Source organism: Schistocerca piceifrons, chromosome 3 (genome assembly GCF_021461385.2).
Source record: "Schistocerca piceifrons isolate TAMUIC-IGC-003096 chromosome 3, iqSchPice1.1, whole genome shotgun sequence".
In the NCBI taxonomy this organism is placed as follows: Eukaryota; Metazoa; Arthropoda; class Insecta; order Orthoptera; family Acrididae; genus Schistocerca; species Schistocerca piceifrons.
In genome coordinates, this window is record NC_060140.1 from 914,812,328 (window position 1) to 914,884,416 (window position 72,089).

Genomic DNA, 72,089 nt, shown 5'->3' on the forward strand with positions numbered 1-72,089 from the left:
TTTTTGTCACTTCCTTAATGAACGCCTTTATGCAGGTGCCTGTAATCCCAAATAAAGACAAATTTTCTCCAATTTCCTTGTAGTGTCTTCCGTAGTCAACCCCCGAGCTAGGGTGTTCATATCATGAGTTGATCCCCTCCTCTTTCACTCTTAGAGCCGGTATATTCTCTGGTCATCGGAATGTTCTTCTCAGAAAAACTATGCATCTATAGTTTTACTGAATGTGGCGTCTTGCCTTGCCCTCCTCGCGACGTTGGTTTCCTGCTATTCTCGGTGGTACTGATGACAACTTTAAAAAAAGGAAAAAAATATATAATTGATGTTCTTTGTACCTCTATTCCCCTTCCCTATGCTTTCCTCGATCCCTGGAGGAGTGGTGCGGCTGGGACTTGGTGGCCAGGCCTTGGGTTGAGACCCTGCCCCACTTTGCCGACACTTCTACTTTTGGCACCAGAAAGGCTCCTTAAAAAAGATAAAAAAGAATATAAAATAAAAAAATTAAAAAGACATAGTGTCTTTGAATAGCAGTCAAAATGTCCTCGGTCCCAGGTTAGAATACCCCATTGCTTAAATTTTGAATAATAATCAACACTCGCGGCCGAAGACTTCGGGCAAATGAAATCACACTCTGCCAACGGCCCTGTCAGAGTGGGCGAGGAGCGCACATCGGCTCAGGGAACTCTCTTGCCATTGGGGTGCAAAAAATGGCTCTGAGCACTATGGGACTTAACTTCTAAGGTCATCAGTCCCCTAGAACTTAGAACTACTTAAACCTAACTAACCTAAGGACATCACAAACATCCATGCCCGAGGCAGGATTCGAACCTGCGACCGTAGCGGTCGCGCGGTTCCAGACTGTAGCGCCTTTAACCGCTTTGCCACCACGGCCGGCCATTGGGGTGCAAAACTGCCCCTAAAGCCGGAAGAGTCAGCAGTGATTAACGGCATGAGAATGCAGAAGGGAACGGAACTCAATGCATTAAAGACACATAATGTGAGTCCAAAGGACATGCGGCTTGTAACTGAAAAAGTGTCATGATGATCTGTCCATTGGCAAAAGATTCAGAAATAGCTCCCATTCGGATCATCGGGAGGGGCTGCCAACGGGGGCATGAGAAAAAGACCGAATAACCAACTAGTCGGTGTGTGGAATGTTAGAAGCTTGAACGTGATAACGTGGTAAGGAAGCTAGAAAATCTGAAAATTGGGATGTAAAGGCTCAATCTAGATCTAGTGCGGGTGAGTGAAATGCATAGAAGACGAGGATTTATGGTCAAATGAGTTGCCTTTGGGGGCAGTTTTCCACCCCAAGGACTAGAGAGTGCCCTGAACAACTGTCTCGCCTCCCACTTTTTGACAAGGCCGTCGGGTGACTTCTTACGCCGGAAGTCTTCGGCCGCCAGTGCTGATTACTATTCAAAATTTAAGCAGTAAAGGGTTTCGAACCCGTGACTGACGACGTATTGACTACTAATTAAAGATGGTACTGCCCCTTTTTTTAAGACACTATTTTTTGGAAGCCCGAGAGAAGGGTCGGGGGCAAAGAGGGCTCGGTTCGCCTTTCGAGGCCTGGCCTCAATTTCCGCTTCCCGCCCTCAATTTGTTTGACAAACGAGGAACGCATGCGTGCAGCAATGTGAACTCGACTGTTGTCTCAACCGTCCTCCAAAATGACAACAGTCGAATTCACAGAACTGCACGCATGCGTTCCTCGTTTGTCAAACATTCACACACACCATCGCACCGTAGCCAGCTTGTTGAATCATTCGATAATCATTCTTCACACAAAAATGTCTGGAACATTTGCAGCAGTGGGTGAAAGGTAGCATCAACATGTAACTTCTGAAAATTTTCTCGGCGTATTTCTTCTTCTAATAACTTTAGGGAGTGCAGGCGGATCCCGTCGACATTCTGCCACGATAAATCGGCCCCGAGGCGTCCGGCCATCTTCAGGTGCGTAAACAACTAGACTTCAGATGAGTAGACAACTACTCACCTGAAAATGGCCGGACGCCACTGGTCCGAGATACCGTGGCAGAATGTCGACGGGATACGGCTGCAGACCCCAAAATTACTAGATGGAAAAAGCAGTCAGCATCTCCACAATTTTCCAGCTCTGAGTGAGCCAAACGTCAGTGAGTGGGTCGTGTTCGAACAGCATCCCTGAAGCAACGTGTTGATCCTTTTCCTTGCCGGATTAAAGCCATTATTAACGTCTGCAGGTTCTGTTTGCACGGGATGAGCATAGTGTCTCTTGGAGATGACTAGGTGAAGGATTGATACGTTGTCTCTGGCGAGCCACAGTAAACCGTGAGACAGCCACCGGTTTGAATGTGTGGTGCCAGGAACCGGTTTCTGGCCGGACTGCACAGAGGCAAATGCACCGTACAGACTTCATCAGGCAACGCACAACTTGAGTCACAATGCCTTCCCATTACTTTTTCCCACTCATTTGATACAAGTCGGCCGCTGTCGCCGAGCGGTACTAGGTGCTTCAGTCCGGAACCACGCGGCTGCTACGGTCGCAGGTTCGAATCCTGCCTCGGACATGGATGTGTGTGATGCCCTTAGGCTAGTTAGGTTTACGTAGTTCTACGTCTAGGGAACTGATGACCTCAGATGTTAAGTCCCATAGTGCTTACAGCCATTTCAACCTTTCGACACTTTTTTTATTTTACAGATATACACTACTGGCCATTAAAATTGCTACACCACGAAGATAACATACTACAGACGCGAAATTCAACCGACAGGAAGAAGATGCTGTGATATGAAAATGATTAGCTTTTCAGAGCATTCACACGAGGTTGGCGCCGGTGGCGACACCTACAACGTGCTGACATGAGGAAAGTTTCCAACCGATTTCTCATACACAAACAGCAGTTGACCGGCGTTGTCTGGTGAAAAGTTGTTGTGATGCATCGTGTATGGAGGAGAAATGCGTAACATCACGTTTCCGACTTTGATAAAGGTCTGATCGTAGCCTATCGCGACTGCGGTTTATCGTATCGCGATATTGCTGCTCGCGTTGGTCGAGATCCAATGACTGTTAACAGAATATGGAATCGGTGGGTTCAGGAGGGTAATACGGAACGCCGTGCTGGATCCCAAGGCCTCGTATCACTAGCAGTCGAGATGACAGGCATCTTATCCGCATGGCTGGAACGGATCGTGCAGCCACGTCTCGATCCCTGAGTGAACAGATGGGGACGTTTGCAAGACAACAACCATCTGCACGAACAGTTCGACGACGTTTGCAGCAGCATGGACTATCAGCTCGGAGTCCATGGCTACGGTTACTCTTCACGCTGCATCACAGACAGGAGCGCATGCGATGGTGTACTCAACAACGAACCTGGGTGCACGAGTGGCAAAACGTCATTTTTTCGGATGAATCCAGGTTCTGTTTACAGCATCATGATGGTCGCATCCGTGTTTGGAGACATCGCTGTGAACGCACATTGGAAGCGTGTATTGGTCATCGCCATACTGCCGTATCACCGGTATGATGGTATGGTGTGCCATGGGTTACACGTCTCGGTCACCTCTTGTTCGCATTGACGGCACTTTGAACAGTGGATGTTACATTTCAGATGTGTTACTGCCCGTGGCTCCACCCTTCATTCGATCCCTGCGGAACCCTACATTTCAGAAGGATAATGCACGACCGCATGTTGCAGGTCCTATACGGGCCTTTCTGGATACAGAAAATGTTCGACTGCTGCCCTGGCCAGCACATTCTCCATATCTCTCACCAACTGAAAAAGTCTGGTCAATGGTGGCCGAGCAACTGGTTCGTCACAATACACCAGTCACTCTTCTTGATGAACTGTGGTATCGTGTTGAAGCTGCATGGGCAGCTGTACCTGTACACGCCATCCGAGCTGTGTTTGACTTAATGCCCAGGCGTATCAAGGCCGTTATTACGGCCAGAGATGGTTGTTCCGGGTACTGATTTCTCAGGGTTTATGCACCTAAATTGCGTGAAAATGTAATCACATGTCAGTTACAGTATAATATATTTTTCCAATGAATACCCGTTTATGATCTGCATTTCTTCTTGGTGTAGCCATTTTAATGGGCAGTTGTGTATTTCTGTTTTAGGAAAACGTTGTTTGCATAACTTACAGGAGTGTATGCCCACTTGCAATTCAAAATCGAACACAAGACGGCCACAAAGGAAAGTAGCATGAGATGGGATGCTACGTAAAGCGTGCGCGAACCATACTTATGCACGACCGCCCAACTGTGTTTACAACTTTGGTTCAAAAATGGTTCAAATGGCTCTGAGCAGTAACTGCTGAGGTCTTTAGTCCCCTAGAACTTAGAACTAGTTAAACCTAACTAACCCAAGGACACCACACACATCCATGCCCGAGGCAGGATTCGAACCTGCGACCGTAGCGGTCTCGCGGTTCCAGACTGCAGCGCCAGAACCGCGCGGCCTCTTCGGCCGGCGTTTACAACTTTCTCAGACTCTAAGGAGCTGGGTCCAGGGACTGAGAATCTCGCTCCGTGCGTGTGTTTAGCAGGAATGAGGCCCTGTGATCCTGCCGGCCTCACAAGAGTCTTCAAGGCCTATCGCGCCACAAATCTGGAGCGAAAGGATGGTAGAGTCTCCAGATGGGTACAAGTCGCTTGCAGGATACTATAGAGCAGTGTTTTTCTGCCTTTTTGAATACGCGACCCCTTTCCAAGGAAAAATATTCTGGCGACCCCCAGAACCATAGTAAAAGTGTGTCAGCGATTTGAGAGGCAACGTATTTTTTTTTCATTCTATTGATACAGTACTGATCGAAAAATCAAGTACAGTGTGATAAGAGGTCGCAGTGTTCTGCGGACAGAGATATAAATGTATTCTTTGCCGCGGTAGAGGCGAAGGGGAGTGCTGAGAATGGGACAACGGGGCCATAGTCACGCGTTTTCGGTCACTACAATCAGTTGTCCGAGTACGCTAGCAAGTACAGACTTGATTACTGACTTCGCGCTTCGCTCTGAGAGAGCGTAAAATGAACAAGTTTCTTTTCTCCTGCGACCGCGGGCAACAGTTGCCCGGGATCAGACACTCGGATTCTCTGCGATTCGTCAGAGATGATTCCAGATGTAGTATGTTCTAGATTTCATGCCACGTAAATACGTTTATGAGCCAAAGTATTAAGACCATCTGCTTTAGAGTGTGTTAGTTCATCTCTGGGACGCAGTACAGTAGATTTGGTGGACAACGTGGATTTGACAAGTGCACCAGATGTCTTCGCACAGATCAGGCAAAACCGTAAATTATGGGGCTGTGGTTTGCGGGCGTGGAGCTGCTGCCGGATAATTACATGTCGATTTCCAAAGCGGGTTTTTGGTATTTAAGATGCATACTAAATTTTTTGCCATATCTGTTAAATATGTCTCAAGTACTACGGCCCTAACGGCACATTTTATTTTAAACATGCGACGATGAAACTTAATATCTATGTGGTTGTCCAGGCCTTGGTTACTCTCGCTTCGAGCTCTTCTGCCACAATTTCTCCTTCTGGTTTCAGAAGAAAGGCAGTCTCTCCTCTTCTGCTTGATCGGTTTTTTTCTGTATCCTAACATATTTTTTAACTTCAATTTGTCCGAGATAAGTATCGTTTAGAAGTAACATGTGTCGCTTAATGTGAAGAAGTCTTCCAGTTGCTCTTTTTTTATTCATCTACATTGATACTCCGCAAGCCACCCAACGGTGTGTGGCACACCATTGCTATTCCAGGTAAAGATTTTAAGGTCTCTGGTTCTGCTTCTGTTGATTGGTCCTTACGTTTTTAGCGCCGTCCGATATTCCTCAAGATTTTTTAATAGACTGGATGTATTGTGTTCTTGCAATTGCCACATGTTGTGGGTTATGCTTTTCTCAGTTTGCATTCCTGTGTTAAGTGGTGCCATAACACATCAGTATGGTAACCAACAGTAGTTACTTCTATGTTTCCACTGCTAGCAATTCTTACTCTGGTTAGCTAGTTAGTTACATGTTCCACACGTCATTTGTAAGATTCTTCTTCTATCGAAATGATATGAAACGTGCAACGGCACAAGTATGCGTCACACAGTGTAGAAATTGTTCTATTTCATTTAGAGGAAGTTGTTTCGTTATTCTCTGTCACAACTTAAAAGAATACGATCTGTAGCAGGGCAGTTGAACAACCTGTATAAAGCAGGCAGTGAGGTCACAGTGTACTGAGGGCGCATATGCCATCTAACCCGCAACAGGGTAAAGTAAGGCAGCTCGCCTCTATAGTGCTGCCACCAGTCTACGAAGTACACAAGCAATAATAATCTGTAATTGTGTTTTAAATGTATAGCTGTAAATAATGTTTTTTTAGTATTAATCTCTGTATAAAGTCGATCTTAGTTTTAAAAGTATTATGAACCTTCATAATTAACGCTATGACGGATTATGGCTTTAGTCTTAAGTTAAAATCCAAAGGAACTTACCCACGGAAGGGTAAGGCGGGAGAAACGTTGCGACAACAATTTCCAGAACAGTTGTTTTTGTGAGGCGGAAATGTTGTGAAGTAGCGTGTGGTGCGACGCCCACGTACTGTAGTGTGTGGTCATTGAAGGAGCACAATCATTGTTAAAAGGCCTCGGGATGTTATTATAATATTGCTATACATACTTCTACAGTATTAAGCAGCTATTTGTCAACCAAGCAGAAGTGGCGATGTTACTACGAGGGCCAGTGGGAAGTCGTTGTTTGCTGTAATGGAGGCAAATATTATGTGGCAGCACTACACACTGTACTAGTAAAATATTATGATGGGAATTACGGCTTGGAAGCCATTGTGTAAAAGCTACTAAACCCTTCATTGGTTGCAAAATCTCGTCGAGGCTGCAGTACGTTGCTCAACACCACAAAAGGACTGAAGTATTTATTTCTGTGATGAAGTTTAGTATATTCTATTTTATATAGTGACGAGGTATCGTAAAGGTCATGATTCGTCGTTCTCTTGTACAAGTTGTTTACAAGCAACAACCTTTATCACAGTGTTGTTATTTCAGTAGTTGTTTTCTTTGTCCTTTCACATACTGTGATGCTAAATCAGTAACATTTTCAAATCGTAAGCTGGTTATACATAGGCCTATATTAAGTGCTTAAAATTATTATTGCCATAGTAAGCAAAGTATAGATTTAAGTGTCATGAAGTCGTTTCGGAAAGTATTTGTATGGAGAGTAGCCATTTATGGAAGTGAAACGTGGACGAGAAATAGTTTAGACAAAAAGAGAATAGAAGCTTTCGAAATGTGATGCTACAGAAGAATGCTGAAGATTAGATGGTTAGATCACATAACTGATGAGGAGGTATCGAAGGAATTGGGGAGAAGAAAAATTTGTGGCACAACTTGACTAGAAGAAGGGATCGCTTGGTAGGATATGTTCTGAAGCATCAAGGGATCACCAGTTTAGCTTTGGAGGGCAGCGTGGAGGGTAAAAATCGTAGAGGGAGACCAAGAGATGAATACACTAAGCAGATTCAGAAGGATGTAGGTTGCAGTAGGCACTGGGAGACGAAGAAGTTTGCACAGGATAGAGTAGCATGGAGAGTTGCATCAAACCAGTCTCTGGACTGAAGACCACCACAACAACAACAACGGTAAGCAAAGCATCAGATCCTGTACAAAGTACCAGCTATTTTATTACATTGACAAGCATAATAAAGAAGAAGACAACAAAAGGTATTGTGCAACTTTTCATTACTACAAAAAGATTATTACTGTGCTACTCAGAACATCCCCCCATGAACCATGGACCTTGCCGTTGGTGGGGAGGCTTGCGTGCCTCAGCGATACAGATGGCCGTACCGTAGGTGCAACCACAACGGAGGGGTATCTGTTGAGAGGCCAGACAAACATGTGGTTCCTGAAGAGGGGCAGCAGCCTTTTCAGTAGTTGCAGGGGCAACAGTCTGGATGATTGACTGATCTGGCCTTGTAACATTAACCAAAACGGCCTTGCTGTGCTGGTACTGCGAACGGCTGAAAGCGAGGGGAAACTACAGCCGTAATTTTTCCCGAGGACATGCAGCTTTACTGTATGATTAAATGATGATGGCGTCCTCTTGGGTAAAATATTCCGGAGGTAAAATCGTCCCCCATTCTACGGATCGGAGCGTGGAATGTCAGATCCCTTAATCGGGCAGGTAAGTTAGAAAATTTAAAAAGGGAAATGGACAGGTTAAAGTTAGATACAGTGGGAATTAGTGAAGTTCGGTGGCAGGAGGAACAAGACTTATAAATACAAAATCAAATAGGGGTAATGCAGGAGTAGGTTTAATAATGAATAAAAAAATAGGAGTGCGGGTTAGCTACTACAACCAGCATAGTGAACGCATTATTGTGGCCGAGATAGACACAAAGCCCATGCCTACTACAGTAGTACAAGTTTATATGCCAACTAGCTCAGCAGATGATGAAGATATAGATGAATTGTAAGACGAGATAAAAGTAATCATTCAGGTAGTGAAGGGAGACGAAAATTTAATAGTCATGGGTGACTGGAATTCGTCAGTAGGAAAAGGGAGAGAAGGAAACTTAGTAGGTGAATATGGATTGGGGGGAAGGAATGAGAGAGGAAGCCGCCTTGTAGAATTTTGCACAGAGCATAACTTAATCATAGCTAACACTTGGTTCAAGAATCATAAAAGAAGGTTCTATACCTGGAAGAATCCTGGAGGTACTAAAAGGTATCAGATAGATTACATATTGGTAAGACAGAGATTTAGGAACGAAGTTTTAAATTGTAAGACATTTCCTGGGGCAGATGTGGATTCTGACCACAATATGTTGGTTATGAACTGCAGATTGAAACTGACGAAACTGCAAAAAGGTGGGAATTTAAGGAGATGGGATCTGGATAAACTGAAAGAACCAGAGGTTGTAGAGAGTTTCAGGGAGAGCATAAGGGAACAATTGACAGGAATGGGGGAAAGAAATACAGTAGAAGAAGAATGGGTAGCTCTGAGGGATGAAGTAGTGAAGGCAGTAGACGATCAAGTAGGTAAAAAGACGAGGGCTAATAGAAATCCTTGGGTAACAGAAGAAATATTGAATTTAATTGATGAAAGGAGAAAATATAAAAATGCTGTAAATGAAGCAGTCAAAAAGGAATATAAACGTCTCAAAAATGATATCGACAGGAAGTGCAAAATGGCTAAGCAGGGATGGCTAGAGGACAAATGTAAGGATGTAGAGGCTTGTTTCACTAGGGGTAAGATAGATACTGCCTACAGGAAAATTAAAGAGACCTTTGGAGGGAAGAGAACCACTTGTATGAATATCAAGAGCTCAGATGGCAACCCAGTTCTAAGCAAAGAAGGGAAGGCAGAAAGGTGGAAGGAGTATATAGAGGGTTTATACAAGGGCGATGTACTTGAGGACAATATTATGGAAATCGAAGAGGATGTAGATGAAGACGAAATGGGAGATAAGATACTGCGTGAAGAGTTTGACAGAGCACTGAAAGACCTGAGTCGAAACAAGGCCCCGGCAGTAGACAACATTCCATTAGAACTACTGATGTCCTCGGGAGAGCCAGTCATGACAAAACTCTACCATCTGGTGAGCATGATGTATGAGACAGGCGAAATACTCTCAGACTTCAAGAAGAATATAATAATTCCAATCCCAAAGAAAGCAGGTGTTGAGAGATGTGAAAATTACTTAACTATCAGTTTAATAAGTCACAGTTGCAAAATACTAACGCGAATTCTTTACAGACGAATGGAAAAACTGGTAGAAGCCGACCTCGGGGAAGATCAGTTTGGATTCCGTAGAAATGTTGGAACACGTGAGGCAATACTGACCTTACGACTTATCTTAGAAGAAAGATTAAGAAAAGGCAAACCTACGTTTCTAGCATTTGTAGACTTAGAGAAAGCTTTTGACAATGTTAACTGGAATACTCTCCAATTCTGAAGGTGGCAGGGGTAAAATACAGGGAGCGAAAGGCTATTTACAACTTGTACAGAAACCAGATGGCAGTTATAAGACTCGAGGAGCATGAAAGGGAAGCAGTGGTTGGGAAACGAGTGAGACAGGGTTGTAGCCTTTCCCCGATGTTATTCAATCTGTATATTGAGCTAGAAGTAAAGGAAACAAAAGAAATATTCGGAGTAGGTATTAAAATTCATGGAGAAGAAGTAAAAACTTTGAGGTTCGCCGATGACATTGTAATTCTGTCAGAGACAGCAAAGGACTTGGAAGAGCAGTTGAACGGAATGGACAGTGTCTTGAAAGGAGGATATAAGATGAACATCAACAAAAGCAAAACGAGGATAATGGAATGTAGTCAAATTAAGTCGGGTGATGCTGAGGGAATTAGATTAGGAAATGAGACACTTAAAGTAGTAAAGGAGTTTTGCTATTTAGGGAGTAAAATAACCGATGATGGTCGAAGCAGAGAGGATATAAAATGTAGACTGGCAATGGCAAGGAAAGCGTTTCTCAAGAAGAGAAACTTGTTAACATCGAGTATAGATTTAAGTGTCAGGAAGTCGTTTCTGAAAGTATTTGTATGGAGTGTAGCCATGTATGGAAGTGAAACATGGACGATAACTAGTTTGGACAAGAAGAGAATAGAAGCTTTCGAAATGTGGTGCTACAGAAGAATTGATTGGTTGGTTAGTTGATTTTTGGGGGGGGGGGGGGGGGGCAAACAGTGAGGTTATCGGTCACATCAGATTATGGAAGGAAGTCGGCCATGCTCTTTCAAAGGAACCTTCCCGGCGTTTGCCTGAAGTGGTTTAGGGAAATCACGGAAAACCCAAACTGGGATGGCCGGACGCGGGTTTGAACCGTCGCCCACCCGAATGCGAATCCAGTCTCATAGTAGTGTGTTACGTTGTATCCTCTCACGACCGCCTTCCAGTATCTCATTGTTTACCTTTGTGTCTTGTGGTGCTGGCTTTCGCGGGTTTTACCATAAATCCCGCTGTTTATGGAGTGCAATGTGCTTTCTCGAAGTGGTGCCGCCTGGCGCACATTTCCGCGTCCTGAGGCCTGCAGCGACCGAAGACGGGGGTCTTTCATCGCGTGGCGTGCAGTAGAGCGAATCTCGCCAGCAGTACCGGCCACCCTTAGCAGTCGTGGTAATCAGTTTTCCTCCTTGTACGGCTGAGGCGTGAAGTCACGTATGTATTCGTACATGTTGTTACGAAACCTTCACCATCGCGCAGTCATGAGCAGCATGATATTCCAAAGCGGAAGTGCTTTTGCACAGCTGTCAGATGGAGGTTATTCACTGGTTAAGTGTGAAGGCATCAACGAGTGTCGTTACGTTCTATCAGTTGTGGTTTAGAAACTGTGTTCTGTTGTACGGACTGACAAGGTGACGTCTACGTGGTTTCAGAGTGGGTCTAGAGTGGTCCATTGATAGTGACCGGACCAAATATCTCACGGAATAAGCGTCAAACGAAAAAACTACAAAGAACGAAAGTTGTCTGGCTTGAAGGGGGAAAGCAGATGCCGCTATGGTTGGCCCGCTAGATGGCGCTGTCATAGGTCAAACTGATATCAACTGCGTTTTTTAAAAATAGGAACCCCCATTTTTATTACATATTTTTGTAGTACGTAAGGAAATATTAATGTTTTAGTTGGACTACTTTTTTCGCTTTGTGTCATATGGCGCTTTAATAGTCACAAACATATGGCTCACAATTTTAGACGAACAGTTGGTAACAGGTAGGTTTTTTTAATTAAAATACAGAACGTAGGTACGTTTGAACATTTTATTTCGGTTGTTCCAATGTGATACATGTACCTCTATGAACTTATCATTTCCGAGAACGCATGCTTTTGCAGCGTGATTACCTGTAAATACCAAATTAATGCAATAAATGCTCAAAATGATGTCCATCAACCTCAATGCATTTGGCAATACGTGTAACAACATTCCTCTCAACGCCTTCCGTAATGTTCGCACATGCATTGACAATGCACTGACGCAAGTTGTCAGGCGTTGTCGGTGGATCACGATAGCAAATATACTTTAACTTTCCCCACAGAAAGAAACCCGGGAACATCAGATCCGGTGAACGTGCTTCGACGACCAATCCACCTGTCATGAAATCTGCTATTCAATACCCCTTCAACCGCACGAAGCTATGTGCCAGACATCCATCATGTTCGAAGTACATCGCCATTCTGTCACGCAGTGAAACATCTTGTAGTAACGTCGGTAGAAAATTACCTAGGAAATCAGCATACATTGCACCATTTAGACTGCCATCGATAAAATGGGGCCCAATTATCCTTCCTCCCATAATGCCGCACCATACATTAACCCGCCAAGGTCGCTGATGTTCCACTTGTCGCAGCCATCGTGGAATTTCCGTTGCCCAATAGTGCATATTATGCTGGTTTACGTTACCGCTGTTGGTGAATGACGCTTCGTCGCTAAATAGAACGAGTGCAAAAAATCTGTCATCGTCCCGTAATTTCTCTTGTGCCCACTGGTAGAACTGTACACGACGTTCAAAGTCGTCGCCATGCTATTCCTGGTGCATAGAAATATGGTACGGGTGCAATCGATGTTGATGTAGCATTCTCAACACCGACGTTCTTGAGATTCCCGATTCTCGCGCAATTTGTCTGCTACTGATGTGCGGATTAGCCGCGACAGCAGCTGAAACTCCTACTTGGGCATCATCATTTGTTGCAGGTCGTGGTTGACCTTTCACATGCGGCTGAACACTTCCTGTTTCCTTAAATAACGTAACAATCCGGCGAACGGTCCGGACATTTGGATGATGTCGTCCAGGATACCGAGCAGCATACATAGCACATGCCCGTTGGGCATTTTGATCACAATATCCATACATCAACACGATATCGACCTTTTCCGCAATTGGTAAACGGTCCATTTTAACACGGGTAATGTATTACGAAGCAAATACTGCACGTACTGGCGGAATGTTACATGATACCACGTACTTATACGTTTGTGACTATTACAGCTCCATATATTACAAAGCGAAAAAAGTGGTCCAACTAAAATATTCATATTTCTTTACGTACTACACGAATATGTAATAAAAAATGGGGGTTCCTATTTAAAAAAAATAACGTAGTTGATATCTATTTGAACTATGGCGGCGCCATCTGGCGGGCCAACCATAGCGCTATCTGGCTTCCCCCTTCAAGCTAGACGAGTTTCGTTCTTTGTAGTTTTTTTCTTTTGACGCTTATTTCGTGAGATATTTGGCCAGGCCACTGTCAATGGACCACCCTGTATATATATATATATATATATATATATATATATATATATATATATATATATATATATATATTGTGTGTGTGTGTGTGAGAGAGAGAGAGAGAGAGAGAGAGGGAGTTTGTCTGTTCCTACTCAATTTGTACCACGTTTTCGGGAACCGTCGTTGGCTCCCTTGTGAGTGTTTCAGTATGACGTGAGGTTGGTAGTAGGGACATATGTATTGTCTCTTGTAGGTGAACTACGTGAAGCATTTGTTATTACTATCTGTCGGTTTAAGGCTTTGCACCAGTATGCATGTGTGTCCCTGGAGGGTCTAGGCTCCACGTCTAGGGAAATAAGTTTTGGCCTGCTTTGTGAGGTTTCCACAGAAACGCGCGGTTGCTAATGGGACATTCTGCGTCAGAAATGTATGGGGGATCAGTGATTAATAGTTTATTTGCCTGATGCTTTGTGCTGTCAGCTGTGTACTGATTTCCTTTAAGTTGTGGAATCTGGCGAGGAAATCAATACAAGACATCGGTCAGTCATTGCATCATTCGCATACTAAGTTAACGGAGGTCATTAGAGATAAAACGATTGGTCAGTCTCGCTTCTTCTTCTGTCTAGAGCAGGGTAGTCTATCGTTTTTCCCTACCACCCACTTTTGTGTCTCTGTTAGAGCTAAAAATTTCTAACCGCCCACCGGTTTAACAGTAACAGTGATTTATGAAGTAAGAAAGTTACGTTACTTTATAAATTTATAAAGCAGGTTGCAGGAACTTAAAGTGTGTAATAATAAATACTTACCAAATGCTTCATGACCAAATTTTATGTAAACCTTTTGAAAAGGAAAGTCCATTGGACCTGACGGGATACCAATTCGATTCTACACAGAGTACGCGAAAGAACTTGCCCCCCTTCTAACAGCCGTGTACCGCAAGTCTCTAGAGGAACGGAGGGTTCCAAATGATTGGAAAAGAGCACAGATAGTCCCAGTCTTCAAGAAGGGTCATCGAGCAGATGCGCAAAACTATAGACCTATATCTCTTACGTCGATCTCTTGTAGAATTGTAGAACATGTTTTTTGCTCGCGTATCATGTCATTTCTGGAAACCCAGAATCTACTATGTAGGAATCAACATGGATTCCGGAAACAGCGATCGTGTGAGACCCAACTCGCCTTATTTGTTCATGAGACCCAGAAAATATTAGATACAGGCTCCCAGGTAGATGCTATTTTTCTTGACTTCCGGAAGGCGTTCGATACAGTTCCGCACTGTCGCCTGATAAACAAAGTAAGAGCCTACGGAATATCAGACCAGCTGTGTGGCTGGATTGAAGAGTTTTTAGCAAACAGAACGCAGCATGTTGTTATCAATAGAGAGACGTCTACAGACGTTAAAGTAACCTCTGGCGTTCCACAGGGGAGTATTATGGGACCATTTTCACAATATATATAAATGACCTAGTAGATAGAGTCGGAAGCTCCATGCGGCTTTTCGCAGATGATGCTGTAGTTTACAGAGAAGTTGCAGCATTAGAAAATTGTAGCGAAATGCAGGAAGCTCTGCAGCGGATAGGCACTTGGTGCAGGGAGTGGCAACTGAGCCTTAACATAGACAAATGTAATGTATTGCGAATACATAGAAAGAAGGATCCTTTATTGTATGATTATATGATAGCGGAACAAACACTGGTAGCAGTTACTTCTGTAAAATATCTGGGAGTATGCGCGCGGAACGATTTGAAGTGGAATGATCATATAAAATTAATTGTTGGTAAGGCGGGTACCAGGTTGAGATTCATTGGGAGAGTGCTTAGAAAATGTAGTCCATCAACAAAGGAGGTGGCTTACAAAACACTCGTTCGACCTATACTTGAGTATTGCTCATCAGTGTGGGATCCGTACCAGATCGGTTTGACGGAGGAGATAGAGAAGATCCAAAGAAGAGCGGCGCGTTTCGTCACAGGGTTATTTGGTAACCGTGATAGCGTTACGGAGATGTTTAATAAACTCAAGTGGCAGACTCTGCAAGAGAGGCGCTCTGCATCGCGGTGTAGCTTGCTCGCCAGTTTCGAGAGGGTGCTTTTCTGGATGAGGTATCGAATATATTGCTTCCCCCTACTTATACCTCCCGAGGAGATCACGAATGTAAAATTAGAGAGATTAGAGCGCGCACGGAGGCTTTCAGACAGTCGTTCTTCCCGCGAACCATACGCGACTGGAACAGGAAAGGGAGGTAATGACAGTGGCACGTAAAGTGCCCTCCGCCACACACCGTTGGGTGGCTTGCGGAGTATCAATGTAGATGTAGATGTAGAAAATCTTTTAGAACTCCTGCTGCCTACCGCCCAGCGTGAAAGCAGGAATGCCAACTAGTGGGCGGTACGGACGAGGTTGACTGGCGCCAATCTGGAGGCTTCAACCATTCTTGTTGAAACTCGTGGTCGTAGCTGAGACCTGCTGCACAACTGTGGGTTAAAGTGTCAGTCGGCCCCTTGTGTCTATGCAGCATCGCCCAAGGAAGTGTGATGTGCGGGAGCTATGGGCGAACGAGCTTTGAGTTGGCTATGAATTGTCGTTAATTCTATTCGCCAGATACTATGAAATACTCTTAATCTTGTTGTTTGTGATTCTTAAATGAGTTTTTACTGTCCGTGTGTGTGCGTATTTACTCTAAGTTTTTTCTTTATCCTGATCTCTGCCTGACATGAGTACTATCTTCGTGTCTCTGGACAACAGGGTGGAGAAAATAGAAGTTACCTGGGGAGCGGAGTTCCATGGTACAAAATAACGCAGCATAAGGAAGGAAATACAGAAATAACCTGCTTATAGCAGGTGTTGCTCGTCTTCCAGTAATGTCAACAGACAGTGTATGGTGGAAAGGTCGTGTGTCATCAGATGGTTGGTCGTTGTTGTTGCATGTTTAGCGAAGGAAGGCAGAGTGTGGAAGATGAAGGTAGAACTGAGCTTCCTTCCACATCCAAGAATGGAAACTACATTGCTAGACTGCAGGACATGGTGTTAGCGAACAGGTATATAACGGTATCAGATGTGCCGTTCACACTGCGTTTTGACTGTTTTCAGGCCCACCACGTGCTCAATGATGTATTGGGTTACCGAAAAGTGTCTGCAAGATAGGTACTGAGAAACCTGGCCTGGATCACAAAAGTACAGGGAAGGGAATCAGCCTCGTTCACTTGACGCAGTAGTCGTGAAAGGGAAATGATTCCTGTTCAGAAACATCACAAGCGATGGGATATGGGGTCATCGTTTTACGCCAGAATTCAAAATCGTTTTAATAATGTGGAAACATCCCAGATGATCGGTGGGGAAAAAATTCAGAGTGTAATACTCCACAGCAAAGGTTATGCCCACATTGTTTTGGGACGCGAAAGAAGTGATTCCACTTGCTTTCCTACAGCAAGGGGCCATCAATACAGCACGCTACTGAGACATTGTCAGCAAATACAGGTCCGTCATTCGACGAAAGAGACCAGGGCTCTTAGGTGTAAGTGCTGTGCTCTTTGAATACAACACAAAACCACACACAACAAGGCTCACACAGGATCAGATTCATCGCTTCGGATGGGAGAGATGGAGCACCGATCTGGCCCCATCAGACATTCGCGTGTTCCTTGCACTGAAAGCCGCAATTTACAAACCAGTGCTGAGGTGGAGCAGACTGTGCGACGATTCCTTAGCCATAGGGCACTGTGTTTTACCAGTTTACTGAGTTTGTTTTAAATGTTAAGAAATGTAAAGTTTTGTTCTTCCAAAACGAATACAACATCAGTGAGTCACAACTGGAATGAATCAATTCAGATAAAAAACCTGGGTGAAACGGTTTGTTGGGACGTGAAATACACTACTGGCCATTAAAATTGCTACACTACGAAGATGATGTGCTGCAGACTCGAAATTTACCCGACAGGAAGAAGATGCTGTGATATGCAAATGATTAGCTTTTCAGAGCATTCACACAAGGTTGGCGCCAGTGGCGACACCTACAACGTACTGACATGAGGAAAGTTTCCAACCGATTTCTCATACACAAACAGCAGTTGACCGGCGTTGCCTGGTGAAACGTTGTTGTGATACCTCGTGTAAGGAGGAGAAACGCGTACCATCACGTATCCGACTTTGATGAATATCGGATTGTAGCCTATCGCGATTGCGATTTATCGTATCGCGACATTGCTGCTCGCGTTTGTCGAGATCCAGTACCTGTTAGCAGAATATGGAATCGGTGGGTTCAGGAGGGTAATACGGAACGCCGTGCTGGATCCCAACGGCCTCATATCACTAGCGATCGAGATGACAGGCATCTTATCCGCATGGCTGTAATGGATCGTGCAGCCACTTCTCGATCCCTGAGTCAACAGATGTCGACATTTGCAAGACAACAACCATCTGCGCGAAGAGTTCGACGACGTTTGCAGCAGCATGGACTATCAGCTCGGAGACCGTAGCTGCGGTTACCCTTGACGCTGCATCGCAGACAGGAGCGCCTGCAATGGTGTACTCAACGACGAACCTGGGTGCACGACTGGCAAAACATCATTTTTAGGGATGAATCCAGGTTCTGTTTACAGCATCATGATGGTAGCATCCGTGTTTGGAGACATCGCGGTGTATCACCCGGCGTGATGGTATGGTGTGCCATTGGTTGCACGTCTCGGTCACTTCTTGTTCGCATTGACGGCACTTTGAACAGTGGACGTTATATTTCAGATGTGTTACGACCCGTGGCTCTACCCTTTATTTGATCCCTGCGAAACCCTACATTTCAGCAGGATAATGCACGACCGCATGTTCCAGGTCCTGTACGGGCGTTGCAGGTCATGGCCAGCACATTCTCTAGATCTCTCACCAATTGAAAACGTCTGGTCAATGGTGGCCGAGCAACTGGCTCGTCACAATACGGCAGTCACTACTCTTGAAGAACTATGGTATCGTGTTAAAGCTGCATGGGCAGCTGTACCTGTTCACGCTATCCAATCTCTGTCTGACTCAATGCCCAAGCGTATCAAGGCCGTTATTACGGCCAGAGGTGGTTGTTCTGGGTACTGATTTCTCAGGATCTATGCACCCAAATTGCGTGAAAATGTAATCACATGTCAGTTCTAGTCCAATGAATACCCGTTTATCATCTGCATTTCTTGTTTGTGTAGCAATTTTAATGGCCAGTAGTGTGGAATGATCCACTCAGTCTACAAATGAGACTGCGTAAAAGTCACCTGTGCGTCCAATGTTAGAACACTGCTCAAGCTTGTGGGACGCATTCCAAAAAGGTTCAAATGGCTCTGAGCACTATGGGACTCAACTGCTGAGGTCATTAGTCCCCTAGAACTTAGAACTAGTTAAACCTAACTAACCTAAGGACATCACAAACACCCATGCCCGAGGCAGGATTCGAACCTGCGACCGTAGCGGTCTTGCGGTTCCAGACTGCAGCGCCTTTAACCGCACGGCCACTTCGGCCGGCATTCCAAAAAGGATTAACGAGTGTAGTGAGCATTGTGTACGGAGAACAGCGGCATGAATTGTCATAGGTTGATTTTTTGTGCTCACCCTAAAAGCAATGAAACTCGATCCAGGAGATTTATTGCTGGATTTTGATGTCGTTTCGCTGTTCACGTGGGTTCCTCTCCACGAGACATTGTTCTACTGGAACGATGTTTTGAACCTCGCCTGTTAATCTTGTTCCGCTACTGGTTAACAATAACGCATTTCTTGCATGACCGAAACTACTATGAACAAGTTGACGGAGCGCTGTGTGCCTTCAGATTTCACGGAAATTATGTGCAGCGTAAGAGTCGAGCAGGAAAATAAGTATACACTGTTCGAGCACAACTTAATAGAAAATCACATGCATGATTTAAAAAATACGTCTCCCGTCTGCTCAGCTAACGGTTTTCGCGTCAGCGTTATTACTGAGGCAATCGACACAGTAATGTCGACGAATCTGATTTTTCTGAATAAGGATATTGCCCTCAACACACTTGACAACCAACGTTTCAAGCAACACGATTCCTTTTAATTTTTTTTTAGCCATCAGTCAGCTGACTGCGCCACCACTAATTCCTCGCATGTGCCTCTTCAGCACAAAACTACTCTCTTTTCTAAATTACATTCAGCAGATGGACTTTCACTAAGGTTATCAATGCCATGAGCGAATCTTTGATTGATCCCGTCACCATGCATTTAATTCCACTCTTGAATCTTTCTTGTATTTTCATCATTGCTTCTTTGATGTGTAGATTAAACAATAGGGAAGAAAAACTACATCCCTGTCGTACACCCATTTTAATCCAAGCACGTAGTTTTTGGTTTTCCAATCATCTTGTTCCTGGTTAGTTCTTGTACACATTGTATATGACCCGTCTTTCCCTATAACTTACCCCTATATTCCTCAGAATTTCGAACGTGTTTCACCATATGACACGGACGAACGCTTTTTCCAGGTCGGAAAATCCTATGAACGTTTCGTGATTGTTATTTAATCTAGATTCCATTATCAATCACAACGTCAGAACAGCGTTTTCGGTGCTTTTATTTTCCCTAAAGCCAAACTAATCGTCACATAGCAGATCCTCAATTTTATTTTTCATTCTTCTGTATACTATTCTCATCAGCAACGGCGATCTACAACGACAGTATTACGCTGATATTCTTCGCTATCGCTTCCAAGGCGCGTATGACACACTTAACGAGCGGGCCATCAAATGCGGCTCGAATACGCCGTTGTTACTGGTCACCCGTGGTAACATCCCAGCCGAATTACGGGCGATCACCATCAAAAGGCAGTCCTGTCGCCTGGTTGCTCCTGGCTCGGTATCTTGGCGTCACCATCGATCGCCGACTCTCTTGCAGCTGGTAGGTCCAGGGAGTAAAGAAGAAAGCCAGAAACAGAGTCAGCAAATTGTACTCTTTACCGAATCCTGAAGCGCTGCTCCGCCCTGTTGGGGAATACTCCGCCGTCGTCAGGGGTCAGGCTGCCAACAGGCACACACGAATAGAGTCACAACATTCTTTCCTTCCGCCTCCTTAGCTGAAATCTGGCGGCACGGTAGCTCAGCGTGTTCGGTCTGAGGGCCCATTGTCCTCTGAAATAAAAAAAATGAGTAAGGGAATCAATCATCACCTTGAATGGCTGTCATGTGACGTCCGCCCAGACCAAACGAAACGAAGAAGTGCTGCTGGCTCAGGATAGGTACCCTGGCGGGTCGGAGATGTTATACGCACGGAGACTGGAACTTGTGTTGCCCATCATCGACACACAAGTCGCCCAGTTTGGCGTCAACTGAAAAGGCTTGCAAATCGGCGGCCAGACGTCCCCAGCTGGGGGCTGCCAGCAATCAATCAATGCCATTTGATCATTTCATTTCAGTTCCTACCTTTCCAGAACCCGCACTACGCCACGCACTGCGCCGATCACGCGACGTACCCTTCACGACACTGCAGAACTTCCGAGGCTTCGGGATCGGTTCCGAGAGAAAGCCCTCTCCTTCTATGAGAAGACCGGAAGATCAAATAATAGCAAAATTATGATGCTGCCTTCCCCCCTCTTTCCCCCTTTTCCCTTTCTCTCAGATACTTTCTGCCATGGAGCTTGTTGTTTATATAGACGTTCTTAGTGTTGCTCGATGACTTTTGCTACTTACTAATTGTGTCTTTCTAGTGGCTTTACATTTCGTATGTTATTGTCTGCTCCTGTTAGTAGCCTTTAAGCTATGCTTTTCTAGTTTGTTATGTGATTTTCGATGACTTATCACCACTATTGACCACATACAGTTTTTCTAATTGTTACTTCCTCTTTTCCTGTTTCTTTGTGTTTTTGGTCCCAGGCGGCGCCTTTCGCCCAGGGTTTCTCTATTTGTCCTAACCTCTGCATAATTTAAGGCTGTAAGCTTTGTCTATGTTATTCCCTTCTGCACTATAGGATATTCGACTTGTTGCAAGCTGTCTCCTATAGCCTACTGTACTCAGGTGCCACATAAAATGTTATAAATTGTTACATTTATGTAAGCCTGTTGTATCTGTACAGACACCACTGCCAAACATTGCAATTTCTATATAATCTTTTTGGTGATGTTAGTACGATTGCATGATCCATTCAGAACATAACCTTATTGTTAGATACGTTCTTCGTTGATTTTCTTTCTTACTCTTTACTTTGTAACCAAATGAATTCTCCCTTCTTCACTTATGAAGTATCTGTAATACCATCTTGTGTAAATGGAACAGGACTCTGTCTGGTTGAAGATTTGAAGAAAATAGATACCTACAGCCGTGATTTTATTAAATAATTTTGTTGATGTACCATTTTCGGTGTCTCATTGACACCATTTTCAGGCGCCTACACACAGAATTACGTAAGTCATCTATTCAATATACGAATCCAACTGATTTCCGTGTACTTCTAAAAACGTCTCGGTAGACACAGAGCTTTAACATCTGTGGCCGTTGCATGTAGTGGTCCCATTAATAGCAGAAACTACTAGATGACTTACTTAGTCTCGTGTGTTGGGTCCCGAAGATGCTACCAGTGAGGCACTGAAACTGGTAGATTAATAAAATTATCTATTTTCTTCAAGTTCAGTTCTTTATTTACGGTTCACCCTCCTCCCCCCCTCCATACTTCCTCCCTCCCCATTCCGTACTCCTACTTTTAGTTGCATACCACATTATTTTAGCAACATTGTATGACCAATGTCTTTGGTAGCGGTTTTACTTTTATTTGTGTTGGTGTGATGCATCCTATATACAAACATTTTACGATTTCCGTGTACAGTATTTTAATACATATGTCTCTTGCGTTTAACCCCACAAAGAGTTCCCATGAGTGCCAGCAGTTGCCCATTTCGTTATCTTCGACGCTATCTCATGCCCTGTGCAGTGTGCAATACAGTAACGTTTTGGAATGCGTGACGTTCTCATGGCTACATTCTTCTGCTCCCTTAACCAGTATGTGTCTTTCATGCTCTCTGTTGTCGTATTTATTTGTTTGGCTCTTCGCCATTGTACTGGCTGCCCCGGGGATAACAATATTTATTCATATGCAATTACGAACAGTGCAATGAATCAAGGCATTTATGATTCTTGAAAGGCGTACGTAAAAAGTACAGAAAAACATTCAGCTTTCAACGTAATTGTATTTTAAAAAATATGGATTTATTATGTATATTATCCTTTTGTTCTATATTAGAAATATTAATAACTGTGAAACAGTCGAATGATTTTATGTTCATGGCTGGTCCCGGCGGAGGTTCGAGTCATCCCTCGGGCATGGGTGTGTGTGTTTGTCCTTAGGATAATTTAGGTTAAGTAGTGTGTAACCTTAGGGACTGATGACCTTAGCAGTTAAGCCCCATAAGATTTCACACACATTTGAACGTTTTTGATTTTATGTAATCATTTACTCTGGAGTTCATCTTGGATGAGGGTGCACGTGAGAGACATTGTAAGTGTACTTAACTTTGCATTGTGGTTAAATATATGTGTTCATGTATCCTTAGCATCTCTACGCTTTTCGAAACTAACGACGTTCTTTTTCAGAGTGTCGGAACTCGCAATACAGCGCGAGCCTATGACTGATTGTTTTCGGCCATTTGCACGGCCACAACTTCATATTTGAATATTTCCAGCATTAAACGGCACAGAACCGCAAAAATATCTTACACAGTTTGCATTTTAATTACATAATTTAACTTCAGTGTGATTTCATTTTATTTGCAAAGATTAATAGCGGTTTTCTTTAAATTCTTGTGGTTGCAGCATAATGGCTATCTATTACCTCAGCTATGTAAATTCACAGAAATTAACTTGCTCCGAGATGATCAGTGATAAATGTGCCACACAATAATATTTCTCTACGCGAACACATGATATTAAAGCACTATTAATTTAAATGAAACTGCAATGCAAAATGAACCTGAGATATTTTGTTAACATACGAGCTAGTATTATGCTTCACACCGATCTTTGTTTGTTTCGTATTGCTGGCATTAAACCCACAGATAATATTTCCATAGAAAAAGGCTGTGTAATTTTCCCGTTATGAGGTATGTTGCCACTGTAGTGTGTTTGGTGTCAATTGACGTGTAACTATATGTATATGTGCCTACAAACCATACAGTTAACGAACTGAACATATACACACAATTAAAGCACACTATTTGACGTACGGAACAGAACACAACAACATACATATTAAAAACCTCGCACTATTTTCACCGTGCTACTCTTGCGTGTGTTTTTTGTTTTTTTTTTTTGTTTTTACCTTTTAAGATTTTCTGATGACGGATGTAATCGAAACGCGTCAATAAACCAATAACCTCACATCCAACGATTTGTAAACAAAATTTTTATTCAACGTCCATATCAGTGCTGTTTCTCCATTTTAAGGCTAGGCAGGAAATGGCAGCGCAGCGTCGTGAAGAGATGACCACACCTCCTTGCTACATAGTCAGCATTGCTGATTTTACCGACGTGCCACCTTGAAAACAATCAACTGTTGGGACCAAATGTCCCACAGAAAACTGGGAGTTAATGTATGGAGTTGGTGTGAACTCGACCCCTCTGGGAGGATCAAGTCAACTGTGTTCACATCATACAGGCAACCAGCAAAGCTGGAATTTCGGTAGAATGTGGAGAGAGCGAGTAGCTTTTCCGAAAATTAGCGCTCACATTGAGGCAAGAGACGCGTAAAGAATTTATTGCCATATCAATAGAGTTGTAATTACCGGGTGCTTATTAGTGTTATTATCCTATGGCAGTGAAACTTGATCGATTCGCTAATGTGTTAATGCGGAACCTATTTAACCGGAAAACGTTAGTTCCGACATTGGCCACCTGGTGCAAATCTGGCGCTTTAGACTGTTTGTACGACGATATGACATTGACACTGTCACTCGAAAGCCATAACATGAGTGAAGCGTATGGGTATCAAGAAGAGAGATCGCGCGTTGCCAGTGAAACTGTTTTATCTGAACGACAGCGGTTAGAGTGATGTACTGAAAGAGCGTCGCCGAATGAAATGGCTCTGAGCACTATGGGACTTGACATCTATGGTCATCAGTCCCCTAGAACTTAGAACTACTTAAACCTAACTAACCTAAGGACATCACACAACACCCAGTCATCACGAGGCAGAGAAAACCCCTGACCCCGCCGGGAATCGAACCGGGAACCCGGGCGTGGAAAGCGAGAACGCTACCGCACGACCACGAGCTGCGGACGCCGAATGAAATGTCTGAGCAGAGGCACGATGTCATTAAATATCTTAAAGAAGATTATAATGAAATTCGAAAACAAGGGTGAGCTTGGTGTGGAACTGGAGAGAGGACAGCATCCTATTCCGGCGGAAGTCATTGACGGGGTTGCTGTAGCTTTTACAGACAATGCAGGAGTGCTAGTTTTTGCGCAGCCTCATGAGAGTTGTCCATTCTGCAGTCAACCTTTCGGAAAGCTTTGCAGTGTTCATTTCTCTAGTACACATACAAGATCTAGATATTACAGCACCTGAAACCTCATGATCCGCAGCAGCGTTCTGAATTTGCTCTTCGGTTTCTGGCACTGATCGAAGATGGTAGCAAGTGACCGGGCAATATTCTGTGGAGTGACGAGGGACATTTTGCAGTACAAGATACAGTGAGTACAAAGAATTGCCAAATTTGCGGTGCCTTTGGACCTCACGAGGGGCACGAAGAGCTATTCCACTCGACTTATGTGACTGGGTGGTGTGGATTCACAAGCACCTTTAATATCGCTCCGTCCTTCTTTGAAGTGAATACACCCTGAGGGCCTGTCAGGTATACCACTGAAGTCTGGACATTGTCGAGACAGCAGGCGATACCTGCTTTGAAAGAGCACAACTGTGTGTAGACAATTGCTTTCGTGCAAGATGGGGTAGCACCTCATGTCCGTCATCTGCTTAATTCAGCCTTGCATGAACGTGTTATCACTTGAGGTTTTCAGGTGCATGGCCTTCAATATCGAATCCGCGTGACTTCAGTGACTGGCGATATCTAAATGAACGCGTTTACCAGAAACAAGTTCGGTCTCTGCCTGATCTGAAGGCCAGTGTACAGGAACACATTGCTCACATTGCACCGCAGCAGCATCTCATCGACGTATCGGCTGCTCATATTGAACAAATTGTGTAAACGACGATTAATCATAAAATCAACATTATGCCTTGCTCACTCGTTTGACAATTTCTGGTCCCGTTCCTAATCCATTACATACAATTCTTTACGTCTTTCTTGCATTCACAGCGCCAGATTAGCACCTGGTGACCAAAATTGGAACTCCTGAGTAAATCGGTTCCCATTACGGCATTAGCATGACGAACAAGTTTCGCTGTCATGCGAAGAAAGTGAGCCCAAACTGGACCTCTGTCAGCACCTGCACTTTAATTATAACTATTCGGTACATAAATAAGATATCTAGGCAGAATAGTTGTAAAATAGCTATTCTTCTTTTGCGCAACGGAGAGCACACGCAGTGGAACTAACCCTTCGCGGCCGCGCGGGAGGCGCTTCTAGCGGCCAAGTGCCTGGTTAACCGTGACACTGTCCGCACTCCACGGTCGCGTCTTCCGCTGGCGGGCGCTGTTGTGGCCGCCTTCACCCACAGTGGTGCTGTCGGAAACTGAATAGCGGGACGTCTAGAGGGGATCCTGCGCGGTTCGTCGCGGTGAAGGCAAAGTGCGAGGGGGTGTGGCGGGGCGACGTGGGTCCGCGGTGACAGGCGTGGCAGCCCCGAGGAAGGCCGTGGGCGCACGGGCACTGCGGGCCTTTCACGGCGCGCCGCCGACTATAAAAGCTGTGACCGCGCTGTCACGGTACAGTTCATAGCAGCCGCAACCCAACTCCTGCCATGAAGGTCCTGCTGGTGAGTAACGGTAGCCAGCCGCTCTGGCCGGCTGCGGGTCTCCGTGGAAAATGCTGACTGGAACCGTGAAATTAACCACTTAATTCTTGTGCCCTAAGACTTCGGCACTGTCGAGAGATATACCCGTCAGAAACCATTCGTTACTCTTTACCTTCATTGTTGTTGTTGTTGTGGTCTTCAGTCCTGAGACTGGTTTGACGCAGCTCTCCATGCTACTCTATCCTGTGCAAGCTTCTTCATCTCCCAGTACTTACTGCAACCTACATCCTTCTGAATCTGCTTAGTGTATTCATCTCTTGGTCTCCCTATACGATTTTTACCCTCCACGCTGCCCTCCACTGCTAAATTTGTGATCACTTGATGCCTCAGAACATGCCCTACCAACCGGTCCTTTCTTCTTGTCAAATTATCCCACAAACTCCTCTTCTCCCCTATTCTATTCAATACCTCCTCATTAGTTACGTGATGTACCCATCTAATCTTCAGCATTCTTCTGTAGCACCACATTTCGAAAGCTTCTATTCTCTTCCTGTCCAAACTAGTTATCGTCCATGTTTCACTTCCATACATGGCTACACTCCATACAAATACTTTCAGATACGACTTCCTGACACTTGAATCTATACTCGATGTTAACAAATTCCTCCTCTTCAGAAACGCTTTCCTTGCTATAGCCAGTCTACATTTTATATCCTCTCTACTTCGACCATCATCAGTTATTTTGCTCCGCAAATAGCAAAACTCGTTTACTACTTTAAGCGTCTCATTTCCTAATCTAATTCCCTCACCATCACCCAACTTAACTCGACTACATTCCATGATCCTCGTTTTGCTTTTTTGATATTCATCTTATATCCTCCTTTCAAGATACTGTCCATTCCGTTCAACTGCTCTTCCAAGTCCTTTGCTGTCTCTGACAGAATTACAATGTTATCGGCGAACCTCAAAGTTTTTATTTCTTCTCCATGGATTTTAATATCTACTCCGAATTTTTCTTTTGTTTCCTTTACTGCTTGCTCAATATACAGATTGAATAACATTGGGGAGAGGCTACAACCCTGTCTCACTTCCTTCCCAACCACTGCTTCCCTATCATGACCCTCGACTCTTATAACTGCCATCTGGTTTCTGTACAAATTGTAAATAGCCTTTCGCTCCCTGTATTTTACCTCTGCCACCTTTAGAATTTGAAAGAGAGTATTCCAGTCAACATTGTCAAAAGCTTTCTCTAAGTCTACAAATGCTAGAAACGTATGTTTGCCTTTCCATAATCTTTCTTCTAAGATAAGACGTAAGGTCAGGATTGCCTCACGTGTTTCATTACTAAACATCATTACTGACGTTATTGTTGTAGCCCTCAGTCCGAGGACTGATTTGAAGGAGCTCTCTATGCTACTCAATACTGTAGAAGCCTCTTCGTCTCCAGATAACTGCTGGAACCTACATGCTTGTTAATCTGCTTAAGGTTATGTTAAGCGGGGAACTAGAAACGACAGAGAGGCTCCGTCCCCGCCGCAGCCGCAGTGGTATGCAACTCTACGACGACTACCGCAGTCCACTTCACCCCTCCGCCGCCCCACACCAAACCCAGGGTTATTGTGCAGTTCGGCCCCCGATGGACCCCCCCGCCCCCCAGGGAACGTCTCACACCAGACGAGTGTAGCCCCTACGTCTGCGTGGTAGAGTAATGGTGGTGTACGCGTACGTGGAGAACTTGTTTGCGCAGCAATCGCCGACATAGTGTAGCTGAAGCGGAGTAAGGGGAACCAGCCCGCATTTGCCGAGGCAGATGGAAAACCACCTAAAAACCATCCACAGACTGGCCGGCTCACCGGACCTCGAAACAAGTCCGCCGGGCGGATTCGTGCCGGGGACAGGTGCTCCTTCCCGCCCGGAAACTGCTTAGGGTACTCACATATTGGTCTGCCGCTACGATTTTTATCCCCCACGTTTCTCTCCAACACTAGCCTGGTGATCTCTTGATGCCTCATAATGTGTCCTATCAACCGATTCCTTCTTTTTGTCAAGTTGTGCTATAAATTTCTTGTCTCCCCATTTATGTTCAGTACCCCTCTAATCTCCAGCATTCTTCTGTAGAACCACATTTCAAAAGCCTCTTTTCTCTTCTTGTCTAAACTGTTTATCGTCCGTGCTCCAGTTACATACGTGGCTACACTCCATACAGAGCCCTACAGAACATACTTCCTAACAATTAAATCTATATTCGACGTTAACAAATTTCTCCTCTTCAGAAACGCTTTTCTTGCCATTTCCATTCTTCTACATCTACATATATACTCCGCTAGCCACCAAACGGTGTATGGCAGAGGGCACAATTCGCGTCAAAGTCGTATTTCCCCCCCTCTGTTCCACTCGCGGATCGCGCGATGGAAAACGACTGTCTGAACGCCTCAGTGCGAGCTCTAATTTCCCTTATATTTGAATGGTAATCACTGCGCAATTTTAAAGTTGGTGGTAATAATATATGCTGTACATCCTCGGTGAAGGTCGGATTTCGAAATTTAGTGAGCAGAAATTTAGTGAGCAGCCCATTCCGTTTAGCGCGCCGTCTATCTGCGATTGTGTCCCACTTCAAACGTTCTATGAGATTTGTAACGCTCTCGTGATGGCTAAATGTACCAGTCATTTTATATCTTCTCTACTTCGGCCATAGTGAGTTATTTTGCTGTCCAAATAGCGAAGCTCATCGACTAATGTCAGTGTTTCATTTCCGAATCACATGCTTTAATTCGGCTACATTCCATTATCCCCCTTTTGATTTCGTTGATATTCGTTTTATATCTTCCTTTCAAGACACCGTCCCTTTCGTCCAGCTGCTTTTTCAAGTCCTCTGCTGCTTCTGACAGAGTTACAATATCATCGGAAAACCTCAGAGTTCTTATCTCTTCTCCCTGAGCTTTAATTCCTACTTCAATTTTTTCTCTTGTTTTATTTACCGCTTGCTCATTCTACTGCTCGAATAGCATCGGGGATAGGCTTCAACACTGTCAGACTTGTTGCTCAAGCACTGCTTCCCACTAATATCCTTCGATTGTTGTAAGTGCCTTCTGGTTTCTGTACAAGTTGCAAATAGCATTTCCGTCCCTTGTTGCCATTAGAGATAAGCACTTTTTTCTTTTCTTCCCACAACTTTGCGGGTATATATCGCGTACACTGTGCGCGTATCGGTCACTCTAGTCTGAGGCTGTGTACTCTTTCTTCCACTGTAGGCCGTCTTTCAACTGCATCACGGCCAGTGATGCCGACAGGCGTTCAGTTGGAGTCTGTGGAGTCTGGGGTTGCAGTGTGGACGCGAAATGCACTCTCGCGTTAAAAGGTATTAAAGTGGATTTAGAGCAGTTAACAGGGAACAGCTGTGACGATGTCGCGAGTAATTTACACAGACTGTTTGTTACATTGGGAATTTTATAACGCGACGAATGGGCTTACTGATAACGGACATAAATCTATGAGATCTGCCTGGATAGGCGAGAGCTGTAACAGGTTCATATCGAGGACAAGGCCAGGCGAGCTGGACCCGGATCGAATCCGCCTCACTGGATAACGACGAGGTCCAGTGAGCCAGGCTGGATAAGGTTTTTTAGGTGGTTTCACACAACCAGCTAGGTAATCAGAGGGCTTTAAAACCTCGGTTCACCTCAGACACAAACACTTATAAAACGTTATCGCAACCATGAGATGTATCATAGACGTACACAGATGGGCAAAACAGATTCGTTTCCCGGAGGGAGTTGTGGTGTCAGGTGGGTTGCCCAGCAACCAAATACAACTAACACAGCCAAAAGTAATCTCTGATAATTATGATGTGGTTGAGTCGAGAAAAGTCAAAAAGGAGTAAGAAAGACATATGGGCTTCCATGTATGAGAGGTAAAATTGTGGTTTCAGTAGAGTGTTCATTCAATACTTTCACAATCATTAACAGTGCTCATAATGATGACTTTAACCGTGGAGGTAGTTGTTAGAGCACACAGTCATTGTTAGAAGAGAATAGGTCCAACGGAAGTGAGTCCTTTACTAAGTAAACAGTTCAGCAACAGGCCTCTGCCACAGCAAGACACGGCTACAAATTCACGGTCACTGGGCATCAATAGCTGTGTTTCGGCCACTTACCGTAGTCCTGTTAATACTCGTGTTTTGACACTGTACGCTTTCAAAAAGCCGGGGGTCTGCAGTATAGCGAAAACCGTAGCGTGTGAAAAGCAAAGAATGGAGGATTACGAATACTACACACTCCGACCGAGTTGGAAACGAATTATGTGCGGCAAAAAAAAAAAAAAAAAAAAATTGCAAGTGACATAAGGTATTCGGCACTCCGTGTCACTGACGAGTTGCTACGCTGATAATAAAAAATTAGAGAAATAAGGAAACTACCGAGTCGGCAAAAAAGTGCGTGAAACAGGACAGGCGAGTAATGAAACGTTTCCGTAACTTCGAGTCCGCTGAGGGTGACGAACTGGAGGAAGACGAATAGTACCGACATCACCCGAGTCAGTGTGCTGAGAAAACGGGCAGTAACGAAACGGTATTCCGAGTCTCGTTGCATATCGTTAGTCATTAATGAATACTTACAATACGTAACACCCGTAATTAGGACGTTCATCTGGTACGCCTCTCAGATACGTGAACTGGTTGTTTGGAACCCATGACAGAGTACGGAGAACGATGCTGTTGTTCACTGTAGAGAGCAATATCTATATACAGTGTCCACCCTAACTACACATTTTCCGCGATAGACTGTTTTGTTCCTAAATTATATTTTATGTATTTCAACCGAACATTTCACACCGCAGACGAGTGACCATTGTGACAAGATGAACTAACATTTTAATATTCCAGATCGAGGTTCTGGCCCGTACTTTCGACTGTTGTGGCTGCTTCCAGTTGAGTCATCCCAGAACGATCCGCCACGCGACTCGAAGCTATTACCTTCAGTCATCTTTTTCGACCAATTCAGACTCTGTATAAGTTCTGCATACTTTCGAAAAAGACTGCTGTTCAGCTCCTGGCCTTAGCAGTCAGCTTTTATGTGTCTGAAAGCCTCCTTACAGTTTAAGTTCTACTGTTACGAGAGACAGTCCATGAAAGAACTCATAGTAATAAGACATTCACCGCCTTATGCGTTCTCACAGAGCTGGTCGTTCAGTAACGTGAGCTGGAAACATCCTGTAGAGTTTGAAATATTAGGAAATTAGTATGGGTAGGGATAAACTGTCGCTTAAGCCATGAAGGCATACAGCTTTTAACCGGATGTTTCATAATGAGTATTTGCTTAGGAGATTTAAATTGCAGGGAAATTTGCATAGCACCTCAAAAATAAGTTACGGCAGTAATCTTTGAACAATTGCAAGGTGGAACATTTTGAGAACCCCGACGTCAGCTCGGGAAGTGAATGTTGAAGAATGTTGAGTTAGTACGAAGTTATAAGCAGGCACACAGGGCACTTGCAGTCTTTCTTAGACTGCACCCTCGGTGTTTGCAGCAGAAAGAGGAACAGGAAGTAGTAGTGTAGGTCGTACTTTACTTCGTACTGTCGATGTGGGGAATGAAAGAGCAAATGTACTAATAGATACAATCCTTAGAAGGAGCAGTATGCCTCGAAATTTCTAGAGAATGCCACAATGAGATTTTAAGCTAATACTTACTGTTTAATGATTCTTACATCTGCAGTGACATGAGAAATCTTCAGTAATAAATTAACATAAAGCGGTTCTGTAGTTGGAAGAACGGCTTAACAATCATTTTTTCCATAATTGTACTTCGGTGGTGTATTTTGTACATGTAAAGGATAAAAATAGCATCATCAAGAGGGATGGAATAGTGTCTTACTTTTTGAGATAAGTAACTTCTATCTTGATAAAGGGTGAATTCTGGCATTCTGTACAGTCCAAAGCAATGCAGTGATCGTTCTGTCCGTATCAGTAAACAGTTATTTTTTCTGTCTGTATTCTGTTGGAGACGTTTGTCGAATCGCTACAGATGCATCAGCAAAATGTAGAGTCTGTCCAGCCAATTAATACTGAAACGGACATAAACTACTCCAAAATCGAAGGGAATTGGGCAGGAACGCCGCGGGGGTAGGCGTCTTGTCACGGTTCGTGCGGCTCTCCCCGTGGGAGGTTCGAGTCCTCCCTCGGGTTTGGGTGTGTGTGTTGTCCTTAGCGTAAGTTAGTTTAAGTTAGATTAAGTAGTACGTAAACCTAGGGACCGATAACCTGAGCAGTTTGACTTCATAGTCCTTACCACAAATTTCCAAATTTGGGCAGGAACGGAACAACAGTCTTGCTCTGAGGTGACAGAAGTTATTGATTGAAGTGAATGTGCTGTCCTTACAATTCGTTTCGCTCATAATAGTGGTTTCTTACATAGGACTGTGATCAACAGCCAAGCTTGAAATGCTAAAGAAGGTACATCGTGCTACATCGGTAACTGCGCGATTTGCAGGTCTTCCTCGTCGCCGCCGTGGCAGTGGCCGTGGCCAGGCCCGGCTACCTGGGCGCCGCCCACGGCGTGGTCGCCGCCGCCCCAGCTGTGGTAGCCGCGCCCCACGCCGTCGTCGCCGCCCACGCCGTGCACCCTGGCTACGCCGCCTACGGCCCGGCGCACATCGCCGTCGGCCCCGGCGGCTACGTGCTGGACACCCCTGAGGTGGCCGCCACCAGGGCCGCCCACCTGACCGCCGTCGCCCAGACGCAGGCCCGCGACGCCCACATCAACGGCGCCGCCGCCCACGCCGCCGCCGCCGCCCACGCCGTCGTCGCCGCCCCCGTGCTGGCCGGCGCTCACGGCCTGCTCGCTGGCCACGGACTTGCCTACGGCCACGGAATCCACGGAATCCACGGTTAGACCACGCAGCTGATGACAGTCGCCACATCACTGGACGCCGCATCACACCTCACGCCCATACCTGCTCACCTCATGTACAATCACCTTTATTTTGTTTGAATGAACACGATCTTTATTTATAAATAAACACGTATTACTGCAGTTAGTGTTGACGAAGTTATTGATCCTTCCTCCTTTAATTTCACACTTACATCAGTGCTCCACTACTTAATCTCAGAGCTTTACATACTGGAGGTACCGCACCAATCGTCCTACAACTAAAATATTGATCAAGAGTGAGTGCCATTCAATTACGACACAGAGTAATTGAAAAGAAGAGCAATTACGCAGTTACACTCTAGTTTCAGCTCTAACTGGACATTACTGTTGACATAAGCAGCCTAAATACACTAGACATACTTTGTCTTTTATTTGAACATATATGTCCCAAGTATTATATATATATATATATACTGGGAGTACTTATTCATACACAAGAAACCGTGGTGATTTACTGCGTTGCTGCTACATTGCACTACAATAAAGGCCATCATCATTAGTGCTATACTTGTCCAGTCCTCTGGAATATTTTCCGCCCTAAAATTTATGAGCGGTTGAAATCTTGTTTCGCAGGATAGAGCAGATCATCTTATGGTTGCGGAGGAGACCGTAATTGGTTACTGCCAGTTGCACAAAACACAAATCTTTAATTTCCTAAGAAGCACTTAATTACACATTGCCTTAAAAGGATGAAAATAAAGCAATATGGCTGAAGGCCTAGTTAAGAAAACTTGAGATACCTCCTGGGCTGAAGGCCCAAAACCACACCAAAAACAAGAACGGCTGAAGGCCTGAACACAAGTTATAAAAAATTGCTTTAAAGAATACACGCGGCTGAAGGCCTCACTTAAAAAAATATTTCACGTTAATACTCGGCGGAAGGCCACACACAAGACATTGAACAACTGAGAGCTTAGGGCCTGGATAGCAAGAATTTCAGATAGAGCAATTTAAAAAAAAAAATCATTTTAAACAAATGAATCTTGAAATTTTAATTTAAGAGGGCTGAAGGCCTAATTTTATAATTAAAAGAAACTAAATTAATAGACAGTTTAAGGCCTCGCACAGTACTTCAGACTAAAATGAAACTCAGAATCTAAAACCAACAGAACAGTGGTGCTCAGAAGTGTTCCAAGGGTAATCCTGAGGAGGTAACTCTAACGTAAGGTGAGGTGAGGTGAGACAGGCAGCCAAAAGTAAGATTAAATAATCGGATGGCAACCCGACCCAGCGACGGCTGAAGGACTGACCAACAACCTAATCAACTCCCTTCCGCCTGACCAACGGCACGACAACAGAAAGTATCAGCCGAGGAAGAAGATAGCAGCCGCATTACGTCTTCAAAATTGGCGTCTAAAAACAGCCAAGGCACAATAACCACTCTAAGAAAAAAATATGAACAAAAAACTAAAAGGCTATCGAACTACAGGCTGTGCCGGACAGCATCAACACGGCGACGAAAACCACACTACCAGAAAACTATGCTAACGACCCGGGCAGGTAACGGGGCGTTAACGGCCACAAGGCAGAAGATACCGCTGGGGCAGTTCACTGATAAGTAACAACGAATTTAGTAGTTAAAGACCATACAGGAAGATGGCTGCAAAATTTCGCCAACTCCAACACACCATACGTTGCTGCCAGCTGTAATGGCCCAGGAAGCAACAACCAGGATTGAACGAAGAGATGTCACAGCAGTTGAGGTATCATAAATGGTTAACTCATCACTCAACTTCAGTGTCCAGTTTCGGTGGGCAACGAACTTTGTAGCTCTCGCAGCTAGCGCCTCACAATCCGACCGCATGTGCACGCCGCCAGCGGTCCCGGCCTGACCCCGTACCAGGGGACTTCCTCGCTGCTCTGTCCCAACCGACAGACTGCCGCACACACACGGAAATATAGCGGTCACACCAAAGTTGGTACAGCAGTACTAGTATCGATAAGCGCTGTTGCAGCCACTGACGGAGGCAAGTCAGCAACTCGTTATGGTAGTAACTCAGGGAGAAATAAGACGCCACTGGATTGTGACAAAATGCCAAATAACAAATGGGTTGAACGCGAGCCGGCCACGGCTCAGCGGTACCACACAGTGTATGAACTGTAAGTTCGCTGATTACCTAATAGGGCTTCAGGGAACAGATGAAGCAAGCCCAGCCCCACATAGGCGGCCACGTGGTAAGGAGTAGTGCGGGCAGCCAGCCTCGCCTGTCTCACACAGTGCAGGCAGCTTAATACAGGCTCCGTGGTTCCGCAAAAGCAGAAGCTGTGCACAGAGATAAAAGTGACTTGAAATCGTATTATCTATTGGCTTGTTTAATACAGGTCATAACCGAAAACAATTACACACACTTACCACAACAAAAGAAAACAATATTTAACAGAGTGAAGAACAGAACAGTAAGACAGTGGATAACAATGGTTACCTGATACAGTGCTGTCGGAAGATAATCTTGGTTGCAACCAAAAGCAAGTAACTACTACCTGGAGCCTTTCGACCTTTATATCAGTTCAGGAATAGGGAATCAATACGCCAATTTCCAGTCAACTCGCCGTACATAATTTGAATTAGTACCAGATGGTGGAGCCGGCCGGAGTGGCCGTGCGGTTCTGGGCGCTGCAGTCTGGAGCCGAGCGACCGCTGCGGTCGCAGGTTCGAATCCTGCCTCGGGCATGGATGTGTGTGATGTCCTTAGGTTAGTTAGGTTTAATTAGTTCTAAGTTCTAGGCGACTGATGACCTCAGAAGTTAAGTCCTATGGTGCTCAGAGCCACTTGAACCACCAGATGGTGGTCGCTCCTGAGCTAGTATTGTTCTCCTTTAGTTGTTTTAAGTTCGACAGCACGAATGCTGTCAAAAACAATCTTGTTGGAGCAACACTTCACCTTATCCAGTGCACTAAAGTTAACTAAAAGTGTTTCCTCGATTGCCTATTGACACACCATTAATTTTGTACTTACAAAAGCGCAATAATCCCGACTGTTCAGTGGATAGAGCCTTATGTAAAACACTTCTGTTCTGACATCTCTTCGTTTCACCTTAATGAGGCATAAGGTTGAGTATTTACTATTGGCTCATGTCTTTGGGGAAGAAAGTGTAGTTCTATTTGGCGATGGTAGACATATTTGGTACAGTCGACGATATTCTTTATCTATGTACATCTCATGATAGTTTAACATCTTTTGTGCTATCATCAGGGGAATTAACTCATTTTCTTGAACGTAAGAGGAAAGTGACGGTTTGCTTCATGACCTGATATTAACGATAGCATTACTTAGCTGTTGATCCAAGAAAATAATATCTCCAGTTTTAAAGCATGTTATCCAAGGCTTCGCTTTTAGGTCCGCTTGTTTCAGCTCTGTCTCTTCCACTATTTCTTCATATTTTTGTATGGTTCTTTTATCCGTATTCTGTGTTTCGGTCATGTATTATTGTTCCTACATTATAAATCGATTACGTGCTCTCATGTACTGCAGTCAATTGTAATGTCAATTTATGCGTATTTACTTTGCAAAGCCGGCCAGTTTGGCCGAGCGGTTCTAGGCGCTTCAGTCTGGAACCGCGCGACCGCTACGGTCGGAGGTTCGAATCCTGCCTCGGGCATGGATGTGTGTGATGTCCTTAGGTTAGTTAGGTTTAGGTAGTTCTTAAGTTCTTGGGGACTGATGACCTCAGATGTTGAGTCCCATAGTGCTCAGAGCCATTTGAACCATTTTTTTACTTTGCAAAAATGTGGTTGTATGACTGACTTTACAAAAATGCTTGCTGCAAAACTGTGTGTAATTAAAATGGGTTCAATGGAAAATCCTATAAAGAAACAGAGGTGAAAGGAAGACAGCATGACAGAATACAGAGGAATAATTATTAATACAGATTTCGAAATAAATGTAAAAAAATAGTAGTTACTGTGTACTGGAAAATTTTGCAAAGAGCGTTTTACGTAATTGTGAATATCTGTGCTGCAGATAGAACGCTCTAGCTGGAGAAAACAGAAAAAAAATAACGCTGAGACTGTATGTAATGCGTGAGAAAATGTCTTACAGTGACATAACTGGTGAACAGTGAAAGACGTACCAACAGCTTTCCAGAGAGAAATTTATGTCAAGCGACTGCAAAATGCATGGTGATTTTAATTTGACAAGGATCATCATTTTAATCACACTCCCTAACTATACAGGTGTTACCAAGGTTGACAAAGTAATGAGACTGCTTGCTTTGCGAAGGAACCACCTGTCGTGGCGTATTGTTGCGTCTATTAACAACTCAGGGGCAATGGGCTAAAAACTCAACACTGATCCTGCATCTTTCTTCACTTCCGAAGTCGTTCGCAAGCCGGAGTCGTTTACATCCAAACATGTCTTCACTTCCGAAGTCGTTCGCAAGCCGGAGTCGTTTACATCCAAACATGTCTGGATTCTTTTCTTGTTGTGTTTAATACATTTCGCATATCGCTGACCTCAAATTTCGGCGAATCTCTGCCATTCATTTCTTTTAGCTGCAACGTCAACACATTAATATTGTAAAATGTTCTTCCGCTGCCACCGAGTTAATCGATTTCTGAGAATATATTCACAGCGTAACGACGCAGTGAATACAACACAATCTCTCAATGACGCGTCGCAATATAAACTGATGACCCTAAAATATTGTGACCATTTGCTCGGTAGCACGTTGGTCCACCTACGGAGCACAATAGGCAGCGCTTGGTAGGTTTCTGGAGTTATGTAGCACCAGGTGCCTCCGCACAGGTCACACCAGTACTTCGTGAGGGTTGACATGGCACCTGGCACCTCCCATATGTATTTCATCAGGTGAAGATCAGGTGATCCCATATGTATTTCATCAGGTGAAGATCAGGTGAAATTGGTGGCAAAGACACAAATGTGAATTCACCACTGTAACACGATTTTCGCCTTGTGACACGTAAGTGTATCCTGCTGTAAGAAGTCACCGCCATCGGGGAAGTTAACAAGCTTTATGGGACGCTGGTGACTCGCAATTAGGCTCACGCAGTCCACGCATGCAATGGTACGTTTGATTCTATTGCATGTCGGATGGAAACCCACGTCAATGTCCACATAGCACAGTATTACAGCCGTTCACCTGGATAAAGGAGTAACTGGACACGACCATCGATTGGTGTAAGCTGGAACTTCATTAATCCATCAATGGAATATGTCCCTATAGTGATCCTGTGCCCAACGCTACAGTAATAGACGAGGTAGTTGCGTCAACGTGAAGAAACGCAGGGGACGTCCGCTGAGGAGCCCCATGTTCCACAACGTGCGCTGAACGATGCTTTCGGAAACATCTGTGTCTCCACCAGTACTGTACTTTATTGTCAAATCTGCCGCAGATCGCCGTTTATTCTGCTCTGCAGAGCGGGCGAGCCTCCAACTCCTGCGTGGCGTGGTTGTCCAGCACCGACGCCTACTCCTTCTTTGTTTTTAGCGTCCATCAATGAGGTTCCATAGATTCTAACAGTTACATGCGAGCAGTCAACCAGCTTCCCCATTTGCAAGATGCTCATTAGCAGGCTCCGGACCGTAACAGACTGCCCTCTAAGGCACATACGTCAGTGGCTTTCCCCATTTGCGGCCCGTATCGTGGCTCCTGTAATACCATTACAGTACACTTGTTCGCCCACTGCGTGAATATTGCTCACCAATGTGGGATCCGTACCAGATAGGGTTGATAGAAGAGATAGAGAAGATCCAAGGAAGAGCAGCGCGCTTCGTTACAGGATCATTTAGTAATCGCGAAAGCGTTACGGAGATGGTAGATAAACTCCAGTGGAAGACTCTGCAGGAGAGACGCTCAGTAGCTCGGTACGGGCTTTTGTTGAAGTTTCGAGAACATACCTTCACCGAGGAGTCAAGTAGTATATTGCTCCCTCCTACGTATATATCTCGCGAAGAGACCATGAGGATAAAATCAGAGAGATTACAGCCCAGACAGAGGCATACCGACAATCTTTCTTTCCACATACAATACGAGACTGGAATAGAAGGGAGAACCGATAGAGATACACAAAGTACCCTCCGCCACACACCGTCAGGTGGCTTGCGGAGTATGGATGTAGATGTAGTTGTAGATGATGTATTTGCCGCCTTAAAGGTATTCTTGGCTAACATCAGTTCTCCGAGCCCAGTCTCGAAGGCAGCTAACTCTCACAATTGTTCCAGCTTATATTTAAACACAGGTACAGTTGATGTTATTAACCAGTTCATCATACTCTTGAACAGACAACACAAAAACAACACTTCATCAGGCAATTACAGTAATACAACTTTGGGATTGCTGAGGATATCAGCTGTTTGTAACAGAGGACAGTTGATACGAAGTGTCTCGAATACTGCCGACTTTTAACGATCAGCTCTTATGGGCCTGCGGCTAAATTATCACTCCCTTACTACAAGTATCGCTAATTTATTGAGGTCTTATGACATAATAATTTATATAAATTACCAATTGATAATATGGTCGACAGAAATGCGGCCGGAGGTGCCACACCATTACGCCAGTGTTGGTTCTTCAGTAAAAAAGTTTGATAGACCGCTGTCTGGTAGTGTGATTTAGCCCCACCTAAATCAGTGTGTTCAATTTTTCTCAATCGTTTTGCTATTCAGTACTTATTCTGAAAGCAGGTTGTCTGGAGAATCGACGTGTGTTCATGGTTGCAGTCGATACGAGCTGTGTTTTAATCGAACACGTACGTCACGATATCGTCTCTGGATTCGGGCGAAGTCTTCCAGAAGAAAGACTGAAAATCATCTAACGTTAGGAGGTATTTATCGGGACGTAACGTATTTATATTGGGATCCTGATCTTAAGAATAATCCTTTCTGGCTCCAGAACTACCGTCATCAAAGAGTGTGTGACGTGTTTAGCTACGGATTAGAGCATCTAATTGTAACAGCAGCATTTGTGTTGTTTGACTTTAAGATGTGATGACAACGCTGAGAGTAATCATACACTTTAGTTCCATAGTTTAAGTCATTGCACATTAATGCCGGCCGGTGTGGCCGAGCGGTTCTAGGTGCTTCAATCTAGAACTGCGCGTTCGCTACGGTCGCAGGTTCGAATCCTGCCTCGGGCAGGTTTAAGCAGTTCTAAGTTCTAGGGGACTGATAACCTCAGATGTTAAGTTCTATTGTACTCAGAGCCATTTGAAACATTTTTTAGCACATTAATAACTATTAGCAAAGAAAGTGGGTAGGATGCAGGAATACTTGTGTTACTCTAGGATAGTCTCAGTAGGTAATATTTATCAAGAGTTAGCAGTAAGCTAAGAACAGAATATATATCGACTAATGTGTTCCAAAAGACACTAAAATGTGATGTTAATACCCAGTAACTTATTCCTTGATGCAAACTGCTACCATAAAAGATATGTTGACATGCAGAAGCTACTCAACGAGTGAATACTGTGTAGTAGCACACACTCTCGGAAACCAATAATCATGTGTTACACAGAGGTCGTAATAGCTGCAGGGAACGGTGGAGTGGGGAGGGGGCAAGGGGAATGGATTAGTATGGTAATGACATTAATGCGTCTCGTTTCTTCTGCAGTTACTTGACACGGAAGAAACCATATTTCTGTAACAAAAGGAGTTTATAATCCATTTATCAGTCAGATTACAGTGGAATCTGGCCTACCAGAACCATCTTCATTATATTTAACGAAGCACCTAGTTGTGGGAAATGGGTGCCTAGAGGTTTAAACAAAATAATATGTGGATGTACAAACACGCATTTTAAAAAGAACATAGATAGAAAACATTGCTCATCAGCAGCCGGTCACCACAAGGAGTCACTTACCAAGAGCGGATCGAGAATTGAGAGAACAGAGAATGCAGCAAGGGAAACAATGACTAGCTGGAACAAATTCATGTAGAATAGTTGCTCCATGTTGATGCTGAGTTAATTAAGGCTAAACAAAGAGTAATAATTAAGATGCACAAATAATTAATAACACAAAGTGAACGCATACGAGAAACTCAATAACAGATATCAGCCACACCCAAACTTCATAAATACCCAACCAAATCCGACATCGTACTTAATATTAAACAGAAAAAGTAAGAGAGATAACATTCGCAAGGGAGCCAACGATCTACACATCCTGCAGCGCACAAAATTAACACAACGGTGCAACAATGAAGTGCAACAGCAGAGATAATTAGATTTTCAATAAGCAGACTTCCTTGAACAAGTACTCTTTTAGACGAACACGCTACGCCTAACAATGGCCTCTTCGTGTTTCATTGGGTAATCAACAGGCAACTCAGAAAGGCCAGTCCTACCTCACTCATATTCACTACAGCCGGCACTTATCACAGCAAACACACACGCCCATAAACTTGCCACAGCAGGCAGCTCTTCACCCCTCGCTCTGCTGCATTCCTCGGATTCTCGCAGCTCAGCACCGGCCGATGCGCGAGCCGGGGCGATGCCCCGCGTTGACAGCAGACGTCTGTCAGCATCAGCCGTCGGCCCACCAGGCTGCGCTGCTGCTTCGCAGCGCGGTTTCTTCTTCGTCTCACCAGGCGGTGGTCCTCTCCCTCCGTCTTTTGCAGACTCTAAGACGCTAGGTACTATAAGACGCACCTTAATTTTTAAATGGTTTTTCTAAAAACAGCATTTTTACCATTTTGATTATTAGATTGCAAAGATAGACTAAAAAAATTCTTAGTTTATAAAACCGCACTGACCTTTAAAATCCCTGAAGAATCGTCATTTAAATTTCCTTCTTCTTCCTCTTCGTCATCATCGTGGTCCTCTTCATATGTAAGATGCTCTTCACCGCCATCGCCGGCCAGTGTGGCCGAGCGGTTCTAGGTGCTTCAGTCTGGAACCGCGCGACCGCTACGGTCGCACGTTCGAATCCTGCCTCGCGCATGGATGTGTGTGATGTCCTTAGGTTAGATAGGTTTAAGTAGTTCTAAGTTCTAGGGGATTGATGAACTGAGATGTTAAGTCCCATTGTGCTCAGAGACATTTGAACCATTTTCACCGCCATCGAGAGAGTTACCTATGCCGCACATCTTGAAAGATTTAACAATAATGTCTTTTCTCACTCTAGATCACGATTGTTTTATCCATTGAGCACTTGTTTGATTGTTGGTCGTTTTGAAGCTCAGCTGTTCTGTTTCCATGGTCTTCTGCATATCTACATCTACAGCCATACTGCTCAAGCCACCTGACGGTGCGTGGCGGAGGAACCTTGAGTACCTCTATCTGTTCTCCCTTCTATTCCAGTCTCGCACTGCCCGTGGGTAGAAAGATTGTCGGTATGCCTCTGTGTGGGCTCTGATCTGCATGTTTTTATCTTCATGGTCTCTTCGCGAGATATACGTAGGACGGAGCAATACACCGCTTGACTCCTCGGTGAAGGTATGTTCGCGAAACTTTAACAAAAGCTCGTACCGAGCTACTGAGCGTCTGTCCTGCAGAGTCTTCCACTGGAGTTTATCTATCATCTCTGTAACGCTTTCGCGATTACTGAATGATCCTGTAACGAAGCGCGCTGCTCTCCGTTGGGTCTTCTCTGTCACTTCTATCAACCCTATCTGGTACGGATCCCACACTGCTGAGCAGTATTCAAGCAGTGGGTGAACAAGCGTACTGTAACCTACTTCCTTTGCTTTCGGATTGCATTTCCTTAGGATTCTTCCAATGAATCTCAGTCTGGCATCTGCTTTACCGACGATCAACTTTATACGATCATTGCATTTTAAATCATTCCTAATGCCTACTCCCAGATATGGAATTAACTGCTTCCATTTGCTGACCTGCTACATTGTAGCTAAACGATAGGGATCTTTCTTTCTATATATTCGCAGCACATTATACTTCTCTACTTTGAGATTCAATTGCCATTCCCTGCACCATGCGTCAATTCGCTGCAGATCCTCCCGCATTTCAGTACAATTTTTCATTGTTACAACCTCTCAATATACTACAGCATCATCCGCAAAAAGCCTCAGTGAATTCCCGATGTTATCCACAAGGTCATTTATATATATTGTGAATAGCAACGGTCCTACGACACTCCCCTGCTGCACACCTGAAATCACTCTTACTTCGGAAGACTTCTCTCCATTGAGAATGACATGCTGCGTTCTGTTATCTAGGAACTCTTCAATCCAATCACACAATTGATCTGATAGTCCATATACTCTTACTTTGTTTGTGGGGAAATGTATCAAACGCCTTGCGGAAGTCAAGAAACACGGCATCTACCTGGGAACTCGTGTCTACGATACTACTTTCACAGCATCATATGAATACATTTTATTTTATTGCATTACGAAACTTAAGAAACGTATTGTACTGTTACCGATAGCACAAATCACTTTCAGTTAAAATTCACCCTCGACCGCAATGACGCATCGTAGGCTAGACACTTTTCTGGGTTGTGATGGCGGCGTGGGAGGGAGACGCTGTTAGCAAGCTTGTGCATCCGCGCAACTCATGTCCGTCTCATCGGTGTACTGCCGAGTCCACTCTTCCCACTTAGAGATAGGTCTCCTGCTTCATAGAATATACGGCCATTTTTAAGACTAGTGCAAATTTTACATAAAAAACTAGACTTTTTATATTAATTTCGAGGATAAGACGCATCTGAATTTAGGAAGCAATTTTCCGAAGGAAAAAGTGCGTCTTACAGTTCGTAAAATACGGTAAACTGCCACCAGTGTTCCATTCGATTCCATTTCCACTGCTTCACCGCGCCTTATTGTTGCCGTAGGCGACAGCAGCCGTCCGTCCTACATCGCGCAGAATCACATCACTGGATAGATGCGAAAACAGAGGACGGCTCTCCTGATTTATACAAAGTTAAGCGTTGGCTCGACGCCATATTGAAACCGAGTAAACGGGAAACGATGGCTTCTTATTACTACGACTCGAAATGGACTTTCTTGTGAAATAGAACTAAGATAAGCGAGTAAATGAAAACATTTACGAATCGAAACCCCAATGAAAGAAATAGTGATAAATACTTCGCTTTTAAATTCATTACTGTTCACATGTGCAAGCTGCGAACTGCCACTTTTCTTAGCTTAAGATGACAATGAAGCTACTTTGTTTTGCAAATATCAATTTTTTCCTCGCAAAAGTTTTATTTTACTTCTTGATTTCTGTTCCTGGTACTATGAGCTGACAAACTAACTTCCCTTCCCCCAGAAAACCGAGCGAGGTGACGCGGTGGATAGCACAATTGACTCGCATCCGGGAGGTCGACAGTTCAAACCCTCGTCCGGCCATCTGCATTTATGTTTTCCGTAATTTCCCTACCTCTCTTACGGCAAATGTCTGAACGGTTTCTGTGAAAGGGTACGGCCGCTTTCCTTCTCCGTCCTTCACTAATCCGAGCTTGTGCAGCGTCTCTAACGACCTCGTTGTCGACGGGGCCTTAATGACTAATTTGTTTCTCCTCCAACAGAAACAGCTGTTATGGGACACTCTGCCGAAGTTTAGTGTTAGTATCAGTCCTGGACTTTTCATTCACGTCTTTAACCTGCAGGCCACGCGTATTTATCCAGAATGAGATTTTCACTCTGCAGCGGAATGTGGGCTGATATGAAACTTCCTGGCAGATTAAAACTGTGTGCTGTGGCTAAGCCATGTCTCCGCAATATCCTTTCTTTCAGGAGTGCTAGTTCTGCAAGATTCGCAGGAGAGCTTCTGTAAAGTTTGGAAAGTAGGCGACGAGGTACTGGCAGAAGTAAAGCTGTGAGGATAGATTCCGCTTGGGACGCAACAGCGATCGGACGTGTCGGTACTTCCGCGTAGTGGTAGCGCCGTGTTTATAGAAATTCTTGAATTGTGACCTGTGATATTCTCAGTGCATCTTCACTACCGTCGTACACACGCTTCTTAATTACCTCACAGCGGTCCCGACCGCTCATATAGTGCAGTTATGGCTCCCACTGTACAGTTATGCTCAAAAGTGTCCGAACGACCTGAATTGCATTTCGTCTGATACGCATGCAACCCACATAACGCAGCTGTCTAGCAGGTCCTCTAATTGCTCCTTAGTACAGTCGTTTGACTATTGAAAATGGTCCCAACAAGTCACCACTAGAAAACTGTGCTCTGTATTGCAAGAACTCAAGATGTAAAGTAATACCACGATACTACAAATATCAGGGAACACCTTATCACAGATAAGACTGTCCTTAAGGCTTGTAAGATCACATTTATTACAATAAATGACATACCTGAAATGTTACCACTCTCATTATTACGTCAGGTAGGTAATGCACGTAGTAAGTTCGTCGTATTCATGATTTCCTCTTCAACGTAACATACCGTACTTGTTATTTAACACAAAATGACATTAAAAATTTAATTTATTCACGAGCAGTTAGTTCAGAATACGTATGAACTTCAAATGTCACGACGAACCGTCTCGTTCTGCATATGGATTCAAACCCAGGTCATGCAGACTAAGATTTCGTGACTGACGGAAACTAATAGTCATTCCTGACTAGGCATACAGAGACTGGTATACCTCGAGTTTAGACAGTATCAGTCAGCGAATATCAACTTTAAATTACATAACGTAAACATTTTAACGGACGCGAATTCCTACCCAGAAACTATTGTCCCTGTTAACGAACTACGAGAGATGTTAAGTATTGCTTCTTCACAAGTAACTTAGTTGAAATGCCGTGAGGTAAAGCTTTTTGTTGGACAGGGATTGGAACCTAGAACTGTAAGGTGTCAGGCAAATCCAACACCTTCCATGAAAACCCTGACATGATAAGCAAATCCAGTAGTATGTCACATAGCTCCGAATAACTCGTGACATTAAATTAACCAAAGTAATATGAGTTACGAGTGAGCAAATGGAATACCACAGACTAACACAAGAATGCCGAAATGCATGTCTTACCATCCCACCGTGAGACAGACGCAGTTCCGAGGGGAGAAACGAGAACAAAAGCCGAGAGCAGAACCGTGTTAAGCTGAAGGCCCTACGATAAGGGACGGACACCCACGTTGCCAGCTAACCGCTAGGACCACCCCCCAGCCCATGTTAAAAGCTAGAGCCCTCCAGAAAAACAGTATAGATCTTACGTTAACACTAAGAGGACCACACCAGCTGCAAGTTTTAGCGTGAGGCTTTTTCGCGTCTCTGTTATGTCAGGACCACCCCCCAGCCCATGTTAAAAGATAGAGCCTTCCAGAAGAACAGTATAGATCTTACGATAACACTAAAAGGACCACACCCGCTGCAAGTTTTAGTGTGAGACTTTTTCGCGTCTCTGTTACGTTGCAAACTTTAAAAACATTGCCCCACCACGAAAAGTATAACGCTTCTCGTTGGATAGACAGAATTTTTGTAGGCTGAGCTTAAGGTTAACATTGAGACCCTGACTGGTCAGACGAAAACACAGCCAGATAGTTTTTTTAAACCAACGTCGGTAAATTGTAGTAAGGAGAAGTTAGGAGAGAGTTGCTTCCGAGACGGCGAGGTGAGCGGAGCTGTGCTGCCCGCCGCCCCCTGACGAACACCGACAAGGTAATGAACGCACGCGATGCCGCATAACAGCGCATAAAGCTTCACTCAGAACTGCAGAAGTCTCATCTGTTACACCCCCTTTTTGCGCAATACTAGTGTCGATCGTCAATTAAAGCTCATGGTGTTCACATTTGCCACTTGAAGTAAAAATCTGAAACGCGTTGATTTTTCTGTTATATAGTTATTGAGAAGCCACATCAGCCACTGTAATTTATGACAAGTTAGATAAGTAATTAAAGATAATTGAGGGTCACTGTAGACCATTTTGATAGTTTTCTCTTTTGTGAAACTTAATTTAAACCTAGATTATAGATATGGCATAGGTCATCCTTCGATCCATTGTAGAAATTGGAAACCCATTCAGGGAATATTCGTTCACATTTTTGTTGAACGCAGTTGGTTTTTACCATCCTGCATTAAAACATTTCCTTTTATTAATAGTGCAATTTATAAACAATGTTTTGTGAGTAGAACAAAATTTCCAATGTTAAACTTAACTGCTTTTTCGACGTTATTTTACCAGCTAACTAAAAATAGGAAAGCCTTGAACCCCTTTCACTAAATTTAGTTAGTATTAAGATTCTTTTACAGGGAGTGCAGTGGAGCTGTCGCTGAAATCATTAAGTATTTGGTTATATCATCGCTAGTCTCACTGAACTCTTCTGAACTCTACATGTCATGTGTGATCTGACGTCTCCTTACCAGCAACAGGTCCCAGGTTCAAATTAGTCAATTCCCTAGAAAACACGCTCAGAGCGTCGTTGCGCGAAAGTGGTAGGGAGACACGATATAGAACAAAAGACACCACGCAGAATGTTAGAGAGCATAATCGGATTGTTATCGAAGCATAATCAACTGTGACATATCGGATTTTCTCGGAAGTAGCTAGATGTTTTAACTTAAAGACGAGACGAAACATTAACTTTTTCCTTCCCACGACTCCAACCCGGCGCCTATCGCTGTTATATTCTAGAGAAAACGAACATTTAATACGGGTTTGTTACACCAGCAGCGACATGTGAGCATGTTTGAACTAGAAATAATATAAGGAAGAGTTCAGTGTTGATTGGGAATCGGACCCCACACATATCGTTGTTGACTACACACAAAGAGACGTCAGCTACCGAATTTTTCTCCACCAGCAGCTCGGAATAACATCCTTGAACATTCAGTGATGTATAAAATAGTTCCGTGTCTCACTGGGAGTCAAAAACGTCAGATACCGTTAGTGTTGACAACGAATGAAAATGCATTAAAGATCAAAATTATTATCCGCCAGCAGATAGATGCTCTCGTGCTAGAGCCTGATAATACATACTGAAAACTTTAGTGCCGGTCCAGGATTCGAACCCATTCAAGCGCAATATGTCGACATGTTGAGGAATCTGCAGTTTTGAACAAACAACGAATTGTAGTCGAGCTGTATTGTCGCGAAGGGATCAAATTCCGCGTTAAGGGCGGTGTGGGTTGTATTCCAAGCTCAGAACCAATTTAATCGACATACAGAACGTCAAATAAAAGATGGAATAAGTGTCCTGTGACCCTACATAGCGTTTGTTTTGCCACTAGAAATAAATAACTAGTGTAAGAAAAGTTACTTAGTTAACAATCCGATTACGTGTTGGGTTCGTATCTCTGTCACAGAACTTCACATCATGCACTTCATCTTTAAATGCATACACACTTTGTACTGCTGAATGGAGGTATGTCAGACATCTTCCGTGGTTAGTTAACAGTGATGAAAGGGCCTTGATAGGAGTCCCGATTTATTACAAAAACTGTAGTCTTTTATTTTCAAGTCTAGATTTGGTTACTGTCATTGGCGAAAATTTTGGTAATTCATGACTCTTCACAGCTGGTCAGCAATATGTTTAGATTAGATTAAAGTGATACTTGTTACATAGTTCATGAATACGACATTTCGTAATGATGTGGAATGTGTCATTTTAATGAAAGATTTCCTTACATACTAATATTCAATTTCTTTACAACAATTTTTACCCTCTCTCTCACTCTTTTTTATTTTTATCTCTGTCTCTCTCTCTTCTCTCTCTGTCTCTCTCTCTCTCTCTCTCTCTCTCTCTCTCTCTTTCACACACACACACACACACTTTCCTTTTTTACTTTTATTTGTTTGGTGTGTTCGAATATCAGCGAGGCACGAAAACGTCCGTGAATGAGTTTCGTAGTTTTGAGTACAGTTACGAAAGAAATATAAAGTCAACTATGAGAGTTACTGATTTATGATGCTTAGTTTGCAGTCAGTTCTGAGTATTATTAGTAACTACGCTCCAGTCCCTAAACCTAGTTACAGAAATGCGAATCGGACGCATTACGTATTCCAGGCCGTAGCACCCGCGACTTGGAGACACCAGCTATGGTCACTTCCCAGCCCGCTGTAGGATCACATCAGTTCGTCTTCTTCCTGCTGGTACTGTAACTGAGATTTGGCAACAAGGCAAGGTATGTTTGGCAACTCTGTGATCGACGAGTTACTTCCTGGTGTGCACGGAATTAAGCCTCAAAATTCACTTGATTTTTCCTGTCATTTCCATTGAATAATCTGAGTTAATATCGCTTGAGGTGTAACTAAATACTGTAAATTTACGGTTTTCAATCCAGGAAAGCCGTTGCACGTGGAAATCGCAACTAATATCGTCCTTTAAATAGCGGTTTACGAGTTCTAGTCACTATAGGCGTTGTAAGAGGAATGCGCAACACATACCTCTTCGCTAGGTCTGTAGCGACGTGCTGACCTGTGAAATAGCGTCTGTTATGGTTCGTGGTTCCAGTCTCGCTGAGTGCAACATTTTTATGCCTTCTGTGAAAGAGCTATATGAAGTCAGATCAAACATCGGCAAGGAAATCGTAAGAAAATACTATCAGCTCATAGTGCAATGGTGAAATACTTACAATGCTGCACAACAGGTAACCCTTCTTTCCGCTGCTGACAAGCAAATTTTGGATTTCTAGGAATACATAACTTTATTTATGAAATGCCACATTTGCATACTTGTTGAGTATCACACAGCATACCAACGAAACACAGACCCAATCAAAATCTAAGTGAGTAGTATTTTACTAATTCGTGCCGATAGAAGCACGCTTGTGTACAGATACTCAGTTTTGTTAAAACAGACTTACTTTCATCGTAAGGCTATCGTGGGTAGTTTTATTTCATTTCTTATAATAAAGTGCACAATTTTCGTAAGGCTTCTTTTAGTGTTGTTAAAACAATACTAAACATGAGAGAGAAATTAATTATCAACGATATATGTGAATTCTCTGATGTTATCTATAACAGTCTGACAACGCACATGCAGTTTATTGATTACATGCATGTAGAAAACTTGTTCTGAGTTAAAGCAGTCAAACAAGGTTTGAAGGAGAATAAAATGCCACTACCAGACGACAGCTAACGTAGAAAATACTTTTCTGACTATTTTGGCACTATGCGCTCGCCCCATACATAATACAAAAGGTTCGAGATGCATCAGCTGCCTGGCCATCTATTAAACCTGAAAAGAACAAAATGTTGCAGAAGTTAGCCCTTTTTCCATATGCGGCTATTTTGGGTTGAGAAGTGAAGGGAATTATGTTCAAAGTTCCATTAAATTGATAACTTCAGAAGACAGCAGAATTGCGTTTTAAAAATGTAGCAACGAATGCAATTGAACTCGCGACGTCTTATCTGCAGTGCGCGACGCTTTCCGTTACGCTTTTTTTGTTGTTTTTTTTACCAACTTTTTTGTTTTTATTTTTAACTTTTTTTAAGGTTTAGTAGGTCAGGGGCAGACTGGGCAGGGGTCGTACTTGGAGGCCTGGCCACGGTGTCCCCGACTCCTGACAGGATAAGGGAGAGGCAGCGGGAAGGAAACGTTGTACATTTATGTAATTTTTTTTATTAGTAACAATAATATTTTATCTATTCATTTAATTTTAATGCCGCAAAAGAAAAATCATATATGAAAAAGAAGGGAAAGAAATAGGACGAAGTGACATCCTCGACACTTCACTGGGAGTAAATCCTATCCCTCGTAACAACGTAAACCTGGGACTCCCCACCGCTTCGGGGGGTTACGAAACAAGCTGCCTAGAAAGTTCGCAAAATGCGTTTTATATTTAGAGTGGCGTCCGATGATTTCGTATTGTTCTAGTAGATAATGCCAGTAGTCCATGACCGATATCAAGGTCCACGAGAGCACGTAGTGTGATGCGTGTCCTCCAATCCATCAGATTGGCGATGTTTTGTGTGAGGGGAAAAAGACAGCGTCAGGGAAGAATAAAGCGTCCATCGTGATCGTAGATTCGTCGGTGCGTCGGAGGAGGGCCATGATGCGTTGCGTCAGCTGCCAAACATCATTTGCCTCACCGGACTGCAGAGAATGTTCGTCGGTGTCCTGCATGCCACATATAAGGCAGAGTGGGGAATCTACCATGCGAACGTCGTACAATCGTTGGCGGTTGACTGTCTTGCGGTTGATGAATTTATACCATGACGATCTCGCTGCCATGGTGAGGAGAGGCGTATGGACAGCTCGCCAAATCTGTCGCCAGTCTCGCGTTGGGTATTTAAGTTCGACAACATTGCTGCCATGATGACGCCGCAAGTATCGATATATCTCACGGGTAGTGGGGAGTCTTGTAGAAGGTATCTGTAACTGAACTAAAATCGACAAAGAATCGGGCGACGTGAGAAAAAGAGGGCGAAATTGTGCCTACCGCCACCGGCGGTTCAAAGGACGTGGGAAGAAGCACATCCAGGATGGCCGATGTGATGGCGTGTTGCCGTTGGTTCCAAGTTCGCATCCGCGAGGTTAAGTCCTCCAGAATGGTGTGGGAGAGTTAAAGTCTCGTATTTGATCTTAAACAACATTCCCTGGCTGACATAGTATCCAAAGGCCGCCATTAGTCTGTCAGCAATACCATGTGGCATTGGCAGTACCTGTGCCAAGTGCGGCAGTCGCGAGGCCAGATGAACATTAGTGTAGTCCACCCTTTGGAGCAGGTCGTGCGTCCGGAATGAATTGAAGCGTATGTGCAGTCGGACGTGCTGGAGGAGACGTCGATAGCTCGCCGCCGCTGATTGCCTTAGCGATCGGGTGAGTAATACACCTAAGCATCTCAAGATGTCCACCGTCGTAAACGGACTGCACAGAGCGTCCAGCCCTCGACCGATGTGCATGATCTTGGTTTTATTCATGTTGACCCTGCTTCCCGCAGCTACTCCGTACGTAGTAAGAAGGGTAACCACCTTACTTACTTCGTTCTCCGACCGGACGAGTATCATCAAGTCGTCGGCATATGCACGACACGTGAAGGAGCTCGCACGGAGTCGGACGCCTGTTAGAGTCCGTCGAAGAGTCTGCATTAGTGGTTCGAGCGCTATTGTAAACAGTATCATCGACAAGGGACATCTTGCCGAACTGAGCTGCAAATAGGAATCGGACCTGCCTCCCTGCCATTGACTCTCACCGTGGAAGAAGCGCCGCGAAGGAGGCGCATGAGGACGGTAATAAAATCCTGTGGTATCGCCATGCGTCGCATGGCCGAGTCAAGGAAATTATGGTTGATCCTGTCAAAGACACGATCAAAATCCACCGATACGAACGCCGCTCGCACGCGACAAGCTTCCGCCAGTGAAATTACGTCACGGTATTCGCCTAGGATAGAATGTATGTTGCTCCGAACCCCTAGACAAGCCTGGTCTGGTGGTATTGTCTTGGATATTACAGTTATGAGCCTTGCCGCGAACATTCGCGCAAAGATCTTATAGTCAGTATTGAGCATCGTGAGCGGTCTAAATTGATGGGCGCTGTCACTCGCTGTCGATTTCGGTATTGGTATAAGCAGTCCCGCCATGAACTGCGACGGAACGTCCGTGTCAGGGCTCAATAACTCGTTATACATCAATACGAACTGGGACATCATTAAATCCGCAAATGCGCGGTAAAATTCGAGTGTCAACCCATCTGTCCCAGGGGATTTATGCACCGCACCCTTCGCGAGCGCGCCCCGGATGTCATCTTCCGTTAGGGGTTCTAATAGCGCCTCTGCATCCGGACCATCCACCTCCGTTTGCATCTGTCGCAAAATTTCTTCTCCTGTCCGATTGTCCGTCGGCGTCCCAGTGAAAAGGAGGCGATATTGCTCCAGAAATTCAGCAGCAATGTCCTGTTGTGACGTTAAGGGCCGGCCATCGTCATCATGGAGCACTGAGATCAGGGATAGGCGATTACGCGCATGTCCCTTGGACACATGATGCATGCTGATACGTTCTCCATCGACGTTGTCCAAGCACCGAGCACGGACCGAAAGTCCCTCCAGTCGATGTCTCGTGATCGATAAAATGCAGGCCTGAATGCGATGGACTTCCGCTTGACGCTCGGGCGACGGAGCCCTGGAGGACAGGTCGCGGAGCACCATGTAGTAATAATCAAGTGTATCTCGGAGCCATTTCGCTTTTTCCTTGCCATACATTATGAGGGCTCTGCGCATCGCCGGTTTTGCACACTGCAGCCACCACGAAAGAACTGTACGGTGCAGCGGCAGACGGAGAGTGCATGTCTGCCATGCTTCTTCGATCCGCTGGCGACGTTCGAGATCCACCAATAAGGATGAATTAAGTCTCCAGGAACTACGACTCCGCCCGACCCGCTGCCGTGGGAGGGTTAACGTGCATAAATATGCAAGGTGATCCGTAAAAGCTGTGGGCCAACGTTCAGCAGCCAATACGTGATCCCGTAATCTGTCAGAAACATAAATCCGATCCAGCCTGCTCACCGAGTGGCCTGTAAAATACGTGTAGCCCTCTCGCTGCCCATGGATCTTTTCCCACGTGTCCATAAGGGCCATGTCCCGGCAGATCGTGTTCAGAGTGTGGCAGGAGCTGAAATTAGGAGTTTGATCCTTCGGTGCGAGTACACAGTTAAAACCTCCCCCTACCAAGATGTGGTCATACCTCCCATCGAATAGGGGGGCAATCTCCTCCGAGTAGAATCGTGCACGCGCCTGTCGATTGTCAGATCCGGAGGGTGCATAGATGTTGACGATACGAATGCCGTTCACGGTCATAGCCAAACCCCGAGCCGAAGGAAGGTAATCGAGGTCACACATCGGAATCCCTTCCCGGACTAGTATCGCTGTGCCACGTCCTCCATCTGGAGTCGGCGCTAGATAAGTGCTGTATCCATGCACGTCGGGAAAAGCAGCATTGCAGGTTTCCTGCATTAGCAGAGTATCAACGTCTGTTGCGTAAATCATGTCCCGGAAAAGTTGCATCTTTGCAAGCGAACGTGCGGTGTTAATGTTCACTGTGCCCACCTTATATGCTTGGTCCGTTGTCGTTGTCATGCTCGTGTCATGTCATTGAGAACTCCAAGGGCTATAGTCCACTATTCGTGCTCAGAGGGGTGCCCGCCAACGGGTTGCCCTCTGTTGTTGTCGTTCCGTGGTGTGCATTCTATAAGTGAGTTGTCATCATTTGTGGGTGGCAATTCCTGTACGTCTGCGACTGGTTCCGCCCAGTCGCAGTGGTCATCAAACCGAGAAACGTCCTCTGATGTGTTTCGATGTGGCTGCCGGGACATTGGCGTCCCTGACTCCTTCGGCGGCAGCTCTGGGTCAGTCGGTGTTAATAAAGAGGGACCGTCTGAAAGGCAGGACATCCGGTCACCATCTGACGGAATCCTGTCAACGTCCTTTAAAGGCACGTGTTCCGTGTCAGCAGTTCTTCGGCTAGGATTACTTCCGCGTCCCCTAGGCTAGGGGGGGACGCGTCACCCGAACTATGGCGACGCTTTTTGCGACGATTCGGCGATCGCTGTTTGCGTGCCCTGCCCTCTATTGCCTCACTGTGTTCGTCGATCGTTCGTTGATCCGTTGACGGCGCCACAGTCTCGACCTCTACTTCCACGCCGCGTGCTACATGGGAGTCTTCGGAGGGTTCCTCCCTCATCTGACGTGACGTGGTCTAGGGACATTCTCCGAGTCACCTCCATGCTCCCGTAACTCGGTCTGCTCTTGCAGAAACACGTCCTTGTCACGCTCCGAACTTGGCAACACCTCCCGGCGGGCCACCGACACGTACGTCATCGTCAGTTGCGTGGGAACTTCTCGCTGTGACGCTTCTCCGTGTGGCAGTTGCACGACGCGGCGTTGTATGCGCTCCGAGCGGATATGTCCTTCTCCACCACATCCAGAACAGGTGCGTGGCTGGCCATCGTAAATCACAATAGCTCGACATCCTCCAATGTACAAATAAAAAGGGATAAGTTTAGTAAGGACGATCCGCACCTGTCGGACGCCGTTTAGCACAGGATAGGTGCTAAAACGTGCCCAGCGCTCAGGCGTATGAGTAAGTACCGTTCCATATGGTCGCAGCGATTCAGTAACCATCGACTCTGGCACCTCAAACGGCAATTCAAAGATCCGAATGACCCTCACCCCCAATCCTGAAGGAGCTACTGTTACATCGCTGATATGGCCATCGGAGTGTCGAAATTTAAATCCTCGATGAGCAGCGGAGAGAATTCTTTCACACGCAGCTTCATCGGTCATCTTTACGTACATTGTACTGCTTACAATGGACAGGTGTATTCCAATTATGTCTGCAGCAGGTAAGCGAACTTCTTCCCTCAAAAAAACGCCCTATTTCGAAAGCTTTGGGTCTGGAATATTCGTTGTCGAACTTAAATTGTCGAACTTAAACTGGATCGTAGTCTTTCGAAAATTGTGTGTCATGGCGATCGAGTCAGACAACAACACGCGCGAGTACCGGCGGTGTAAACACTTCCTCGTCCACGCGCGCCCGCGGCCAGGACAACAGGTCCGTGCCGCGCCACCGCCGAAAGCAGACTTTCTAGTAGCTGTCATGTAGCTACAGCGTCTCCAGAAGTCAAGAACAATTCCTCCAGAACTTTGCATTCCACAGCGCTGTGAGAGAATGAATATGGCCAGATCTAGACTTCTGAGAGACAGACAGTTACAGCTTTTCTTTTGCACTGCACGACGTTTTCAACAATCAGATAGCGGGGCAGAGTAGCTCAAGTGGAAAGGAACACTTCCTATTTAAATTTCTGCATCCTACACTGTTGCCAGTTCTGTATAGGTGGCAGTTACGTGATTTTGTTTCGGTAATTACAAAATAGAGTCGGATGTATGCATTGGGTCGCCGAGGCACCTAGTTCATGGCGATTCGGTCAACCAAGTAAATGAATGTACTGAACATCCTGCATACCACCACAGGGAGCCTGTGTGTCAGAATTCTCATCGAGTGTGCCGCAACAGTGTTATGATGGAAATATGCCGGCCGCGGTGGTCTAGCGGTTCTAGGCGCGCAGTCCGGTACCGCGCGACTGCTACGGTCGCAGGTTCGAATCCTGCCACGGGCATGGATGTGTGTGATGTCCTTAGGTTAGTTAGGTTTAAGTAGTTCTAAGTTCTAGGGGACTGATGACCACAGTAGTTAAGTCCCATAGTGCTCAGAGCCATTTTTTTGATAGAAATATGAGGCTGAGAGCAGAACATTTGGTGGTCTGTTGGATTGATGACAGGTTCCTATGATGGTGGTCTGGGTTCGTTTCCATCTTCTGCCAGTGATTTTTAATAGGGAGAGACTGATTCTATTCCCTTCTGGCTACGCCAAGTGAAGAAAAAAAATGGTTCAAATGGCTCTGAGCACTATGGGACTTAACATCTATGGTCATCAGTCCCCTAGAACTTAGAACTACTTAAACCTAACTAACCTAAGGACATCACACAACACCCAGTCATCACGAGGCAGAGAAAATCCCTGACCCCGCCGGGAATCGAACCCGGGAACCCGGGCGCGGGAAGCGAGAACGCTACCGCACGACCACGAGCTGCGGACGCCAAGTGAAGAAAGTATAATGGCATCGTGGTATGAAATTCACATTAAACATGATATTCCTTCTCTATTAAGTAGACCTGACGCTGAACTACAATAAAGTCGGGAGTGGCGAAATGTGGGAACTCTATCACCAGTAACCTTTCTTACACCAGTTATTTATTTCTAGTGACGAAACAAACGCTATGTAGGGTCACAGGACACTTATTCCATCTTTTATTTGACGTTCTGTATGTCGATTAAATTGGTTCTGAGCTTGGAATACAACTCACACCGCCCTTAACGCGGAATTTGATTCCTTCGCGACAATACAGCTCGACTACAATTCGTTGTTTGTTCAAAACTGCTGATTCCTCAACATGTCGACATATTGCGCGTGAATGGGTTCGAATCCTGGACCGGCACTAAAGTATTCAGTATGTATTATCAGGCTGTATTATCAGGCTCTAGCATGAGAGCATCTATCTGCTGGTGGATAATAATTTTGATCTTTAATGCATTTTCATTCGTTGTCAACACTAACGGTATCTGACGTTTTTGACTCCCAGTGAGACACAGAACTATTTGATACATCACTGAATGTTCAAGGATGTTATTCCGAGCTGCTGGTGGAGAAACATTCGGTAGCTGACGTCTCTTTGTGTGTAGTCAACAACGATATGTGTGGGGTTCGATTCCCAGCCAGCACAGAACGCTTCGTCATATTATTTCTAGCTCAAACATGCTCACATGTCTCTGCTGGTGTAACAAACCCATATTAAATGTTCGTTTTCTCTAGAATATAACAGCGATAGGTGCCGGGTTGGAGTCGTGGGAAGGAGAAAATTAATGTTTCGTCTCGTCTTTCAGTTAAAACATCTACCTACTGCCGAGAAAATCCGATATGTCACAGTTGATTATGCTTCGATAACAATACGATTAGGTTCTACGTTCGAATCCTTGTCCAACAAAAAGCTTTACCTCACGGCATTTGAAGTAAGTTACTTGTGAAGAAGCAGTACTTAACATCTCTCGTAGCTCGTTAACAGTGACCATAGTTTCTGGGTAGGAATTCGCGTCCGTTAAAAATGTTTACGTTATGTAATTTAAAGTTGATATTCGCTAACTGGTACCGTCTAAAATCGAGGTATATCACTCTCTGTATGCCTAGTCAGGAATGACTGTTAGTTTCCGTCGGTTACGAAATCTTAGTCTGCATGACCTGGGTTTGAATCCGTTGAAAGGTGGCTACACTGTGCCACTGCGCCAGAGAGTGCGCCAAAGAGTACTATTAAGCCGCCTCCACAGTGCGTGTTAGAGCTCGTAGCAGTCAGTGCTTGTTATGAGATTGTAGAAGTCAGTGGTTGTTGAGAGTTCGTAGAGGACAGTGTGTGTTAAGAGCTGGTGGTTGTCGTGAAGTTGGAGTAAGATATTGTAGTAAAGAGTGTTGTTCCATGTCTTATGCAGTTATTTGATGGGAGAGATAGCAGATGTTATTGTAATGAGTGCATTTCGTCAATATATATGAAGGTAAAATTTATAATGTTCCTTTATTAGTTGTGTATCTGAAATAATGTGTCACTACAGGTTCAGTCAACAAAGCATCTGGCTTGTGTTCTTGGATTAGAGTGTAATTGTGATTTTTTTGCGTAATTGTAGTTTTTCTAAATTTCTTTGTCACGTCAGTATAGTTGGTATTTAAAAATTCTTGTCTTGTTGGAAAAGAACCGTGCCAGATGTGGACGTTGAGTCACACTCCCACATACAGAACAGTTACTCTTGTGCTTGGATTTTGTAGGTTTTATAGTTGCTGGGGACTTAATTAATTAACTGTGTTTACGAAAATTTTCTTTCATTGTTTGTTGCAGTCAGATAGCGTAATAATTCTAGTCAGGGCCAACCGATTACGAGACACTGCGTAATCGGACAGACAGTTACTAAAAAAAAAAAAACTAAAAAACATTTTCAATTAATAATTTATTTAATTAAGCCCCCATGCACGTGGCGACCGCTGCTTCGGATCGTCCCTTGGATTCTTCTGATTGTAAAAATAGTAGATGGTAGTATTGTTGTAGTAATTTGTAGTTAGTAATTGTAGTCTATTTTGCATGTGTAGATTTGGTAATTGTTATTCTTCTAATGGTATTTTTTTTCTCAGAATTAAATTTGTTGTCTTGTCAACGGTTTGACAATTTAGTGCAATTATTTCAATTGTTCGATTGATCGTGTTTGAGGGAAACATCTAGTGTGAATAGTATTGTTGGAGATAAAGAGTCACGGTGTGTAATTTTCGTACAGTGACGAATCTTTCGTATATTTTGTAAATGATTACGCGATCGATGAAAAAGACAAAAATGATGAATAGTGAGAACGAAATTGTTGACATGGCGAACTCGCCAACACAGGACAACTGTATGATGAATAATGGAGTTGAAAATAATTTAATAAGTCGGGAAGACAGTCCGGAACCATTTCAAAATTTTTCTCAATCGGAAAATTCACAGAATACGAGATTAACGACAGAAGATATGCAGCGGTTGATGAGTGCAATATTAAATCTGGGATCTGAGTTGAAAGCATGGTTAGACTTACGGATGGAAACAATTATAACCGAGATGGAGACAATGGAAACACAGTTAGGCTCACGAACAGGGACATGTTTCAAAAATACGAATGACGAATCAAATAATGAAATTAGAGAAGAAGTACAACCGATTTTGAAGGCTCACAATAATAGCTTAATTTCAACAGAAATTAGACAAGAGGAACAGGACAGAGAACAGGAAGAAAAAGATCGCGTGATAGTACAGAATTTTTCAGAGTTAAATTTACAACGTGCAAAGGATAAGGAAGAAATAATTGAAGGAACCGAGGAATCCGTACCAAATGACAGAATAAATAACTTAACGCAACAGTGTGAACAGTTAACTACTAAATGTGACAACACCGACACCCGAGTCGCGACATTTACAGAAGACATAAACAAACAGAAAGAAAAAATAGGTGACTTATCGGAAAGAGTTGAGGAAATTTCAGATAAATTGACAAATCTTAGTTTACATGGGGACAGAGATTCGGATGATACAGCCCCATTACCAATTGCAGAAACCGAAGAGTATCAGAACATAAATAAGCATGTTGAGAATCAGGGAAAATTTAATGAACGCGTGAAAAGGGAATTTGAGGCATTACGGAAGCAAGTCAAGCAGATCGAAGGCGAAATTGTAGGAAAAGATAGCAGAAGAAATTTAGAATCACAGGTAGCAGAGGGGTTTGAAGAAAATAATTTGTTTCATTTACGGGATGCAACAAGAGAGCGCCAGGCGCGCGAACTTTACAATAATCGACATTCGGACCGAGACAGACGCGGTAGGTCTTTGTCGCCACGAGGCGAAAACTTTGATTATAAACACTTTTTGACTGTCCGGAAATTTAAGATCTTTCGCAACTCTAAGAATGACATACATCCATGTGCATGGTTAGATCAATTTACGTACGCACTTCCGCCAGATGTGCCACAAAGTCACAAACTGGAAATTATGTGCAGCTATTAAAGTCCTCAGGGGATTCACTACTCTTAAGTGAATATGTGCGGTAGCGAGCATAGGGCCCCGAGCTGTAGTGGTGCTATTTCTCTTTTAGTTTTCTGCACCGCTACCTACTCTTTTACTATTCTTTGCATCTGTCAAACCAACTCTTCGACTATCAATCTATCTAAACAGTAGATAAACAATAACCGGATATGACTGTTGTACCCAAAAGTGACTTCGGAAATTACCGTTTGGACTTACAGTATCTTCAGCAGCATTCATTCGTAGCTTAAATGAAATTTTACCTGTTTATCTTCGTGACAATATTACTTCTTATGTTGACGACATTCTTATTGCTAAACTTTCTTGGTGTGAGCACAACAAAATTTTGGATTCATTATTACGTATCTTTGCAAGAGTTGGCATTACAGTGAACTCGGAAAAATCAGAATTTGGTCGTTCTCAGGCGAAATTTCTCGGTCACATTATTTCGACTGAAGGTATTCTTCCTGATCCAGAGAAACTAGATGCTATTCAGTTCGCATTGACATTCTTTTTAAACGAAAATCGGTCGACAACTCCGTTTGGTTAGTTTGTATTCCTGATGAATGGGTCAATAAATTGATTTGGCATACGCATTTCAGTTATGCACACTTTGGTCCCCGAAAATGCTTTCACAAATTACGAGAAAATTGTTACTTCAGTAATATGGAAAAAACGTATTCGATCTGTTCTTGCCAAATGTAAATTATGTCAAATGGCCAAGCCTCCAACGATTTCTCACAGAGCACCGTTGTTTCCCGTCATTCCAGCGAAATTAAAGGAGATGGCTGCAGTCGATTTGTTTGGTCCAGTGGTTCGTTCTACTAATGGTTTTGCGTACATTTTCGTAGCAGTGGAACTGACGTCAAAATATGTGTGTTTTACACCTTTACGCAAAGCAACAGCTCGTTCAGTATCTAACGCTTTCATCAAACATTTTCTTAAAGAAGTTGGTCATGTTGATAAGGTTATATCAGATAATGGATCACAGTTTCGTTCTAAAATTTGGCTTCGTACTCTACACCGTCGTAAAATTAAACCAATTTTCATCTCACTTTTTCACCCTCAATCTAACGCTTCAGAGAGATGGATGAAGGAAATCAATAAATTGTGCCGTCTTTATTGTCATCAGAATCACAGAACTTGGGATCAGTATCTTCATATTTTTCAAAACATTCTGAATGAACTTCCTAATGACTCAACTTCTTTACCGCCTCTATTGATATTAAAAAACAAAGCACCGACAAATCGCATATCTGAAATCGTTCCTTTTCCGCCTTCACGGAAACTGCGGCATTCTGAAGTTGTCAACCTGGCTCTACGAAATATTGCGTCTGCGGCTGCTAGAAGAGAGAAATCAGCTAAACGTCCTGGTCGTTTAAAAAACTTTTTCAGTTGGTCAAAAGGTATTAATTAAGTCCCATCGTTTGTCTCATAAAGGAAAGGGCTTGTGTCGCAAATTTTTTCTGCTTTATAACGGTCCATATAGGGTTCGCAAAATTATTCATGATAACACTGTTGAAGTAGAAACTCTTAAATCACGACGCTCTAAGGGAATACATCATATATCTAACGTAAAAATTTTTGTGGAATGACATACTTTGGAGAACTAACAGCTACATGTAAACATGCGGAGAGTACAAGGATACCGCGCTGTGTTTTGGCGGCGGCACATACTCAAAGCAACAGTCAAGTCTGCGCGCCGCACAAGGCAGTCGTTGACCGCAAACAATAGCTTCCTACGTCACGCGCCCACAGCTGATCGAGCGCTCAGTGCGAATGCACTGACAGCCGTAAACAAACACACAGTCTAATTTCACCGATTAAATTCAGTATAAAGCTATATTGACTTGATGAATTCTGTTATTAATATTCAGTATTTTTCAGGATACGGTTGTATAAAGTATTTAAGACCTTCAGGTAAATTCTGTGCGTGTCCGACGTTAAGAGGACTTGCTATCGAGAAATTTTCAGGAAGAATGTAATTTCGAAGAAGAAACTAATTAACTAAAAAAGGGTAACTATTAATTGAGTTCATTTTCAGGTAACATATTTCCACTTAGGTATGTACTTAGACGTAATTTGCTGCTCGCGATTACGTGATTCATACTTTGCGCTAATTTCATGTTCTATGAATTTACGTGTGAAGCGACGCGCTTGCGTACGTTAACTGAATTTGACAATGATTATTAATGAACTGGGTTGTGACTTGTATATATTATGCATCGCTTGGCTGCTATGCTTTTTCACTGACTGATTTTGACAATTATTGATTAATGAACTGGGTTGTGACTTGTATATATTATGCATCGCTTGGCTGCTATGCTTTTTCACTGATGTCATTTTTTTTTTAATTATGTGCCTGCTGTGCTTATTTATTTGAATTATAATTGTAACCTGATTTATTGTGCTGATGTGTTTAGGTATGTAAGTTATACTTTGTGATTTATCTGCTTGCGCCTTCATGTTTATTTATTAGGATGACATATGAACATTTATTTGCTTATGCTGATATGATGCTAATGACTTGTTTATTACGTAAGATATATGTTTGCTGCTTTTTGCATGGATTACATATTTACACATTTCTGTTTTGTTGCCATAACTGCTCTTTAATTTGGTATATAGAAATGCTGATATACTGTGTATGAACATAGAGTTTAGGTCACATTACTGTATTAATTATAGATTGTTCGCTTGGCAGAGCCTCGTTGTAGGAATTGTGCTGCATCCACTTGTTGACATTCTGTTCTTTACTGGTCTATTTACTCGCTATTGCTTGTTTTGCTTACGCTCAGTGCCTTATATTTTTAAGATAAGAAAATTCACTGCTATAATTCGACGAACGACATTAGTACAAGAAAGTCATTGAAGTCACATGAGCTGAGGTTTTATGGAAGCTGTATAAATTTATGCAAATAGGAAGGAGGCTAACGACATGACAGACCGAAACTAGGTTTAGACCATTAACAATTATTAGACTGCATTTTTCGTAAGCAATTGAAATAGGAAGTGACACTTGACACAAAAAATACTCCACATGTTTGCTTCTGCTATGATTCTTGAAGTGGTGTACACACTGTGAAATATTATGATCATTCACACTCCGTAATCGTACTTAATTACTGAGAGTTATTCGAACTAAGTCTGTTAGAGGTCAGGTATGCATTTCTTTTATTTAATGATGGACAAGGAACCAAAATGTATCTTATAATTTATAATGAGTAGAAAATTTGGGTCAGATGGATTACACAGAGGTTGTGTGTTGACAATGTGTCTTCGGATTGTATGAGATGATGAGGTTTGCATTAGGATTTTATCTGTACTTGTTCAAGGAGACTGACTAGAGGAAAGAGTTGTTATGGAAGTGAAATGATATTGGTGCTGAGGTTTATATGTAGCGACGTATTATTGAGGTATTGAGAGTATATTAAGTTGTTGATTATTGGAGTTTTTGTGGACAAGAGGTAAGGTAAATGATATTGATGATAAGACGTATTGAAGAGGTATTATTGAGGTATTATTGAGATTGTGTGAAGCTGATGATTATTGGAGTTTTGGTGTATAAGAGGTAAAGTAAGTGAGGAGCATATTTTTTTTTTTTTGTTGGTCTTATGGAACAAGGAGGATGAAGATAGCAGACTAGAACACTAAAATAGAAGGAAGATTGTCTATACACACTTTGTTAAATCAATAAGCAGTATATACTTTTTTTTGGAGAGAGGAAGTAATTGCATATCTTGGCTCACTGACAGTTGTTCAACAACAGTACATTTTGATCTGGCTTGGCAAACATTGGTCTTGACATGATGACTATGACGTTGACTAACTATTATTGACTGTTATACATTGCTGCCAGTACTACTTGATACACATGATGAACATTATATTTTGACAGAATTGCATTTACACAATTAACACTATTCAGTTACACAGTAGTACTTAATGTGGATGAAAGATGAATGAGTGTGTTTTGTGTGTTTTCCTTTCCTAATCCTAACCACCTATCTCAAAATATTATTTTATTTGTTGGTAGTGGCTTGCACTGACACCCATAAATATTATAGGTTTACTGGTATTTGTGTATTGTAATAGTTAATAGGACAATTATCTGATATCATTTGTGTGTTTGTTATGATTTGTATGTTACTGTAAATGCATCTGTATGTGCATTCAAACTATTGTTCATGCCTGAACTGTCTGATTAGTGAAGATAAATATTCTGAGCTGTTACCTGCACTTTTCAATATGATGTGTGACACTAGGACATGTTTAATTTGTGCTCATAAACTCTGATGAACTGTGTGATCAGTGCTAGTGAATTTTATGGAACTGCTTCTGCTAAGAAATGTGACTTTTTGGTGTCTGCACCTACTCAACATTGCTGGGTGCAACTGATGAACTGTTTTTACTGAAATGATGTCACTTGTTGCTGTCTGCACCTGCACTCAACATTGCTGGGTGCAACTGATGAGCTGTTTCTACTGAAATGATGTCACTTGTTGGTGTCTGCACCTGCTAAACTTTACTGGGTGCAACTGATGGACTGCTTCTACTGAAATGATGTCACTTGCCGGTGTCTGCACCTACTCAACATTGCTGGGTGCAACTGATGGACTGCTTCTACTGAAATGATATCACTTGTTGGTGTCTGCACCTACTCAACATTGCTGGGTGCCTCTGATGGACTGCTTCTACTGAACTAATGTGACTTGTTGCTGTGTGTACCTCTTGAACTTTACTGAGTGCCACTGTTAGAACTGTTTCTACTGAAATGATGTTACTTTTTGCTGTCTGCACCTACTCAACATTGCTGGGTGCCACAGATGGACTGTTTTCACTGAAATGGTATCACTTGTTGGTGTCTGCACCTGCTCTCAACATTGCTGGGTGCAAGTGGTGAACTGCTTTTACTGAAATGAAGTCACTTGTTGGCGTCTGCACCTGCTTAACATTGCTGGGTGCATCTGATGGATTGCTTCTACTGAACTAATGTGACTTGTTGCTGGGTGTACCTGCTAAACTTTACTGGGTGCAACTGATGGACTGCTTTTACTGAAAAGATGTTACCTGTTGGTGTTCTTTTTTGTATAAACTAATCATTGAAAGCATTTTATGTGAACATTTGTATAAACTGATTTTTTGTATATTGTGTAAACTATTATGTAAAGTCACATATATGAAAAGAAGTTGTATTGCTTACTGTATTTCATATATTAGGTTAGTAAAAGGTCAGTGCAAAGCCAAAATTTTTAACTAATTATGTGATATTTAGGTATTAATATTATCTTTTATTTTTGTCTGTATTTTTCTGGACGAATTTGGTGGTATTTTCACCACCAATGCTGGCAAAAATACCATCAAATTCTGGCCTGTGGAGGAGGGGCATATGAAAGGTGGCTACACTGTGCCACTGCGCCAGAGAGTGCGCCAAAGAGTACTATTAAGCCGCCTCCACAGTGCGTGTTAGAGCTCGTAGCAGTCAGTGCTTGTTATGAGATTGTAGAAGTCAGTGGTTGTTGAGAGTTCGTAGAGGACAGTGTGTGTTAAGAGCTGGTGGTTGTCGTGAAGTTGGAGTAAGATATTGTAGTAAAGAGTGTTGTTCCATGTCTTATGCAGTTATTTGATGGGAGAGATAGCAGATGTTATTGTAATGAGTGCATTTCGTCAATATATATGAAGGTAAAATTTATAATGTTCCTTTATTAGTTGTGTATCTGAAATAATGTGTCACTACAGGTTCAGTCAACAAAGCATCTGGCTTGTGTTCTTGGATTAGAGTGTAATTGTGATTTTTTTGCGTAATTGTAGTTTTTCTAAATTTCTTTGTCACGTCAGTATAGTTGGTATTTAAAAATTCTTGTCTTGTTGGAAAAGAACCGTGCCAGATGTGGACGTTGAGTCACACTCCCACATACAGAACAGTTACTCTTGTGCTTGGATTTTGTAGGTTTTATAGTTGCTGGGGACTTAATTAATTAACTGTGTTTACGAAAATTTTCTTTCATTGTTTGTTGCAGTCAGATAGCGTAATAATTCTAGTCAGGGCCAACCGATTACGAGACACTGCGTAATCGGACAGACAGTTACTAAAAAAGAAAAAACTAAAAAACATTTTCAATTAATAATTTATTTAATTAAGCCCCCATGCACCGTATGCAGAACGAGACGGTTCGTCGTGACATTTGAAGTTCATACATATTCTCAACTAGCTGCTCGTGAATAACTTAAATTTTTAATGTCATTTTGTGTTAAATAACAAGTACGGTATGTTACGTTGAAGAGGAAATCATGAATACTACGAACTTACTACGTGCTATACCTATCTGACGTAATAATGAGAATGGTAACATTTCAGGTATGTCATTTATTGCAATAAATGTGATCTTGCAAGCCTTAAGGACAGTTTTATCTGTGATAAGGTGTTCCCTGATATTTGTAGTATTGTGGTATTACTTTATATCTTGAGTTCTTGCGATACAGAGCAGAGTTTTCTAGTGGTGACTTGTTGGGACCAATTTCAATAGTCAAACGACTGTACCAAGGAGCGATTAGAGGACCTGCTAGACAGCCGCGTTATGCGGGTTGCATGCGTATCAGGCGAAATGCAATTCAGCTCGTTAGGATACTTTTGAGCACGCCTGTAGCTCGTCAGAATACCCTGTGTTTTGCATTTGAGAGATCTTCCAGGAATGTGCAACCGAGTTCTCTACAAATCCATGACTGGATAGTAGATATTATTGGCATCACATCCGATCAGGTCCACACAGCGTATTATGACATAGTGGAATACTGTTTCTTTGTGAAGTGTTTAGACCAGATACAACAGGAGAAAATTTTGGTGAATACTGGTGGGAAAGCAGAGTTCCGACATCGTGATCAGTCGGTGGGTACAGTTTCAATAACTAAGGCTGACATTGAGTATAAACAAGTGCAAGTGTTCAATTTGCCACCTGAGGTTGAGAATTGTTTCCTTAGAGATGTCCTGACAAAATACGGTGACATCCGACAAATTAGAAACGAAAAATGGTCGAGCCGTCACAAACTCCAACGTTATAGTGGGGTTCGCTCAGTTGACATGGCCGTTAAAGTCAATATCCCATCCTATATAACGGTTTGTGGTTATAAGGCTCATGTCATTTACGAGGGACAAATAGGCACTTGTTTTATCTGTAACACGAGTGGCCATTTACGAGAGGATTGCCCACGGCGCGTTGTCGTACTTCGAAACAATCTGCAACAACGACAGAGATTAACATTGGCTGATGTCCTAACTCAAAATCAGACGCCTTCTGTGACTTACTCCCAACCGAGTGCATCTGTGTCAGAGGACAACGATCTCGGTAACGGCACCTTCCCACCCTTGCCTCAAAAACCCGTGGCCAGTCACCCCTTAGCCACCGGTGTTGCATTATCTGTCGGTAACAAACGACGACGTACTATAAGTGACGGTAGTGGTTCCGGCGAACAGGTAGTAAAAAATCAAACCGATGACGAGGAGCCACGGGCCTCCACACAGGACACGCATGTGTCGGATGGCTCAGTTACGACCCGCCAAATTCCCATTCAACCGCCCGACGCAGAAACTGTCAATACGAGTGCAGCCGAGTGTTTACAGCAATCCGTTCCGATCCCGCTTGCCGACTCGCCGCAGGTGGCCAACACACAAGAGGCGGCAGTCAGTCAACTGCAACTCGTACGCACGGCGGATGAAGCACGCGGTGTAGAGCATAACATAAACAGCCGCCACCTTGAAACTGCTTCCAAACAACACGAGGACGTGGACAGCTGTATACAAACAGCCAGTGCGGCTCCAAACAAACACAGTGAGCCTATTGAAGCCGCGTCTTCGGACTTGCCGTCACCCGTTCCGAAGCAAGGACTTTCACATACTGCTTACAGCCATGACTCGCCGACTCCGCCGTCTTCTATGACACTTCGGACGACTTTGCGACGGCAAAATAAAGTTAAACCAAAGGACTCCGTGGCTGGAAGTAACTCAAAAAGTAAAGTCTGCGCAAAAACCGGTACAAAACCTGCGGATGTAGGTTCGAAGTACGACGGTGAGATGGACTGGGCTTCCTACACTTCCCAGCACCCACAAGTCTCGGACGATCATGAGTCAAGCTTATAAGTTTTTGTCCCTGAACATTAATAGAGTTAGGACAGATTTAAAATTAGCAATGCTACGGCAGTTTATCTATGAGTCCGAAGCTGATATAGTTCTGTTACAGGAAGTGTCTATCTTAAGTATCAGGATTTGCAACAATCGTAAACACCGCGGCGGACGGGCGTACAGGTACGGCCATTCTATCACGAGACGGAATCCCAGTGAGCAATATAGAAATGTTGGACTTCGGTAGAGGCATAGCGTGCCAAATTTTTGACGTCACCTTCGTCAATATCTATGCTCCATCTGGAACGACCTCAAAATCAGAAAGAGCTGACTTTCTTAAACAAGACATCATATACTTGTTACGCCGCAACCCAACCCAGTTGATAATTTGTGGTGATTTCAACTGTGTGATCCACAGGAAAGACCAATCGACCAACTTTAATTACTGTAGGAAACTACATGACCTGGTGCGTCACCTGCAGCTGAAGGATGCGTGGGAACTAAAATTTCCTACCCTGGTAAAGTACACGTACCTGACCACCACCGCATGTAGCCATCTAGACCGTTTGTACATCTCTGAGAACATTTGCCAACATATTCTGGACGCCGATGTCATTCCGGCTAGTTTCTCCGACCACTGCTCCCTCTGTGTCACGATAAATCTGGCCAAATAGCACACTAAATGGGATAGGATTCCGTGGAGCCTAAATGTTTCTGTTCTCGCCGATGCCTTGCTACAAGATGTCATCTCCACGACATGGGCGGATTGTCTCAAGCAATGCTGCAGATATCCGAGCAAGATAGCCTGGTGGAATGCTGTGGTCAAACGGAAAATGCGATTATCCTTAATAAACTACAGTTGGCAACGGGCGCAAGATGTCAAACGCACGATTGATTTTTACCAGACAGTTCTGCGAGAGGTGTATGCGACGACGACACCAACCAACACACAGCTGACGACTATCAAACAAATAAAGGCGAAGCTTATAGGCATAAAGCGAATGCAGCTTGAAGGACAAGATCATATCTAAAGCAAAATCGCTTCAAGAGGACGACGAACTTGCATCGCTGTATCACCTCATAAAACATCGTGCCCATCGCAAGCGAGCTTTTGTCGGGGAGCTGGACACAGATGATGGAATCCGTTTGACCCGACAGAGTGATATTCTTACTGCAGTTTACCGGTACTTCACGGATCTGTACTCGCAATGCGATACATATGGTGATGACGGCGGCGATATCGTGCGTGCTCTGCCCACCGTAGTCACGCCTGCGGACAACTCGGCGGTCGTACACGATTTTGCTCCAGACGAAGTCTTTGAACTGATTTCTGGCTCGCCATCGAATAAATCCCCTGGCCCTGATGGTTTGCCACAGAAATTTTATGTGCGCTTCTGGCCCATAATCGGACACGCATTTACAGATGTACTCAATGAAGTGATGCGTGGGAGTGACGTGCCGGCCGAAATGAAGGAAGACCGAATTGTATTTATACCAAAAAGCAAACACCGAAAAACCTTAGATGACTTCTGACCTATTACTTTACTCAATTTTGATTACAAAACCTTCACCAGAGCACTCAACCGCAGATTGTCTCCGTTAATGAAGCAAGTGATTCACAAACATCGATCATGCATCCCCGGTCGCACTATTATGACGCCCCTATCGTAATATAGAGATGTAATAGCCATAGCGTCAGTCATTAACATGAATCTCGCATTGCTGTTTATCGACTTTTGCAAGGCTTTTGATCGCGTCCGCCACGAGTACCTCCTACAGCTACTGCAGCGGTGTGGTTTTGAACAACGGGTTATAAATGTCGTGCAACATTTCGTCGCGGGCATTACAACCAGAATCAGCGTAAATGGACAGCTTACTCAACCATCGAGGTCCAAAGAGGAGTGCCGCAGGGGAGCCCTCTCTCCATGATGTTATTTGTTTTATCTCTCGAGCCACTCTTACGCTCTTTTGATGGCAAACTTGCAGGCCTTTCGATCGCCGGGACGTCCTTCGTGGTTCGTGCTTACGCCGACGACGTCGGAGTGTTATTGCGCAACGACGGAGACGTATCAACCCTCAAGACCGCGGTAGACGAGTACTGTCGTGTTTCCGGTGCTAAACTCAACGCCGGTAAATGCACCATTGCCAACATTCGAGGATTCGACGCAGTTATTAAACCTTGGGCGAAGCGTGTCGAAGCCCACACCACTCTGGGGATGATTATCGACAAACGCCCGCTAAAAATGAATGCAAAAAATTGGAAACAGGTCACCAATAAAATGCAAGGTGCCATCTACGAAAACAATTGGCGGTCCGTTAACATTCTCCAAACACGTGATGAAACTCTCTAATAGATTTATCTGGCAAGGGCATCTGTTCAAAGTGAAATACACCACGGTGACGTCTTCCAGACAGGCCGGCGGACTCAACATGCCTGACATTAACCGAAAGTGTACTGTGTTATATATTAAACGAATCACCCATTTGTTGGACAAGGAACCTCTCAGCGTAACCAGTTGGCTCTTCCGAACCTTACAACCCACCGAAATGCACCCACCCATTGATGTAGGTAAAATACATTACAAAATACGACATGTCAAGCAGTTTTTTCTTGAAATAAGCTGTATTTATGCACATTATTTCACGCAGGGTTTACCGACGACGCACCTGTTATTAGAAAGATGGACATCTCCAATAGTCCGGAATCCCATTGAACTTAAATACCCGAGTGTTCATTGGAAGGCAGTTTGGGACAACATAAGTTTAACTGTCCACACTGCTGAAGTGGCGTCCACATGGTATAAAGTGGTTAACGATGTTATACCCACTAATGAAAGGTTGCCTATAATCGGCTTATGTGACAGTGATAAATGCGTCCGCTGTGGTCTGGTCGACACCTTACGCCATCGCTGCACTTGGGGCGGTCATCTCATTAACTGGAAATGGGTGCAGCAGAGGCTGGGCCTGATTACCCGCAGCAGCCCAGCCAGCCACTGCACCGACATCCTGCTCTGGCCGGACGCGAAACATTTTCCCGCTACCGAGAACAACACCGTGATGTGGATGTTAGGACAGTTTGTGACATATATCATCATCCACAATAGTGAAGATAATCTCATTAGTTTCGAGGCTTACATGAGAACGGCACGCTGGAAGATGAAACGTTACCCAAATTTCAGGAAGATGTTTGCTATTAGACATAATTTTTGGAAAACAAGGAGTAGGGTAATTCTCGATGCCGGTAAGGACACAAATCACATGCAAGACTATCTAGCGAACAAAATACACAACGAATAAGGGGTTATACCTGTTCCTACGACTACTCCCGACTTCTCAATGATGTCATTAACTTCATTATCACGTTTTCATTAATTTATGTTCCTGTGCATCTCTTGTTATCCGTTTGTATGGTCCAAATGACTTTGAGTTTGGACAGTTATGAATCAAATGACAGAACTCTCATTCTAGTTAAGACAGTCAATTATATATATGTTTGCGTTTTGGTTCTATGTCTCTGTCTGGACTGAAGAGGCTATTGTCAGTTTACTATTTTTGTTCTATTTTGTAAGCTTACAAATGGCACTATATTAAAATTTGTCTTCAGTCTATTGTAGGATACAATTCGTGGGTCTTGGGTTCTATTCCTCTTGCGGCACTTTTCTTTCTTCTATTGCTTGCAAAATTGCAGCGCATCGTTACAGAAAAATCGTGAAATTAATTCCCGGGATGATTGTATAAAAATTCATTCTATAATTCATCGTCAATTATTGTCACCAATATTCCGAGACATGATTCAATATGCCTGGTTTGCCTGAAAATTATCAGAAACTCAAAACATTTTCATAAATGTTAATGGGGCATGTTTTTGTACAGATTTATTGCAAACGCCCTGTGATTGAAAAATATCCGCCTTTATATGTTGCGCAAGATGTCGCAAAAATGATAGCTTTGTTTGTTTTTTCGATAATTACCAAAGCGGTTCATGTTTTAATTACTG

The 72,089-nt window shown here is 43.8% G+C and overlaps 1 protein-coding gene across 1 annotated transcript; it reads left to right on the plus strand.

The window, feature by feature from the left end:
• The first annotated feature begins 26,085 nt into the window (after window positions 1-26,085).
• On the plus strand, window positions 26,086-33,128 carry LOC124789418 (cuticle protein 65-like). Its single transcript, XM_047256762.1, has 2 exons — window positions 26,086-26,122; window positions 32,586-33,128. Exons 1-2 carry the CDS (start codon window positions 26,108-26,110, stop codon window positions 32,985-32,987), a joined length of 417 nt encoding a protein of 138 aa, XP_047112718.1. The 5' UTR covers window positions 26,086-26,107; the 3' UTR covers window positions 32,988-33,128.
• The last annotated feature ends 38,961 nt before the right edge of the window (window positions 33,129-72,089 follow it).